This window comes from Peromyscus eremicus, chromosome 13 (genome assembly GCF_949786415.1).
Source record: "Peromyscus eremicus chromosome 13, PerEre_H2_v1, whole genome shotgun sequence".
NCBI classification, from domain to species: Eukaryota; Metazoa; Chordata; class Mammalia; order Rodentia; family Cricetidae; genus Peromyscus; species Peromyscus eremicus.
The window spans coordinates 51,781,465-51,848,132 of NC_081429.1; the positions used below are offsets into that span (position 1 = coordinate 51,781,465).

The 66,668-nt window shown below is 46.4% G+C and overlaps 1 protein-coding gene and 1 non-coding gene across 5 annotated transcripts; both read right to left on the bottom strand.

Annotated features, from left to right (window-relative positions):
* Positions 1-2,153: 2,153 nt before the first annotated feature.
* Cflar (CASP8 and FADD like apoptosis regulator) lies at positions 2,154-47,876 on the bottom strand. Of its 4 annotated transcripts, XM_059278089.1 has the most exons (12): positions 47,766-47,876; positions 46,721-46,853; positions 30,472-30,573; positions 30,146-30,349; positions 27,734-27,839; positions 25,418-25,553; positions 23,977-24,062; positions 20,127-20,181; positions 15,404-15,453; positions 14,555-14,636; positions 3,804-4,311; positions 2,154-2,678 (listed from the first exon to the last, which is right to left on the bottom strand). In XM_059278089.1, the coding sequence occupies exons 3-12, from the start codon at positions 30,522-30,524 to the stop codon at positions 2,540-2,542; spliced, it is 1,419 nt and encodes a 472-aa protein (XP_059134072.1). In that variant the 5' UTR covers positions 30,525-30,573; positions 46,721-46,853; positions 47,766-47,876; the 3' UTR covers positions 2,154-2,539. The 4 variants fall into 4 exon arrangements, with proteins under 4 accessions (XP_059134072.1, XP_059134073.1, XP_059134071.1 ...); XM_059278090.1 differs by lacking the exon at positions 46,721-46,853 and having other exon boundaries at positions 47,766-47,875; XM_059278088.1 differs by lacking the exons at positions 46,721-46,853; positions 47,766-47,876 and adding an exon at positions 34,785-34,957.
* Positions 47,877-51,521: 3,645 nt separating this feature from the next.
* LOC131923745 (U6 spliceosomal RNA) lies at positions 51,522-51,628 on the bottom strand. The gene has a single exon (XR_009382680.1). It is a non-coding gene; the product is annotated as a U6 spliceosomal RNA (small nuclear RNA).
* Positions 51,629-66,668: the final 15,040 nt, after the last annotated feature.

Here is a 66,668-nt window from a genome sequence, read left to right on the forward strand (position 1 = left end):
AATTAGCTAAAAGGAAAAGCTGGGGGCCTTCAAGGCTCTCCACACTTGGACCATTTCCCCCTCCTGGCTCACCACCCATTGCTACTTACATCTGCTCCAGCTAAAAGTGACACCCAAGGTTTCTAAACATACTTGCCGTCTGTTCCTTCTCTTGGTTTATTTCCTCTTCTCTATCTCAACCTGCCAAACCCCACCAAAGTTTCAAAGTTTGATTCAGTCCTTCCAAAACAGCCCCTTCCAAAACAGTGCCGTCAAGTGGCGCCATCGATGTTAAAAGAGAACAGCTCAGAAACAGTGATAAAGAACCTCACACTTCACCCCTGTGAGGGCTATCTCTCCCTCCCTCATCTGCCCGGGCCCCCCACCTCCCTGCTCACTCAACTTCGTGTTCTCTCCTCTCTCTCAAAAGAAAGAAAGAGAGAGAGAGAGAGAGAGAGAGAGAGAGAGAGAGAGAGAGAGAGAGAGAAAAGCAGTAAAAAGACAAAAAAAGCCAACACACATACACACACACACACACACACTGGAGTCTATTTTGTGTTGACCTATACCCTTTCTCAGTGCTGGGGTTTTGTCTGGTTTGAATCTGTGTAGATCCTGTGCCTGCTGCTCCAGTCTCTGAGAGTTCACGTGCATCAGTGCTGTTCTGCCTGGAAGATGCTGGAGGAGGGGGGGATTACTAGTGATTACTGTTCTCTCTCTCTCTCTCTCTCTCTCTCTCTCTCTCTCTCTCTCTCTCTCTTTCTTTTTATTTTTTTTTTTTTTTTTTTTGTGTGTGTGTGTTTGGTTTTTGGATTTTCAAGACAGAGTTTCTCTGTGTAGTCTTGACTGTCCTGGAACTCACTCTGTAGACCAGGCTGGCCTGGAACTCAGGGATCTGCCTGCCTCTGCCTCCTAGGTGCTGGGATTAAAAGTATATGCTACCATGGCCTGCTCGATTACTAATCTTAAATTAGATTATGGCCTCAATTGGATTATTAGCTCTCTCAACACATTTTATAGCAGCTAAAAAAAAAAACTAGACTATGTTATAATTTGTCTCCTCTCCACCGCTGCCCCCCCTCCCCCACATACACACCGTAGTTACTACATAGCCAGACTGGGAATTTGTGATCCTCTGGCCCCACTCGGCCTAGTCCTGGTACGACATGACTTTTTCTACAATTCCAAGCTTGTTTCAAAGGTGTTCAGTAAATAAATAGATTTACTCTGCTTTTGTCACAAACAAGTTAACTATATGAAATTATAGACAAGCTAAATCATTACTGTGGTAACCATTTTTCTATCTACATGTGTTCCAGTGACGGGAGCCATAAGCCTAAGTGACCCTTGACATACATGCTGCCATATTTGGGCTTCTCTCTTTTCTTAGATCTAGGCCTTGCTTAAGTCTCCATAGTACCAGAACCTCTTCCCACAGATACCAGAACCTCTTCTCAGATATCAGGTAAATGAGCTGCAGTTAGGCAATTAGGCAGTTAGACAAGAGGAGATAGATAACCCCATTCCCTGCTGGCCGAACAGCCCATAATTAAGTCCCTTCCTGCTTGCACCCCCCCCTTTGCCCCCACCTATATATGCCTCAAGAAAAAATAAAATGAAATGTTGGAGCTTGATCAGACGTCCTGTCTTGCTCTCATTCTTTGTGTCTCTTGTCCCTCTCATTCACCAGCCCTCCCTTTAGGTCCTCCCCATTGAGGACCCCGCTGGCCAGGGCATTCCAGAGCCTTGGGTTATACACTTTAAACATACATAATAAAATCTGTTTTTGAGCCGGGCGGTGGTGGCGCACGCCTTTAATCCCAGCACTCGGGAGGCAGAGCCAGGCAGATCTCTGTGAGTTCGAGGCCAGCCTGGTCTACAGAGCGAGATCCAGGAAAGGTGCAAAGCTACACAGAGAAACCCTGTCTCGAAAAACCAAAAAAAAAAAAAAAAAAATCTGTTTTTGAAAAAATAACATACATGTGAAGCTAGCTCACAAACATTCAAGACAAATGTGCAAGTTCAAGAGCAACAATGCCAGAAACCCCGGGTTCATGAAGCCATAGATACTTCTAATAACTTAATTAGCTAATAAATTAACAAATGATTAGATGCAGACACTCCAGACATAGAAACAATTTACCTAATCGGATGACAAACTCAGGTAATTCTCCTCCTTAAGTTACATTCAAGTGTCATAGTTCAAATCTTGAACCATAGACTATCACCCTTACAATAACTTAATATATCTCGGTAGATAAACCCAAGAAGCAATGGGATTATATCTTACCATTCATTCTCCACACTGTGTGGAAACATCTGACACAGGAACTTAAGGAGGAGAGGTTTACTTTGCCTCATAGCGGGGAGGCATGGTGGCGGGAGTGGCGTGGTCCATAGCAGCAGGGGTTATGGCTGTTGCCCGTTTACAGGAGAATCAGGAAGCAGGGCTTACCCTAGAACCAGAGCAAGTGTGACCTTCCCAAGCAATCAAGAGGCTTGTCAGCTCCAAGCCACCCTGGCCTACATACACCCCAAGAACCCGGAAGGCTTCTGGTTGTCATGTAGAAGACAAAATGAGTTTCTTTCTCAGAGTGTGCTGCAGGCTCAGATAATATTTCTCCTTAGAAGAGACTCTGCTGTTCCAGGCATAGACTTTGTCCATGAGTTCAACATGGAGATCCACGAGTGGGCGTTTCCTACAGGAAAAGAGAAAGTACATTGGAATGCCATGCAAATGCCAAAGAGAAGACAGACTGTCACTGGGGTGAGATGAGCCAGCGGATATGAGCATTCTTTGAAACCCATCCTTTTAAATGCTCAGTAAACAATCCAAACAAGTTGGCAGCACTCTGGCCCCAGAGTCCCCTTCTACAGAGACAGCTGAATTTTACTGAGAACAACCAGCTAGGTGATAAGCCACCTGGATCACAAATGCAGAGACAGGAGGACTGTAAAAGGCCAATGCCACCCCTGGTCCCTGGAGCATCTCCTTTGGAATGCTGCATCGCTCCTGGCACGCACACCCTAAGCTGAGCCACCGCTAAGGAGACTGGGGAGAGAAAGCTGGAGAGGCACCTGAGCTCCTCAGAATACACGCATCTGAGTAGTGGCTCAGAAACCTTATTACCAATTGTAATTAGGGGGCAAATAAAAAAGGCCAATTAATCTTATACTTGAAGAGCATCGTGGCTTCATTCAATTAACTAGAAGCCAGGGTAGTAATGGACCCTTTAGAGAAATACCCCGCCTAATAAACATCAAAAATATTTACAGTCGTGCCTTTATCTGTGGAAGCCAAGACCCTCAGTTGAAGCATGTCTGAAAGCAGGCCAGCATTGAACCCTACAGTGCATACACTGTGTTTTTTCTATAATACACACCTATGGTAAAGCTTAAGTCATGTTAGCAGAGTTTAAGAAATACATGCAGCCGAGCTGTGGTGATGCACGCCTTTAATCCCAGCACTCGGGAGGCAGAGGCAGGTAGATCTCTGAGTTAGAGGCCAGCCTGGTCTACAGAGTGAGTTCCAGGACGGCTAGAGCTGTTACACAGAGAAACCCTGTCTTGAAACCCCCCCCCCAAAAAAAAAGAAAGAAAGAAAGGAAAAAGAAATACAATCAAACTTCAAGCTGAATAATGCTAAGTATTGATAAGCTGAGTCTATATCACATCCCAAAGCAACCCTAGTGGGGGAAGGGACAGTCTCTTTCCTGCAGAAGGCCAGCAGACAGAGCATGGTGGTCATCTCCGTTTGGGCAGCAGGGCGATAAACGCATGGTCAAGGCTCAAGGTGGAGCTCACGGACTGTAGTTAGTGCTCACCTTTCTTGCTTCAGCTGCTGGGAGAGGTTCCACAGGTACACGGAGGAGGAGCTGGAGGGTTGCTCCAGCTGGGACGCATCCGCTGTGCACAGGCTCCAGAAGATGTCAGCTTCCCTGTGAGTCAGGCAGGAGTCAGGATGCAGGGCCTTGGAGTCCAAGTCTTTTATTGCTGGCCCGTCAACCTCCAGGCTGCTGTCTTCCGACTGGCCACCTAACACCTCATAGTTCTGAATAAAGAAGAGCTTTGGTTTCCCTACTAGAGAAGGGCACATGTCCCCCATGAACATCCTCTTGACACAATCCAAGGAGAACCCCGAGTGAGCCTGGTCCACGCCCATCATGCTTTGGGAGCCTCCTCGGCTCACTAGAACACATACGAAGCTGTCATAGTCTTTGTGTGTAGGTAGAAGGGCAAATTGGTGAAGAATCTGGCTTATATCATCCGCACTGGGAAACAAGAAAGCCTTGACATGATAGCCCAGGGAAGTGAAGGTCTCTTGTAGATATTCTGGAGAGAACAAACAGAAAACACCACTGAAGGGAGAGGAACCTCGGAGACACTGGATATGACTCCCAGCATGGGCTAATCTCCATATGCATCCGTATCTGGGTAATGATCCTCTGAGGCCTCCCAATTCAGAAATAAGGAAACATGAAATGTGTGACTTTCGTGTCCCAGGCTTCTCTCAAAGGCACATTCCCTGCTACCCCGCTGTCTCTGCCCACAGCCAACGGCAGATTTGACAGGACCCAGAGCAACCCACCCAAGGCAATCGAACCAAGAAAGAACAGAACTGGTGTCTTGTCAACTAAAACAAATGGAAGGTTCTTCAAAAGGTCAAGCCTTCAGTTGGCCCCAGCTGACTCTAGACACCTCATCAGAGACCCTAAGCCAGAACAGCCTATCTACGCTGTTCCTAAAGTCCCAACCACAGAAACAGAGATATAATCAAATGAATAGTGTGCTTAAGCCACTTAGAGAGTGATTTATATGCATTATTAGATAAATAATGCACCAAGTAAGTCTTTTGCCCTCTCCTAGAAGAAGGGATAATTATCTTTATTAACTGTAGTTAAATTCTACACACTTTTTTGTTTTTCGTTTTGGTTTTGGTTTTTTTGAGACAGGGTTTCTCCATGTAGTTTTGGTGCCTGTCCTGGAACTCCCTTTGCACACCAGGCTGGCCTCAAACTCACAGAGATCCGCCTGCCTCTGTCTCCCGAGTGCTGGGATTAAAGGCGTGGGCCACCGCCACCTGGCGCTATTCTACATACTTTTATCCTCTCCTAAAAATGAATTATAGTCTCCAACACTGAAGAGATATAAAGTGCAGACATCATTAAGTTCACGATCAGCAAGCATCTTATTAAGGAAATGGGGGTCTGATCCACAGGTTGCTGATAACCTATTGGGTACCCCTCTTCCCCTTGAAAGATCTGGGTGATAGACTAACAGGAGCCACATTGACCACCCTAGCCACCTCCCTGGGGTGTAAGCAAGGTTTAAAGCCCAGAACTAAACCCAGGTGGGGTCCCGGACAGGAAAACAAGAGCAGCTACGTTAGGACTGTAACCACCTGGCAGGAATGAAGACATCCTGGAGACATATGTGCCCCTCCCCATGGACAGACTGTCGAAACGACCGACCCCAAGGAATTAAAATTACCCCGGAACCTTGTGCTGGGAGAAGGAAAAGGCTGAAGCTTAGTGACCCACCAGATAGATCTGCGGGAGAGACTGGAGGGAGCCACGAGGGTGGGCGGGACCAGACCTTGACCAGGATGGCTTAGTTATGCATACCTCCTGCCTTCTCATTTAAACCTAAACTTCATGTCAGGACCCTGAAGATGGATTGGAGGGTCACCGAACCTGTTTGCTCTTCTTCCCAATGTGACCACACTGAATGAACATCCTTTTTCCGCTTTTCACTAGTTATTGTGTTTTTAACTGGCGACCGAACGCAGCTTGTCAGCGCTGCCAGGGCTGGCGTCTCCCGGGTAACAGGGCGACAGTCCCCTGGCTATCTCATTCCAAAAGGCTCCTTTCTCTTGCTATGGCGTGGTCTCTCCTCTAGGGGGCAGGAGTAAACAGGGAAATGCAGGTTCCAAAACTCTCCTGCTCCCTTTTCATGTACTGGCTGGCTTTAAGTCTCTTCACTGATCAAGTCTTTCCTCATTAAAGCCTTGACAGGAAGCTCAGCGGGGCTTCCTTTCCAAGCTGGTGTGCACGAATACGGCAAAGGCTGCTCTGTGCCCTCCAGCGCCTTCACCCTCCAGAGGTTCAGCGGTAGCGTCCTATCTCCCCGCAGTTGCAGGCAGCAGCATGGTGCAGGACGAAAAAGAGAACACACCGCAAGATCTGAGTTTAAGTCCGGGCTCCCTACCTCCTTAGGGTCTCAGCCTCCTCAAAGGGGCGAAAAGTAGGACAAGCACCTAAGATCTAATGCAGAAAATCCTTCCCCAACACAAGAGGGAAAAGACAAACGTCCCAAATGCCACAGACACCACCAGGGAGACTCCCCCAAATCTGTATGGGACCCGGAACGAAACAGAGCAGCCCTCCGATATGCTCCTGGCGAGGGGAAGTCACCCAGCAGATGCAGCCTGAGGTCATCACAGCTGACATTCCCCACCAGCGCTGCATATCCTTATTAGATGGCGTAAGGATGGGTAAGGTGGGTAAGGATGCCAGCTGGAGTAGCACACACATTCCTTTCCTTCTTGGGCCAGCAAGCACAAGCATGTAGCCCAGTCTGATTTACAGGCTCTCAGGGGTAGGGACCATGCAACTTAGAGTAAACCAGGGCCTCCATGTACTCATCCATGAAGTAGGATTAATATGAACACCTAAACAAGAAGGTGGAGCCCAGCAGGGCTTCTGTAAAAATGCTTAAAAAACCGCATTTAGGCCGGGCGGTGGTGGCCCACGCCTTTAATCCCAGCACTCGGGAGGTAGAGCCAGGCGGATCTCTGTGAGTTCGAGGCCAGCCTGGGCTACCAAGTGAGTTCCAGGAAAAGGCGCAAAGCTACACAGAGAAACCCTGTCTTGAAAAAAAAACAAAAAAACAAAACAAAAAAACAAAACAAAACAAAAAAAAACACCGCATTTATTCAAGTGTAGCCGATTAACTTTAAAGGAGATGACAGCAGTCACATGAACCCCCATATCAGGGACTCTGCTATGCATCTCTTCCTAAGTGCCACATCTTATGACCCGGATTGTGGTTCCCCTACTCTAAACTAAAACAGTCTTGGGGCAGACAGACTCTGTGTCCCACATATGATTTAGCTGCTGCATTAGCTGGTTTTGTGTGTCAATTTGACACAAGCTAGAGTCATCAGAGGAAGGAGCCTCAGTTGAGGAAATGCCTCAGTGAGATCCAGCTGTAAGGCATTTTCTCAATTAGTGATCAATGGGGGAGGGCCCAGCCCATGGTGGGTGGTGCCATCCATGGACTGGTGGTCCTGGGTTCTATAAGAAAGCAGGCTGAGCAAGCCATGGGGAAGCAAGCCAGTAAGCAGCACTCCTCCATGGCCTCTGCATCAGCTCCTGCATCCAGGTTCCTGCCCTGACTTCCTCCAATGAAGGACTATGATCTGGGAGTGTACGCCAAATAAACCCTTTCCTCCCCAACTTGCTTTTGGTCATGGTGTTTCATCGCAGCGATAGTGACCCTAACTAAGACAGCTGCCATACCCTAGCTTACAAATAGAGGAAGAAGCAGTGGGGTGCCAGGCTTGGAAAATAAAACCTGAACAAAATGCAGAAGCTCCACTTCTCCTTCTCCCCACCCTGGAAACCCCACTTCCCACCCAGCCACAGCTTGGTAAGTTCCAACTGCTTCTTAGAAACAGTTCTAGAAGCCATGAAATGTCCCCTGGCCTTGCAGTAACTACCCGCAGGGCGAGGGACCCTAAAGCTAACTCAGTAAAACACCAGAACTTCATTCACTTAAAATGCATTTGAGGGGCTGGAGAAATGGTAGTTAAGAGCACTGGGTGCTCCTTTAGAGGGCCTGGGTTCGATTCCCAGCATTCATATGGTGGCTCACAACTGCCCGTAAGTCCAGTTTCAGGAGCTCCATGGCACCAGGCACACACGTGGTGCACATGTACATGCATGCAGGCAAAATACCCGTACACATAAAATAAAATAAATACATCTTAAAAAAAAAAAGAATTCATTTGAGTTAAATAAGCAGACTCATCTTGATGCTTTCTAGATAAATATATGGAATAATTAAGCAGAGACCCTTCACTGCTCTATTTACAATCAGTTACGGAGTGCCCTTCATAAGCCAAGACGAGGTGGGCAGGGCACCCTGGGAGGAAAAGGGAGTTCATCAAACTGTGTAGGAGCAGCAAGGGAGACAAGGCCAAGGTGGATTTCTGAGTGTGTGCACAAATGGAGGTCACAGGTCAGCCTTGGGTGCCAGCCTTCCATCTCGCCTGGGAAGCTCTCTCTGCTGCTCTGTCACTGTGTATCTATCAGGCTAGCTGGCCCATGAGCTTCCAGAAAATCTCTCATGGATTACAGCCACTTGCCCTACATGTTGGCATTTATTTGGGATCTAGGGATTCGAACTCAGACCTCCACATTTGTAAGCACACGCCTTTACCCATGGGCAATCTAATCCTAAAATTGCTTTTTTTTTTTTTTTTTTTTGGCTTGAGGACAGTCAATTTTTATTTGAGTTTAAAGGGGAAGTTATAAAACTCTGCAGCTACCAGGAGGAAGGGGAGAATTGGGAAGAGAAGGAGAAATGTCATGCCACTCAAGCCAACATGGAGGGCAGACATGTGGCAGGAGAGCAGCCACATGGTTTGAAGTAGGGCTTCTTTATAGGAAGCTACATGTAGCCCTGCGCTGGGTGGGGAAGTCACTGCCTCCCCGAACTTCTGGTTGACTCAGTTCCCCTTACTACCCTCCCAGAAGCTATGACAAGGGACATGGGTCAAGCACGCGACTCAGTTGCTGTCTTTCAAGGACTGTGACCTTGTTGGAGAAGTAAGATAAGTGTGGGTCTCTGGGCAAATCGAGACAAAGGGCAGTGTGGTCTCAGGCACTGGAGCAGGCATTGTGGGAGAAGGTATAATTTAAGCCAGAGCCAGGAAAGTCCCTTTACCCGTGCCCCTGACAAAGTGACAAGGCACAGTTAGGGGCCACAGGTGGGTAGGAGCAGGGCCATGTGGCATATATCCAACTTTGTATTTGCTCACCTGGGCCAGCCAAGGCTTCACTGCTGAAGCTCATTCTCGAGGCTATAAACTACCTCTTAAGACTGTTTAGTAAGCAAAGGTGGCCACTGGTGATTCTTTCCAGACTACCTTGTATCAGGAGACAATAATCTCAATGCTACACAAGCCAGAACAGGTGTCTGGGGTGCCCAGCTGAGAGTACTCTGCTGTTCACACCCGTAACTCCTCATCCATAATTCCAGCACTTCAAACACGCAAAGACCTTACACTCCTTTCTGCCAACCCATTTTCTGGTAAAGCCTTTCACCAGCTGAAAAGGCCTATCCCATATCATATGGCTATCAAGTGAAATGTTAATGTACTTATCAAAGGGTCTCCCATGAACCCCAGTACATGTACCACATTATCTTTTTAAACTCTAAAATACGGGGGCCTCCATCAAGGGCCTATAGATCTATCCTTCTTAAGTACATCTGGACTTAGAGACTTAAAGGGAAATTCCATTAATAATGTTAAGCTTCTATGCAAATATCTGTTTGGGCCCAGAGGATAGAAATGCCCAGAAGACACAAAGTCCTTCATCACACACTCCTGCTCCGAGGAAGAAGTCATCCACAGTACACTGATCCCCTGAGACCAGGAGGGGCTGAAAGGGCTTGTCTACTGCTCCTCTGAACAAAGCGTCCCTCTACCATTTTGGATGTCACCTGCCCCTTGTCCCCATGAGCAGAGGTCACAGTGAGTGCTCCACTTCCCCTTGCAGGAATGTCCCTATTATACAAATGTTACTACAAGAAAATGACGTCCATTAAAAGAAAACACACACACACACACACACACACACACACACACACACACACACACACACACAAAAGGAGGCACGGAGCAGCCCCTAGCCTGCCTCTGCCAGGATGGGAAGTTTCTTCACAGAACACCACAGTAGAAACTGCAGTGTCTGCTAGAAAACATGTCTGAGTCAGTTAAAGCGTGACAAAAATATCAGGAGCAGCAGAGGAAAAACTATTTCCTCTTCAAAATCTGCAAATGCTGCCTTTATACAGGAACCCCCAAGATAGCCAAGGCTTAAAGTGGGCCCTGTGTCCACCTGCCAGTGATTCAAGACAGTGGCTCCCACACGCCTAGGAAGATCAAGGCTAGCACACAGCTCGCTGACCAAGACCCAGCCTTGGCTAGGTTGCTGGCATGGTTGCCTGGACACCACAGACATGTGCTTGAATTCTACCAAGGACAAAATGAGGCCGAAATCCTTCAGCACTGCTACCCACCGCAAGAAGAGGTCATGGACTATAAGGATCCTTTTCCAAAATAATTTACCAAAAATAACCTTGTCTCTTCTCACTGGCCCTGAGACCAGACTCCACCTCAAATGTGCTCCATGAGGGGCCAAGCATGTGCTCTGTTTGTAAGACATCTTTAATAAGCATTTACTAGACAAAGAAAATAATATGCCTATAAATATTTAGGGGATTTGTATAGTCTTTAGTTAAAGTCTGATTTTTTTGGGGGGCGGGGGTAGGCTAAAAGGAGGAAAAAGTCCATGAGACTCTATTAAACTTAAATATCGAAGGACTGGTTTCAAAATACATGTTATAAGGGGAGCCTACTCCATCACCAGCGTCCCTTCAGGAACTACTCCATCATCCATTCAGGAACTACTCCATCATCATCACCATCACTCCTTCAGGAACTACTCCATCACCCCTTCAGAAACTACTCCATCATCCATTCAGGAACTACTCCATCATCCATTCAGGAACTACTCCATCATCCCTTCAGGAACTACTCCATCATCCCTTCAGGAACTGCTCCATTACCCCTTCAGGAACTACTCCATCACCGCTTCAGGAACTACTCCATCACCCTTTCAGGAACTACTCCATCACTGCACTGCTTCAGGAACTACTCCATCACCCTTTCAGGAACTACTCCATCACTGCACTGCTTCAGGAACTACTCCATCACCCCTTCAGGAACTAGTCTATCACCCTTTCAGGAACTACTCCATCACTGGCACCGCTTCAGGAACTACTCCATCACCCTTTCAGGAACTACTCCATCACCGCTTCAGGAACTACTCCATCACCCTTTCAGGAACTACTCTATCACTGCACCGCTTCAGGAACTAGTCTACCACCGGCATCCCTTCAATAAATATTTACTGAGCACCTGTGTGTCTGGCACTTGTTCAGCTGCTGGTGACACACAGCAAACACACAGATAAGCTCTCCATCTCCCCTTGCAGAACTTCCACCAACGCGAGTGACTAAAACCCAGTCTCAGAATCCCAGTTCCATGGTGTACGACCACCCATGTAAAGCAATTAGCAAAGTACCTGCCACACGGTGGAGTCTATTAAATGATGCCCTCTGACCATCAGCCTATCTGAAGAAACTGCTGGTTTCTGCAGAGCCTTTTTTTCAGCTGGCAATTATCTTGTCTGCTTGCTTGTTATCTAACCCCTGTACATTGGCCAAATGTTAAACATTAACCAGTTGGCAAAATTATCTAGACAGAGGAGATCCCACATAACAACCCCAGATGACGGGCTCTAGTACTGAAGAGATGGGAAAGAAGCAGTGAAGAGTCTTTGCACGAAGTAGGATCCCAGAGTCCTCAGGGAAAAGTCCCAGGAGAGTGGGAGCATAGAGCTGGAGGTGCAGAGCTGGATGTGGACGAAGGATTGTCCTTACTGTCCTTCCACTGGATGATTAATGCCCTCCTGCTGCTCCGAGCCTCACAAAGGGATCTGGGACCTCTCGGCTGGCAAAGCTAGATCATCTTGTTTCTTACCTGCTGATCGGCCAGCTGAGCTGGGAGGTTTCGTAAGTGACCTCCAGTCCAGTGATTTGTTCTACTCTCAGAGGCAAAGAGCGTATGAGTCAGAAGAACCCTGATTCTCCTGGGATGGTGGGGAGGGGGGAGGGGAAGGGGTGGAGAAGTGCTGAGCAGTTAAAGCACCCTTTACAGTAGGGCCCGGCCCATTCCAGTCCCACACTCCACCTTCAAGACATTGACCTTGGAAGGATGACACTGAAGATTTGCCGCCTGGAGCTCCATTCTGTGTGTGCATGCGTGCATGAGAGTGAGTGAGTGTGTGTGTGCTTGTGTGATTATATGTGTGTCCAGGTACAGATGTGCACATGTGTTGAGGCCCGAGGTCAACATCAGGTGTCTCCACCTTACTTTTTGATTTTTCCACTTGAAATTTGTCCCCTCTAAAGTAAGTGCCTCCATCCACTGCGGCACCGCATGTGGGGACACGCCCCACTTGCCCTGGAACCCAGTGTGGTCCTCAGGCCCTCCATCCCCTTACTCATCTGAGAGCAGGACTCAATATCCTAAGTGCCAAGCCATGGTGGGTTACAGCTTAGTAGTTTTCCACTAAAGTTAAACAAAGTAAGAAGAACGTTAGCTGGCACTTTGTTCCAGGCACCCTACACCCTTTAGGGTATAATCTCACTCATTCTCCTAACCATCCCATGAGGGAACTTCTGTTATTAACCCACATTACGGCAAAGACACTGAGCCCAAGGTCACAAGCTAAGATACAGCAAAGCCATGATTAAAATCTGGGCAGTCCTACCAGGCCCCAACTCTGATGCACTCCTGTACTTGGAGAAACACAGGTCTGCATCTAGCCCCTGCCCACAACTTAGCACGGGCGCTGGGGGTTAGTCATGAATAACTGAGAGTTTTGGTTCACAGAAGGCTGTGTCTGGTCTTTGTGGGTCCCTTAATGTAAACAGAGGTACAACACAGGAAGCCGAGGGTTTCAGATATTTCCTGATGGTAAATGAAACAAGACCGACTACAATCAAAAGTCAAAGGACAATTCCACGACGTCCTCTAGAACAGTAAGTGACTCATTCAGAAGCTACTTCCTCACTGTCTATGGATGCTAATAGCTAAAATGGTGCCTGAGTTTGGGCTACTGTGACAAAGCACGGTGACCAAGGCAACTCTTGGAAAGGAAGCATTTGATTGGAGGTTTGCTTAATGTTTCAGAAGGTTAGTCCATGATCATCCTGGCAGGAAGCAGACAGGCACTGCACTAGAGCAGTAGTGGAGAGCTTCACATCCTGATCCACAGGCAGTAGGCTGAAAGACACTGGACCTAGTGTGGGCTTTTAAAACCTCAAAACCCACCCCAGTGACACACCTCCTCCAACAAGACCACACCTTCTCCAACAAGGCCACACCTCCTCCAACAAGGTCACACCTCCTTCAACAAGGCCACACCTCCTTCAACAAGGCCACACCTCCTCCAACAAGGCCACACCTCCTCCAACAAGGCCACACCTCCTCCAACAAGGCCACACCTCCTCCAACAAGGCCACACCTCCTCCAACAAGGCCACACCTCCTCCAACAAGGCCACACCTCCTCCAACAAGGCCACACCTCCTCCAACAAGGCCACACCTACTAATTCAACAGAGGACTAAACAGTCAAATATATGAGCCTATGGGGGCCATTTTCATTCAAACCAATACAAAAGGAAAGGACAGTTCTACAGCTAAAGAGACACATTTCTCACAGCTACCAAAAATAGGACATGAGAAAGTGGGATCGTAGCTGAAATCCTGGGAAATACAGTTTCATATTTGCTAACTTGACCTTCTCTTAGGCTCTCTTTTCACAAATCTCCCCATGGTAATATTTCAAGCGAGTCATCTCTGACTCATGCTAAGGAATGTTGAGAGGCACAAAAGCCATGAACTGCAGCGATCACTCCTCTAAAGGAAGGGAGAGATGATTAAATGGGATGTTATTCTCAGCACTTGGCTCTCCTTGTTCTCTTCTGATGCATCACCAGTGATTCAGCAAGCATCAGACATCCAACAACTGAGCAAAACAATCCAGACCCAAATGATGACAGCTCACAGGTAGATCAAAGGGACACGTGGTCCCAACACTATTCACATCCCTCTAAGTAAACACAGATTTAACACGTTTTTAATGTCCCCAAGGAAGGCTTTCACAGTCCATCTAGGTGAAAAGATGAAACACCTGGTAATATTAGAAACCAGAATGCCTTTCATTATAAAGGCCCCTTGCAGACCAGAACCACCCCGAGCCATATCACCCAGGATGCACAGGTAAGACTAAAGACACACGCCAACTACCACAATTATAACTTGTGTTCCCCAAGTTCATCTCATGCTCCTCCTAACACATAGACAAATTAATCTATGTCCATTGTAGTTGGCTAGAGCCCCTTAAGTTCTGACCAATAGAATATGGGTAGAGCTGAGGCGCATCGCTCTGAGGCCCGGTCTCTGGAATGTGTCATGAGGTCCTCTACACAGTCTCTATCCCCTCACCTGTCAGTCACACAGAGGACCCTAGAGAAGACTCCAAGGCCCCAAAAGATGAGGGGACCACTGACTCACCGACCACATGGAGTAAAAAGCGAGCATCATAATAGAGTGTGCTTTGCTACTGCAGCTGGTATTTACCATGCTGACAAATCCACCTTGCCTGGTCATGACCATGTCGCAGGGAATCAGTTGGTCTGTGGCTTCGACACCTACCTTTGTCATTTCCGATGCAATCGATGATCAAGCAGATTCCCAGGGGCTTGCTCTGCATCCTGTAACTCTCCTCGTGTATGTGCTAGGAGGAAAAGCAGGCACAGTTAGGGAGGCTGGATACCTCTCCGTCCCCTTAAGGTCTCCCTCCTGTGCTATTTCTTCTTTCGGGTTGTCTTAAGCATCCCTTTGGCAGGTGAGTCACTCCACAGACGCGGCCTACAGTCATCACAGCTGACACGTCCCATTACTGTCAAACTTTTCCTCTGTTCTGCTAATGTGCTCAAGACAAACAGCTGTTTCATTTCTCTCTCCCCTAATCGCCATGAGAATCGTCATCTCTTTGCATGTGTCTTAGCTTTGCAGAATAAAGATAATTTGGAAGAGAGAAGAAAGATGGGTCATGTGCCTTCACAGATGCCTGAAGTAGCAACAAGAGACATTTTTCTCAGCCAGTACAAACGACAGCCTTCCACCTTTCCACTGCCTCCTCTTAAGAGGACCTTGTCAACCCAGACAAAAGCCAGGGCACAACACAGTTCAGCTCAGCATCACTGCCCACTTGTATGTCCGGTAGTTATCCGGCTTCGACATGAGCTGCCACTTGGAATTCCCCTGCATTCCAAAGTTCATGCCATCTACTCGAACAATTTTTTTTTTTCTCTGCTATATAGATTCAAGGTTCCTGGTCAATGAGTTCTCAGGAGAATTATGCACAGGCACCCAGTTGTCACAAAGAATTTTTCAAAACAGTTTTGGCTTTTTTTGTTTTGTTTTTTTTTTTTTTTAAGACGTCAGTGTTCTAGTCGAGACTTGTGCATACAATACCAAATCAGAGAATTTATTCTTTACCGGAGACCAAAAAGCTCCCGATTCCTGAATGGACGTCTTCACTGGTTTTCCTGGGGGATAAAAGGGAGAGAATCAATACAAAGCAGAACTTAGACCCGCACATGCTGGCTGAGTTCTTTCCATCATGAATGGTCTTTGTTGTGTTGTGTTTTGTTTTTTGCTTGCTTCTTAACTACCTATTCTTTCTCCAGCTAGACTCAGGCCAAAGTTCCATCCTCACATGGAAGAGCCTGACTCAAAAGAAAACTCAAGCGCCCCGTTAGTCCAGGACTGTGTAGAAAAACCATGATATGCAAGTGCAAGAAGGCTCTCTCTTACCCTTCTCCAGGTGATGACCGGGGGCTGGTGAGTTTTTAACCTGATAAGGAGAATTCAAAAATCTCGCTATACTAATAGCTTCCCTATATGGGCCAAAACCATGGGCTCCATCTAAAGGGAACAGCTTGGAGCGTGCAGGAAAGGGAAGCTTATGTATGTGTGCTATGTACAGAACAGATGGCCAATGTTTTCATAGTTCAGTGATGCTGGGAGATGATAAAATAAAATGTCAGCAGCAAGACAGTGCACAGCAAGCCTGGAAAGTGGGGAGCCCACAGCAAACTCTGCTCCACAACAATGACTCAATTAGCCTGCGAGCGTGGGGGAGGCACTGGGCTCCCAAGGCACGAAAGGGCTGGCTCACACCTTAGTGCTGAGGAGTTCTCATCCTGTCTCCTCATTCCATCTCTAGGCCAAGACTGCGGCAAAGTGAGAAACGATGTCTAAAGATAGGACAAAGAAAACCACCACCTCACCAGAGTCTGTGAGATCTGGGGGAAATGAACTTCGGGCGGTTTTGTTTGTTTGTTTGTTTTCCGTCGTTGTTTCGTTTTGAGTTTGTTTTGTCTCAGAGGTAGGCTCTTGATATGTTGCCCAGGCTGAGCCTGCCTCAAACTTGTTTTCATCCTGCTTCAGCTCGTGAGTTCTGGGATTCCAGTCCTGTGCTACCACACTCGGCTTTGAACCAGTCTCTGTGTGTGTGTGTGTGTGTGAATATGCATGTATATGTGTGAATATGCATTGTGTGAATATGCATTGTGTGAATACGCATTGTGTGAATATGCATGTGTGTGTGAATATGCATGTGTGTGTGAATATGCATGTACGTGTGTGTATGAATATGCATGTGTATGTGTGAATATGCATTGTGTGAATATGCATGTGTGTGTGAATATGCATGTATGTGTGTGTGAATTTATATGCAGGTATGTGTGTGTAAATATGCAGGTATGTGTGTGTGAATTTATATGCAGGTATGTGTGTGTGAATATGCAGGTATGTGTGTGTGAATATGCAGGTATGTGTGTGTGAATATGCATGTATGTGTGTATGAATATACAGGTATGTGTGTGTGAATATGCATGTTTGTGTGTGTGAATATGCAGGTATGTGTGTGTGAATATGCATGTATGTGTGTGTGAATATGCATGTATGTGTGTGCAGGTGCAAGCACCCCTGTTTTCACATGTTGATGTCATGTGTCTTTCTTAATCACTTTTCACTTTACTTTTTATTACAGAATCTCTCATTGAACCCAAAGCTTATCAATTCACACAGGCAGGCTGGCCAGCCAGTCATGGGGATCCTCCTGTCTCTGTCTCCCCAGTGCTGGGATCACAGGCATGCACCAGCACATTCAGTTTTGGTTTTTGGTTTTATGTGGGTGCCGGAGACTGAACTCCGGTCTTCACACTTGTGTGGAAAGCATTTCACCAACTGAACCCTCTCCCTGGCTCCTGAGCAACTGAAGGGCAACTCCCAATAAACATCCTTTCAGCTAAATTGTGCATTTAGAAGTTTTACGGAGATAATAAACCATGAATAAAAAAAGTATATCAAAGACATCTACTGACTTACTGCTTACCATGGCCAAGGCTAGGAAAAAACCTAAAAGTCACAACCATGAAACTGATTAAGTCAACTATGATACACATGATTGCATACTTTGCGATGTACAAAAGGCCAATAGAAATTGTTATACATTTGATATACCTACACAACATATTCACATTAAAATGAATGATTCAGTAACATGCACTTAATACAGACTAACATGGACAGACATTTTTCTTGTCACTGTTCCCTAAGGAGTAAAGTATAAGAACTATAGCATTTCCATTGTACTAAGTATTATAAGTAATATAGGCATGGTTTAAGTGTAAGAGAGGATGTGAGCAGGTTATATGAAAATGTCACATCCTGCTGTGTAAGAGACTTGAGCATCTGCAGATTGTAGTACCCACAGGTCATCCTGGAGCAAATCACCTACAGATACTGAAAGACAAGTGTGTATACTTCTAGATAGAAACCAAGAGGTTTAAATCAACCACTGGGGTTGTAGCTCAGTGGGACAGCCCTTGACCGGCACTCATGAAGTCCTAGGTTCAATCCCCAACAGTATTTAAGAAAAAGCATAAAGATCCAACATCAGCTGGGTGTGGTAGACCATGCTTGCAATTCCAGCACATTAGAGGACAATGGCTGTTAGCTTGAGACCGGCCTGAGCTGTGTAACGAAACCCTTCCAAAAAGAATTGACAATAGAAGAAAATAAACCAAACATTAACTACAGCTATCACCGGCATATGAAATGAGGAGGGAATTTTGCTTGGTTCTCTTCAGTTATAGCAAGCAGTTTATTTTAACAGAACAGCAACTCCATTAGTTAGGTTACAGACAGTACTCTATGTACTGCCCAGCCTGCTGTCCCCTTGGCATGTACTCCAACTACTCTTCCTTAGAAATATGTGTGTGACACACCTATCTCAGTGACATGCCTATCTCAGTGACATGCCTATCTTGGCTGAGGATTTAGGAAGAGCCTGATAGTAAGTGGCAGTCACCACCACCATCAAGATCTTTCAGTAGGAACCAAGTCCAAGTCCAAACTGACCTGAACACATGGCTTGATTATCTTAAACTTCTTAGTTTAAGGCTTTTCCTTCTTATTAGTGAGCCCAAGCCAGGCCAAAGCAGAAAGACAGCTTCCCTAACAGTGACACCAGGTGAGGGGAGCCTCAAGGACTGACCAGGACCCATCTATACTAGGCTCACAGTGGAAAGAACACGTTCGTTTTGCATTCCTAAGCGAACACGCCGGGTCTCCTGTTTTCCACTTTAAACAGCACTCAGCGTGCTAGCTAGCTCTTCCACCTCACCAGTGTTTTAAGAAACAGGCTGTCACTTCAGGAATTCATTCCGTTCTCCACAGTTTTCACTGGAGAGAAGAATGTTAGGTAGGGAGCGGCAGGCGTGAGCGGCACCATCTGGCTAGCCAGGGTAAAATGGTTCTCGGCTTCCAGGAGCACACGCAGCCAGCAGGCTACATGAGCTGCCTGGACCAGGCTCCATCAGGGCGCCACCCGACGCATGTTGGTGCTCCTCTACTGCGCACGCAACAGATTCAGAGGCCCTTGGGTAGCACCGCAGCCCTCCATCGTGGCAAACAGGCCTGCTCATGCTGGCTCAAAGCATAGGCTACCTCACCAGCCTAAGGCTGAGTCTTGACTCTCGCTTTAGAAAGGCCTCCGTGCTGAAGAAATGCTTTTTTAAAAAAGAAAATAATAATAATGTCACAAGCCAGCCATGGTAGTACACCCCTGCGATTCTAGTACTCAGAAGACTGAAATGGGAAGTTCGCTGTGAGTTTGAGATTAGCCTGGGCTACACGATAAATACTAGTCCCAGCCAGGGCTACGCCGCAATGTTCTGTCTCTAGTTATCCCAAACAACAAAAAAACAAATAAATAAAATTTTAAATAATGCCACGAGCTCAAGCAAGCGCTGATTTTTTTTTTCTTTTTCTTTCTTTCTTTTTTTTTTTTTTCCGAGACAGGGTTTCTCTGTGTAGCTTTGGAGCCTGTCCTGGATCTCGCTCTGTAGCCCAGGCTGGCCTTGATTGAACTCACAGAGATCCACCTGGCTCTGCCTCCCGAGTGCTGGGATTAAAGGTGTGCGCCACCACCGCCCGGCTAAGCGCTGATGTTTTAAGAAAGGAGAGAACATACCGGTTGAAATGAACCATTTTTCAATTGCACTTCTTTTCTTTTTATGGGAGAGACTGCCTTCTCTAGAGTGTTCAGTCAACCTTTCTTCTTCCTGCCCCTAGACACTGGCTTTCCCGTGGCTCACTACCATGGCTGGATTGATGTTTACCATGGTCTGGTTACAGCTCCGTTTCAGAGGTGCAAACGCCACACATCTTACAAACACAGCCAAGGTTATGAGCCTGATGGAGGGGGTGTGATCCAGGTTTAGATGAGCTAAGTCAGAGAGGAATTACAAGTGTCAGGGAGCACTTCTGAGGAATGCGTTTACTGCCCTTCGAGAGCTTAATCAAAATTTGTGGATAAAAGAAATCAGCAGCTCTAAAATGGAACTTTTCCCTTTTTTTTTTCCTTTCTTTTTCTCTTTTTCAGATGACAGGGTCTCACCACATTGCTAAAGAGGCTGGTCTTGAACACCTGGGCCCAAGAGATCCTCCTACTTCACCCTCTCAAGCAGCTAGGTCAATAAGCAGGGACCACCAGACACAGTAGTGTGAATTTTTTTTCTGGTAATGGAGATCAAACCCAGGGCCTCATGCACACTAGTCAAGCGCTCTACCACCGAGCTATACCTCAGCGCTTTGTACTGAAGTTATGAGAAATATATAAAGAATAGATATAAGAGATTGATGGTCTTACTTTGAACGCCACGGTGCTCCACAAATCTTTGTTCTCTACTTCGCCCATTCTGGAGCTTCAAACACAAAAAAGAAGGTCACGCTGTTAGTTTTTAGAAGCTCACTATGTTACACCTCTTTAAATAGCTCAATATTTTTACACAGGGGGGAAAAATAAAAATATCACCTTCGCGGTTACCTAAAAATGAACTGCGGGGACTGTTAACTCCCTAAGTTCTGAGATCAAATCAGCCCTCTCGGTGAGAAATGAAAACACTATGAAGGTGGAGCTATGCTAAACTCACATACTAGACTGCTTCAAAACAGCTCTGAGCCAGCTGTTACGGACAGCCTGGGCACTGGGGCAGTCTCAACGCAGCAGAGCATGCTGGGACGGAGACTGACATTCAGTCTATTCCTTTAACGGCAGGGCAAAGCACAGCATGGCTACCAGTGTGCATTTTAGGCTGTGCACTTCTGACTATGAATCCTGACTCTGCCAGTCATTTTGTCCTTCTACCTGCTTCCTCATCTGCAAAAATGAGGATCAGAAGAGAATAATGATACCTGCTATACATACACAGTAGGGCGTGGTTTTTTTTTTTAATGTATGTGAGTGTTTTTTCATGCACGGCTATGCCTGGTGTCCATGGAGATGAGAAGAGGGCACTGGATCCTCCGGAACTGGAGTTCTAGACAGTTGTGAGCCACCCTGTGGGTGCTGCAGATGGAGCCTATGCTCTTAAATGCTAAGCCATCTCACTAGCCTTAGCCCCAAAGGGTGCTTCTGGTGTTTCAGAACTCACAAGCAGCCAGCACAGTATAGCGTGCATGGAAGCACTTAATAAACGTCTACACCCAAAGCCCCAGGTACAGTCTGCAGCACTCCTACGTAAATAAACAAACGACGTCCAACTATGGCTTCTTAGAAAATGATTTCCGAGCTACAAGATAAGTGGTATGTGGGCATGATTCTTGACCATGAAGAATTCGGCATGAACCACTCCTGAAGGACGAAACTGACCTCTTCTCTCAGATGACAGGACCCCGTGTAAGATGACATCATTGCCTATCACCATCTGACCACTCAGAGTTCAACAGCTTACCTCTTTAGCTATTCTAACCAAAGAAAGAAGTTCTTATTTCTATTAACCTGCGTCTGAGGGTATATCTGTGTGTAAACTGAGGCAAGACATGCAAGCTATGGCTCCCCCCCAACCCCGCAGGAATAATCCTGACTTAGTCAAAGCCTGGTCATTGCTGTCCCCCCAAAACAGTACATTCACTTTTACATGCCATTGACAAGGGATCAAATCAAAGCCAGACTGTCAAAGCATGACAGTGCAGTCCTGTAACTCTGTAATTGCAGAGTAACGTCATTGTAATTTCCGAAACACGTTTGTAGTCTTATACGAGTCAAAACATAACTATGCAGTTCCTGAATCTTGTGAGAAAGTTACCAGGTTCCTATGTCCTGGTGCCTGCTTACTAAATGAGATATCAAGTCATGTGTTAGAGACAGCAAGGGGAAAGAGGAACGAAGCACACAGCATGCCGGACTCCAAGCAGGCCATACAGACGACCATGAAGATGCTGGGCTGCGTTTGCAGCATAGAAACACAGCAGTGAAAACATGGAAGGATTTTAACTAAGACGGATAGTGTAAGTTACAATAAACAGGTGGTGGGAGGAAGAGGTCAGGAAATCCTGCATCTGGGTTGTCTGCGACTGAGTATTGGAGACTAGAAGGGCAAATTAAAAGCTGTACCTAAGCAAGGAGATGACTGTAGTTTATAGATATATCAGGAGACAGTGGGAAGAGCAGAGGCCGGGCCTGGCTGGGCCTGCAGGAGATATATGTACACAGTCACCGTGCTTTAGACATACGTGTCCTTATTTTGTTTAGTGAGTGGGTGGGACAGGACAATCCTAACAGCCGTTTAGCTTTGTAAGTCTGTAGCTCAGTGGTTCCTCCTATTACTGCTAGTGTTCTCCAGGAAACTGCTTACAAAACAGGAGGAATGTTTTTCATGACACACGTTTATAGAAGTCTTTACAATTCAAACACAAAGCTGAACTCTCCTAAGTGTCCATCTCAAAGTCCGCATAACTTGAAGTGGGGTTAGGTTCATATTATACCGAGGCTCTTCTCACGATAAAAGATTAACCAGGGTACAAGCACAAGATGGTCTGTGTTCCTCAGAACATAACTACAAATGACCATGTGATATTTATGATCATTAACTAGAAAAAGAAATCTTTTGTTCCATCACTCAATTTAAAAAAAAGTTTACATATTGTTAAATTATTAAGATACAGCTGGGTGGGGGTGGCGCACGCTTTTGATCCCAGCACTCGGGAGGCAGAGGCAGGTGGATCTCTATGAGTTCGAGGGCAGCCTGGTTTACAGAGCGAGATCCAGGACAGCCAAAGCTACACAGAGAAACCCTGTCTGGAAAAAAAAAATTATTAAGACACACTCAGTAAAAAAGCAAAGGGAAGACTGGAGAGAAGGCTCAGAGGTTAAGAGGGCTGACTGTTCTTTCAGAGGACATGGGTTCAATTCCCAGTACCCACATGGTGGCTCATAACTGCCTGTAACTCTAGTTCTAGGGGGTCTGATGCCCTCTTTTGACCTCAGTGGGCTCCTGAACACACATGGTGAAAAAAACTCATACAGGCACACATGCATACACATAAATAAAAGTAAAATATTCTAAAATTATTTTTTAAAAAAGAAAAGGCACAAAGAGATAAGAATCAGGATATTTATTTTGCAGCATTGTTTCTAGTAACAAAAGAACAGAGGCAATCCATACATCAGCAAGAAAGAACTAAATACATTTTGGTGTATGTAGAAAATGGAAGCCAGGAGCCCTCCTGGCAGGACATATCCATAATGTCAGCACTTAGGAGACTGAAGCAAGAGGAGGGTCATTACAAGTTCAAGGCCAGCCTGGGCTACACACTGGACTCCAGTCCAGGATGGGTTACAGGGTGAGATCTCGTATGGACCATCTGGTACAGTGTCTAAGAATTCTCTGTTCAGAAGAGTGACGTGGCATGCTACCCCTCCCTCACACACTGTATGTATGTGGACTATCTCTGCATGGTCAAGAAACTGGTCAAGAATAGTCACCTTAACAGAAAGGAACTGGAATATGAGTATTATGGGGTAGGGAGAAAACACGATTTTAAAATCTCTGTGGGGACATTTAAGTTTTTCTTTCTGCACATACAGCCTATCTCTTTTTATTTTAAAAGTGAATCTTCAAAGAAACAAAGAATGAACAAAATATCCAGTGGTATAAATAGAACATTTGCTAATGCACACAGGAAAGGAACTAAAAGAAAGCATCCTAAAATATTAATAGAAGTCATACCTAGGTAACAGACACATGACACATTAATTATTAAACTTTTTTTTTTTTGAAACAGGGTTTCTCGGTGTAGCTCTGGCTGTCCTGAAACTCACTCTGTAGACCAGGCTGGCCTCAAACTCAGAGAAAGACGCCTGTCTCTGCCTCCCAAGTGCTGGGAATAAAAGCGTGCGCCACCACCGCTCACTAGCTGAGCATTTTTAAGGTTTATAATCATAGAAGTTACTGGCCTGGAGAGATGGCTCAGCGGTTAGACCCACATGTCTGAAAACTGAAACTCCAGGATCCAACACCCTCACACATGCAGGCAAAACATTAATGCACATGAAATAAAAATAAATAAATTATTTTTTAAAAGTTGCACACATTTTTAATGAGATACATGTCTGTCATAGTTTGTTCAGCTGTTACGCAGGAAAATGAGATGCACACTTGGATAACATCTCTGAAATTGGTTCATGCTGACACTCCGTACACTGGCTCCAGACTCACCCTTGAAGTATATGAAGGCTCCTTGATACTCAAGTTTGGGAGAGAAGCCTGGAGAGAATTCATATAATTTGATCCTGTTCCTTGGCCTAGAAAGACAGAGAGAGGGGCTAAGATTCATAAATTACCAAATGAGTCTTCAACAATGCTTCAGTACCAGTGACTCGTCATCTTTCAAAATACCTAAAACCTGAACCATCTGAATTCAAAGCATCAGTGCAGATAGATAACTTCTGCCCATCAATAAGAATAACTAAAGGGGCTGGGCAGTGGTGGTGCACACCTCTAATCCCAGCACTTGGGAGGCACAGCCAGGCGGATCTTTGTGAGTTCGAGGCCAGCCTAGTCTACAGAGCGAGATCCAGGACAGGCACCAAAACTACACAGAGAAACCTTGTCTCAAAAAACCAAAAAAAATAAAAATAAAAATAAAAATAAAAATAAAAATAAAAATAAAAAAATATTTAAAAAAATTTTAAAAAATGACTAAAAGGGAGACTGAGTTGACTCAGTGGGTAAAAGCACTTGCCACTGACAACCTAATTTCAATCCCCAGAACCCACATCATGGAAGGAAAGAAATGACTCCTACATCTCACACACACACACACACACACACACACACACACACACACTAAATAAATTGAAAAGACAATTAAGTGCCATTCCTATTTCTGATTGTCATTCAGAACGAGGACAGATTGCCCTATAGATAAGCAAGTCTCAGTCAATGACCTTTATGCTGTGACCCTATGGTGCTGGTGTAAGGGAGAAGGATGACCCCCTTTTATTTTAAAAAAAGAAAAGTGACCTTTCTCATGAGGTTAAGTGAAACACAGCACACACGGAGGACAGCAATCAGATGCAGTGACACCACAGAGTTGGGTGTGGGTTACCAGGTCCACCACGGAGCCGGACAACAGGGTTCAACCTGCAATCTAAGTCCTGAATGTTCAGTCTCTCTGCCCTTTAAAAGCAGAGATACAGGGCTGGAGAGATGGCTCAGAGGTTAAGAGCACTGGCTGCTCTTCCAGAGGTCCTGAGTTCAATTCCCAGCAACCACGTGGTAGCTCACAGCCATCTGTAATGAGATCTGATGCCCTCTTCTGGCATGCAGTCATACATGCTGTATACATAATAAATAAATAAATCTTAAAACAAAACAAAACAAAACAAAACAAAAAAACAGAGATACAGACTTCTTTAAAGATCAGGATGTTAAGACCTGGTTGGTGGCAAGTTTCAGAGGGGGGAGATTTGGCAGTAGGGTTGGGATATTGGGATATGAAGGCAATAAAGGAATATGATCTCTTGACATAGGCTAGAGGGGCTGGGGCACTTGGGTTCTGTCTCAACCATGTATCCAACAAATGACTCCTCACCAACCATTCCCACTGCACACAGAGTAAAGCATCAGAGATCACTGAGAAGCCAAAATTCCTTACCAGACTGCCTGTACTTCTGGATTTTTGTCTTCAGGTCTATTCTGTGGATGTTCTTCAGGCATTTTTCTAATAAGTTCAATTGATCTGAAGCAATCAGATTCAGTTTCTCCAATTCAATCACCAGATCCAAGAAACTCTAAGAGATCAACAAGAAACACATGTAAGTGGAGCTAACAAGTCCCCAGGGCAAACTCTAGGTCATCTGGTCATAAGATGACCTAGATGAGACCTTCTGGTGACCCTTGGTGATCCCAATCCAGACAGTTCTGCCCAGAACAAATCACTCTCCTGAATTTGATTCAAAGAGATGGGGGCCTAGGGCTGTAGCTCAGGTGGTAGGGTGCTTGACTAGCATGCATGATGCCCTGGACTTGATCCCCAACACCACACACCATAAGGGCTTCCCAGAGTGTGTGTGTGGCCAGGGAGTTACAGCTGAGGAAAAGATTGATATAGGAAATCCTCATAACGCCACGTGAAAGTTCTTAAACTGTTTGCATCGATGCTGGACATTCCAGATCATTCTGACTCAAGAGATGACGACCAGAAAGGGTGGGGCTCTCCTACTCCTTCAACCTGAAACACCAGGATCCTTAAAGAACCATATTTCAGAAGCAAGCATCGCTTTGGATTTTATTTTGCTCACGGTTAGCACTTGGTTACTGAAAGGACCAAGCAGATGCCATAACTGGCTGCTCAGTCTTCTCTCAGAGATCAGGCCTCAATTTCAGTTTCCTGAGACTTGAGCAAGCAGTTTCTGGGAGGGCCGTGAACAAAAGACATAGTCCTTGCAGTAGCTCCCTTTCTGCACGCACTCTGACTGCTCAAAGTTCAGCCAGATGTTTACTCTCTGGGGCCCCTCACCAACTTAGAGTTACGTGCAGTACGTGCTTGACCAGCCAGCCCCCATGGTGGCTCAAGGACAAAGCTTGGGACTTGTGCTGGACTGCCCCCAAAGTAATAAATTGTAACCACCAACCAGTAAATTCAAAGGTTACATACCCTCACCCAATTAAAAGAGAACAGAGATAAAAATAAACCAATCCGAGCTGCACCCGTGCAAAACTCCCCCAACCCCCCTGAAGGGCTTGTGGATTTTGCCTTTAAAAAGCTAGCCACACAAAGAAAAAGCAAGTTCCTCCTGGCCTCACGGTTACTATGAGTGAGTGCTTTGGATCGAGCTTCCCTGCCCGCGGCTTATAAACAAACAGAAATAAACCATGCTATTGCATTCTGTACCTAAGGTCTGTGGTAAAGTCTTTGGGGTCCTAATCTGGGCATAACAGTTACTTAACTGTTAATCATTATTTGCAAAGACAATAAACATAATTAATTACATATAAATGGAAGAAGTTGATTAGGGAAATCCCCCAAAACACTGTTTTCATTTTCTTCCTCATTCCACATTTGATGTGGAAACAAGCTGTGTTCCTGTAGTCCTAAAACCAAGGAGCCTGAGGAAATTCTTAGAGGCAGGGTAGCCACTTGGAAGACTTAATTGTCACCCCTTGAGATGAAGATTTTTCTTGGCTCATCCTTATGTTAACCATACCAGGAGTTCAAGCATTCTTCCGGGAACCCTAACAACTCTAAAATGGTCACCACATTTCTGTCCTAATCTCCACATTAGCCACTTCCCAGAGGGATGAGTCAGAAGGACCACCACTTCCCCCCACCCACCCCGAACTACCTCCACAGAGCACTGAGGGAAGTAAAACAGAAGAGGGACAGCCAAGGGGAGTGGACCGCAAGCCCTCGGGTCTACTCCACACCAGCAGACAGGATGCCCTCGCCCGGAAGAGAGCTGTCAATTCAGAGAACTGACATAGAAGCCCGGCCTGTGCCATTACAGAAATCAGAACCAAATCTAAACACGAAAGAAACACCCAAGGCCACAGGAGGAGATAGTCCAACCTATTTTCTTCCTAATTAAAAACCCACTCTCGGGCTGAAGAGATGGCTCAGGGGTTAAGAGCACTGGTTGTTCTTCCAGGGGTCCTGAGTTCAATTCCCAGCACCCATATGGTGGCTCACAACCATCTATAATGAGATCTGGTGCCCTCTTCTGGCCTGCAGGCATACATGCAGACAGAACATTGTATACATAATAACTAAATAAATCTTTAAAAACAAAACAAAACAAAAACAAAAGAAAAAACCCACTCTCTTGCTACCAGTGTTAGAGAGAAACCATCTGAGATGCCTAGTTCCTGGGACCACGGCAATAGGCTGCCCACCCGCCTCTCTCCATACCACAAGGAGCAGACCCTACTTCTGACAGCTCTGTGGAACAGACACCCAGAAAAGACAACTCACCTTGTCCTTGGTCACCTTGCCTCGGCCTGTATAATCTCTTGTAAGGAAGACTAACGAGGACACATCAGATTTATCCAGATTCTCACCAATCTCCATCAGCAGCACCCTGCAAATCCCAAAAGTTTCTTTAGTAAAGCCAGACAAGGATCCAAGAGCCCATGCCTCCCCGAGGCCAACAACTAGACTAATTCTTGTCCTGTGGAATGTGCCCCCACTCTATAAAACAGGAGGCCTTGACAGTCCCCCAAGAAACTCTAAGAAAATTCAAAAAGAAAACTCATCCTCCTCTGTTTGTTTGGTTTGGTGTTTAGAGACAGACTCAGGCTGTGCAGCCCAGACTACCTTAGCACTCACTGTGTCCACAGACTAGCCTCAGACCGCCCCATCCTCCTGTCTCTGCCTCCCAGATGCTGGAATTACAACACGCAGGCATGCGTGCACGACCACACCTGGCCTTTCCTTTGTTTGCAGCAGGGCACAGCACTTCCCTTTCTAACTAACGGCTCTGAAAATAACCGGGCAAATAAGACTTCCCTGAAAAAAACCCCTAGGTCCCCAAAACTAATAGTGAAATGAAACAATTGAGTAACAGGAAAGACAGGATTCAGAGTGGCCTTGTCCTCTCTATCTGATAGGTGTGGGTGACACTGGTTTAAGAACCATACTTTGAGTCTCAGGATCCCAGAGCCAAGAAACATCCCCAACATCTTGGCCCACATTTGAATTTCAAATGTAAAAGACGTAGGCCATGGGGCTTCTGACCACAAATGTTTAGTCTGGAAAGTCCCTCCTGATGTGGTCCCCTGTGCTCTGGCTGGGGCGGCCACCACACTTGGTCAGGACTCCTGTGTAGAAGGGGGCGTTCCCAGGTAGTCTCCTGCCTTCTTAGGGATTCTTTTGTGCCCTGAGCTTAGGTAGGCACTGGGCCTGTGCTGATGTGAAGCCTGCTGAGCAGATGGGTGAATGGGTCAATCGTATCACCTCCACTGCCAGTTCACCTGACCCAAACCTGGTCCCTGAGACCCCGTGAGATCACTGACATCAGGTGATAGTTGGACAAGTGAAAAATGTCCAAGAATAACAACAACCCCAAGCATCTCCCACAGAAAGCCACTTGGTACACTATCCAAAGAGACTTGTAAACTTGTGATGCTCAGTCACTGTCTGTGGTGCTGAGACTGAACCTAGAACTTAGACACCCTAAGCAAGTGCCTACCGATGAGCTCTAGCTCCACACATGCCCCCTCTGCCTTTTCAGACAGGGTTTTATTAAGTTACACAGGCTGGCTTTGAACTCACAACCTTCCTGCCTCAGTCTCCTGAGTAGCTGGGACTGCAGGTCTTCGTCAGCAGGCATGGCTAGCTGAGCTATATATTATTCTTTACTTCGTAAAGTTAGTAACTGGCTTAGCCTGTGTGGGCCGCAGCTGGTCTGTCTGAGGTTTAACACAGCCCTTCCAACCCCAGCTCTGGACACTTTCCAAAGCCCATGCTGTCTTCAGCTCTCTTCAGTAGTTTTCGTAATAGGCATCATCCCCAAATACATATTACGCAACCCACAGAACTAGTGGCCTGGAGGAACAGGAAGCCATTTAAAAGAACAAGGTCTCTTTCTTGCCTCAGAAAACTCAGTCCTTCCAGCGGCCCCAGCAGAGGGGGTAAAGGGGGGAGATAGACATACAGCTCAGAGGCTCTGGACCTAAGGGACTCCCAGATCGGTCCAGCTTCAACCAGAAGGGGGCTAAAAGGTAGCTCATTGACGTGGGTTCCGTGGAGCCAGGAAGGCAGGACTACAGGAAGGGAACCCACCCTGCTCCACTTCCTTGGCTGCCTTGGGGGGGAAGGACAGAGGAAGATTTACAAAGGGCCACAGATCTATGGAGGTAGGAAGGTTACTCACACTTGCTACTTCCTTTCTCAGTACCAGAATTTTCTAAAGCAGCGCAGCTCCCATGCCATCAGGGACTGGCAAGAAAGAGGGCTCTACGTTGTTTCTTCTTTCTTCCTTTCTCATCAGTCTGTCCTTCGGGCACACACAGACTATTTGTCCTTTCCACTTCCATTATGATCCTTTACCCAGTTGCTGACCCGGTGAGCAACCTGGGTTGTTTTTTTTTTTTTTTTAATTCAAACAAGCTGTGATCCCACCACACCTGAGGCAGGGGGATTGCTATGGGTTGGAGGCCCAGCCTGGGCTACACAGTAAGTTCCAAGCTAACCTGAGCTATAATGGGCTTCCAAAACATACAAAACAAACAAACAGAATCCAGAGAGTTCCACGCCATACAGTGGTGTCGCAGGCAGTCTGCTCAGAAGGAAGCAGAGGTGACGAGGCTCTTCTCACTACCCTCACTGTCTAGACCATCCAGCTCCCTCCCCGCAGTGCAGCCTGGGTCAGAGGTCATGAGTTACCTATAATCAGAAACAAGGTGAGGGTTTCTGCACAGGTGGGCCTCCACGGCTGCTCTGTCCGTCTTCAATATCCTCTTGAGCAGATCGAAGCGCCTCACTCGGTAGAGCAGTTCCGCCAAGGTAGCAACCGAGAGCTGGCCCCTCTCACTTAAGCTGCCCAGGAGGTCCCTGACGTTAGGTGGAGCCAGGTTCTCGGCCACATCCCTACATAAGAAAAGCATCATTTCCTTCTCGTCCTCGTCCAGCGACTCCTCCACCTGGTGGATGACCTCGGCAGACACGGAGCACATAGCCATGTTCCAGGAGTCAGCAGCCTGGGGTCTCACCCAGCTTCTAGCCACTCAGCAGGGCTCCGTGTGCCATGAGATGTCCACTTCATTTCGGAGGGCTTTCTTCATCTCTTTCAGAGTTCTTGTAGTAGAGGCACTCTGTGGTGAGAGAACACTTTTAATCCTCTTGTCAGAACCCTTTCGTGCCCAAGACTCGAAGCCCAGGCTCTGTCCTTTCTTCCTGGTCTCTGTAAGCAAGTGGGTTCAATTCACCCTTCCAAGTCAACAGAAAGAGCTCCTCAGTGACAGAGCCCAAGACTGAGCCAAATGCCAAAAGACCCAGCAGAGAACCCAGACATTCAAGAAAATGAAATCAAAATCAAAATTACCTCCAAAAAATCCCACATGGTTTAATGAGAATGTAAAGCGGGTAAGGGGGAATCACAGCTGGGGAGCTAATGAGCAAGTTACCATGAGAGAACTCGGGGGCAGAGGAAAAGTCCAGTGACTAAGCAGCTGACTGAGAAACTTGTCATAGCAGTTACACTCACACCCACTCCTTAGCTCCACCCAGAACGAAGCAGGTTCAAGGGGCACTCGCCTCTCTGCAGGGGCCTCACGAACAGGGGTTCGGTCCTTTCCCCCTCCCCCATTGCTCTCCCACTGTTCACCCCTCAACCACAGCTGTAGGTGCTGCTGCAGCCCATCCCCATTGCTCACAACTTCATCATGAACGCCCACAGGACCCTCCAGAGGGGCTGGACCAAGAGCTTTGTGAGTTTTGCCCAGGTCCTCGGATCTTGGCCCCAGGAACCTTCAATATACGGCTCCAAGGCAGCCAGCGACGGCCATCAAGATTCTCAACGGCATAGTGGAAGTGGACGGAAGACTTGGGGGGACCACAGTTCTGAGTGCGATCTGGTGAGACGCCCAGCTCAAGGCCCGATTGTATACTGTCAATTTCTTCCACCAGAACTGAGCAGTTCTCAAGTGTAGGCTATAAATGATAATCACTGTCTGTTCTTTTGGTCTTAACTTAAAAAGTACACTTATTTATTATATATGCAGGGAAGGGATTTGTGGGCATTCCCCCATGCAAGTGGGGGGTCAGAAGACAACTTTCAGGAGTCAATTCTCGCCTATTATGTGGGTCCAGGGATCCAATTCAGGTCATCACACTTGGCAGCAAGCGCCTTTACCCACTGAGACATCCTGCCAGCCCTTATACATGAGACCTTGTCTCTGAGCAAAAACAAAACAAAAAAACCCTCTGATCTCAAAGGAAAAACTGGAAACACGATCCAACTCTTAGATATGTATAATGATATTTAAGTATTTATCTAAGATTGGTATGGCTATGCCAGTCTCAACACCCATTTATCCAAATAACCTCAACAGGACTATTTATAACGAAAGGAGTGGAATTTACTAAAAACATCACTCAACGTAGAAAAAGCAGTGCTCGGAATACTTTTTTTTTAAGTCCCAATGACTAATTTTATGAGTCTCAGATGTCAAAAGCCTGCATGCCATCCACGGGAGGACGCCTTAACTGCCAGTTTCTTTTTCTGCTCTCCTCTGTTCACTAGAAGCTGTACTGTGCTCAGTAGATGCTACTGTATGCTAACCTCTAAAACAGTTATGTGCACAACAAGAAGTAAATAAGGCACATAAAATAAGAGATCATTAAACGTAAGAGCAGGAAAAATCCAAATTCTCCAGACATACTTGACGAAGAACTGAATGAAACCAGCAGAAAGGAACTGTTTGAGTCAGCGTGCGAGGCAGTCACCTCACTTGTGTGGTTCATGGCAAATGAAAGAACATGGCCGGAGTTATCACAGAGCAGTATCCGCTCAGGCCATGGTCTCCCGCTCAGGCCCACGGTGCCTTCTGCCAGTCATGAACGCTCGCAAGAGCACCGCTTTGCTGTCTCCCTCGGTGCTGAGGGGGGACAGTTTGACAGCCAAATCCCAGTTACTCAGGGGGAACAGCTGGTAGAATGAGAAAATATTGGAAGGAAAATACAGATTCCCAGGCAGAGCCAGGCCACTGAGATGCAGCAAACCTCCATGTCCAGAAGCTGGGGTGCAGCTCGGGCAGTTCTTATGGCTGCGGGTATTGGGCACTGGACAGAGAACAGCACAGAAATAAGAGGTTGAACTGTAATCTAAATAATCACTACTTTATTGGGTTATCTGTTAAGCCCAGGCCAAGAAATTATCATAAAAAATTCCCCAAGTCTGGGGAAATCAGCAAGGCCTTCAGAAGCAAATGCAAAACCCCCGCAGAAGATCCCCTTCCCGTATGAGAGGATTTTTTTCTTCTTTTGTAAGCTGGGTAGCACAGGCTAGCCTGAAACTCACTATAAAAGCTCAGGCTAGCCTCAAACTCATGCCAATCCTCCTGCCTCAGCCTCTGGAGTGCTGAGATTATAGATCTGCACCATCATACCCAGCTAGAGAAGAAATAATCTTCTGCTGAAGGGAAACTCACGTTTCAGTGAGCATGAGCAAAATGATAAGCATGGGCTGCAGAGATGGGTCCGTAGTAAAGACCACTTGCTCCACTTGCAGAAGCCTAGGGGCTTGGCTCACAGCACTCACAAGGCAACTTACAGCCTTCCATAACTCCAGTTCCCAAGGAATCTAGTGCCCTCTTCTGGCTTCCTTAGGTACTGCATGCATGTGGTGCACATACACAACTTGAAGGGCAAAGCACTCATACACATGAAATAGAAATAAATAAACCTTTTAAAAATCAAAATCACCACAACCATAGACAAAACAAACAGAAATCAAATCCTCGGGGCCTGCATCTGGAAGTTTATGTGAGTGTGCTCAGGTGAGTAAGGGCATAAGGGGCCTTTCTGCAGTTCCATAGGCCAGGCTAAGAGCTCTTATGCACAGCAAATTTGCTCCCCAAGGGTCCTTTGATGATGTCTGGTTTTTGGTCATCATCCCCCGGTGGTAGCTCTGGGATCTGATGGACAGAGGCTAGGATGCTATTCAACATTCCACAATCTCCCATCTCCCTGAGATCAAGAACAATGCAACCTCCCATGACCACAGCACTGTGTCCAAGAAACCTCCTCAAATTTCAAGTTCCAAACTTCCTAAGTCGTTTTGAGACTTATTAGTGTTTTCTAACTTAATTGCACCTCGGCCAGAGACTGGGAGGTGAGGTATATGACCTCCCTTCTATGAGGCTTTGCCTTCTGTGGGGCTGCACACTTGTAATCCGAGTGCCAAGGACACAGAGACAGGGGGATGCCTGGGCTCACTGGCCAGCCAGACTTGCCTACCATGAGAGTTCCAGGACAGTGAAAGGTTGTCCACGTCTCAACTAAAACAAGGTGCTGATTAATCTGAAAAAACAAAACAACAAAACTCTAGCTACAGTGTACACAGAGAGGCAGAATGTGACCGAAATAACCTGCTCAAATACACAGCTGATGTGAGAAATTCAGATGAAAACTTTAGTGCTAATCATTTCAAGTTTACCATATGTTATCACATCACACAGGTAACATGGAGGAATAACCCAAGCTATGCAAGACCTTAATGGAAGAAAACATGAATTATTAAAAAGGCATATTACTAAAGACCCAGATAAATGGAGAGCCATACTTTATTCATGAGTAGGAAGATTCAGTATAATAAAAATATTAGCTCCTGGGGCTGGAGAGATGGCTCCGAGGTTAAGAGCACTGTCTGCCCTTCCAAAGGACCTGGAGAAACTTAGCTCCCAACATTTAAAATGCTTCCAGAACTTCCTCTGTGTATACATAGACGGCTAGGCCTTAGAACAAGAATGCCTAGAGCTTTCCCAAAGTTATCCGAAAGGACAGATTTTACTGGTGCAAATGATATAGAGGGCTTTGGGGTAGCTGTAGGAGTCTTTTGTTTTATTTCTTTTGAAACAAGAGCCTCATGTAGCCCAGGCTAGCCTTGAACATGCTATTTTGTAAAGGATATCTTTGAACCTCCCAAGTACTGGCTTATAGGGTCATATCAATACACCTGGTTTTGTTTTGTTTTGTTTGTTTGTTTTGGTGGGGGGTTGTTGTTGTTGTTGTTGTTGTTATTTGTTTTGAGACTGGATCTCACTCTATAGTTCTGTCCTAGATGTCACTACATAGACCAGGCTGTCCTTGAACACACAGAGATCTGCCTGCCTTTCCCTCCCAAGTGCTGGCATTAAAAGCGTGTGCCACTAGGTCCAGCACCAAGCCTGGTTTTAAGCAGGCAAGCTCTCTCCCAACGGAGCCACATTCCAGACCAAAGTCTTTCAAGCTCAGAAAAAAGACTCCAGTCACGGCCATCAACAGCCAAGACACCTTTGGGGACTCCATCCAGCACTCCACTTACCTCTCCCACAGAGTCTCTTTCTCTTCACTCCCGAGAGAGGCACAGGGCTATCCAAGCTCCAATCCTTCCTGCTTTTCAAATACCCAGTCCTGACTGATCAACATCCCATCACTGAACCCTGCCCTTGTTTCAAACCATACAGACCGAACTAGCAACGGAGTCTTTCCTGGATTCTAAAAGGAATTCCCCTTTTCTTCAGATGGAACTCTCCCTCACCGTCTCCCCTTCTTTTCCACACCCACATAGTTTCCCGTTTGGTACACACTGTCTCTCTCTGACCTTGGCAACCAGAGGACTGAAAAACCTAAAACCCAGTCTCAGTTTCATTTCTGGAGGAAGGCATGAGACCATGGCACTAACTGCCTAGAACAGCCACCACACGAGCTCAGAAAAGGAGACGGGGCCTGAGACCACATCACTCCCGACACGTCAGTGGGGAAACAATGTCAGTATTTCCGAAACTGCTGGAAGGGCTGAAGAAAGAGGATGAGCTTCTAGCAGAAGGGCCTGGGGCTCCGTGGGCCACCTCGCCTAGTCTGGGGCAGAAGCAGACTCGTGGTCAAACACTTGTTTAGACATCAGGGTCTGACTCAGATCCAGCACTCAGTGTGTAAGGGATGAATGAAAGGCTTATATTGACAGTTCTGGGAAATGATCTCACTTCCTTTTCTCTGTACTGGGCCTGCCCAAATTCTTTGGCCAGAGTCTTAATTAAGTTCCTTCACCTTCTGCCTCCTGACGACATCATCCCTGTGACATCTCACGGAGGCACGCCCAGAACTTTCCTGTTTTTGTACCAAAAGTCCTATATCACAGGAAATAGCCTGTCCTGGGCTAACTGGAATGGCTGGTCACCCCCGAACCCCATTTTCAGATCTCGAGTCTCTCCCACTCACATCTAGAGTAGCAGACAGCCGAAGGGGAAAAGAGAGGATTAACCAAAACTACGATTAAACCTACCATTTTGTAAGCTAATTAAAATACACAATTTTAAAAGCATTTGAACAGACAGCATAGGTGAGTAATTCTTCTCTTAGAAGCCAGAATTCAATGTACTTGTTAACACACACACACACACACACACACACTAGTGATCAGTGGGTAAAGGTGCCTGCCACCAAGCCTGAGAAAAGAGAGAACCGAACCGACCCCTCTGGGTTTTTCTGAGCTCTACAAAGGCACCTTAGTACATGTGTACGAGCACACTAACACTAAACAAACAAACAAATAAATAGATAAGCAAATAAACAAATAAATAAGCATTCCAGCAGGAAGCTGAGGAAGGAGGGTTGCACAGCACTGAGCTGGCAGCACCACTTCCTGTGTTAGGCATCTTGAGGCAGTGTGTTTACAGCATTCTGGTTAGCATCTCTTCGCACCCCCAGAGAAGACTCCCGCCTCCTCGGTCCTCCACCTCCATGGTCCTGGGGCAGCACTCGCTCCTCAGCTCACACACGGCCCAGGCTCTCCGTCTTAAAGAGTTAACCATGCCAAAGACCCTGAGCCTGAGTCCCCCAGACCAGCGACCCCTCCACTTCATCCCTTTCACACAGAGCTAAGACCCTGTGAAGGAACAGCCTGCACTCGGGCCAGTTTCCTCCACTTTGACCCACTCCTTGGCACGACTCCACCTGGACCCTCGTCCCCAAGACGCCGCTTATCGCTGCTCACACTGCACCCTCACCCTTACAATGTCTCTTAGCGCTGCTCACACCGCACCCTCGTCCCCACCACACTGCTTAGCACTGCTCACACTGCACCCTCACCCCTACAACATCGCTTAGCGCTGCTCACACTGCACCCTCATCCCCACCACACCGCTTAGCGCTGCTCACACTGCACCCTGGTCCCCACCACACCGCTTAGCGCGCCTCACACTTCACCCTCACCCCTACAACACTGCTTAGTGCTGTTCACACTGGCATCTACATCAGAAGGAAAAGCCAATGATGCTGAAGCTGTTTTTATTATGCAAAATTCTAATAATTTTCTTATTATAGACTTGGGTATTTCTGTTGACTTTTTTATAATATTGCATTGAATATTATTTATCTTGATTGCTGAATTTTTGAGCACTCTATAATAAATGGTGTGGGAAAGTGAATATCCACATTTGCCTCACCCTACTCCGTCTTGACGGTACTGCTCTTGCCCAGGCCTCTGTGAACTCGTAGCTGTCCCATCCAAGAGCTCTTGGGAGTTCCCGTCCACACTCAGCAGTCCCTCTTCTGAGTATGGACCCAAAGGTAGTGAACTTCGCACCTCCTAAGGATATGGGCACTGGGGCTGGAGAGATGGTTCCATGGTTGGGAGCACTCACTGCTCTTCCAGAGGACCAGAGGACCTGGGTTCGGTTCCCAGCACCTACACGGAGGCTCACAACCATCTGTAACTCCAGTTCCACCCTCTCCTGGCCTCCTGGGGCACAAGGCATGCATGTGGTACACAGAGACACCTGCAGGCAAAACATTCATACACAGAAAATAAACTAAAAAAAATTTTTAAAAGATCTCAGCCCCCCCCTCATTGCACTGCATCCATATTTTAAACAAGATATAAAAACAGCTTAGGTGTCAAAGGATGAGGAGATATATTATAATATCTCATAGCATACATGTGTATGTATATATAAACCAACAAATATACATACATGTGTGTATATATATACCATTGACATAACATATATGTATGTGCATATACATAGCATCAATATAACATACATATATGTGTGTGCATATACACCATTGAATATTATTCAGTCTCAAAAAGAGAGGTGGCAATTCTGCCACATGAGAAGTGAAATAGGAAAACACAGGAATTTGGCCTCATTTATATGCAGCATCTGTTTTTTTTTTAAAGTCACATATATGGAGGTGGAGAATAAACAGTGGTTACCAGGGTGGAGGGAGAGACAGGAAGCAGGAGATATTAGGTCAAAGGATATAAAGTCACAAATAGGCAGGATGAGCACACAAAAGGCTGAACTACATCTGAGAACTATAGTTAGGCCATTGGTCTCAGGATTTTTTGCTCAAAGTGTTTTGTGCTGGAAATTTTTGCTGAAAGTGTACTGTATTTAGGATTTCTGCTAATGAGTAGATTTAAAACTACTGTAGGCACAGAGCGGGAGATGGGCAGCTAGGTAAGACATGGATCCATCCTTCTATCCCACTAGACAAGTATTTTACTGTATATCTTAATAGGTTATGTATTATAAATATATACCAGGACATTTAAATAAAAAGAAGTCGCTGGGCGGTGGTGGCACACACCTTTAGTCCCAGCACTTGGGAGGCAGAGCCAGGCAGATCTCTGTGAGTTGGAGGCCAGCCTGGTCTACAGAGTGAGATCCAGGACAGGCTCCAAAGCTACACAGAGCAAAACCCTTCTTAACTTGCAGGCCCAGCAGAAACTCTACGTAAGGCTTTCCTGGAAGGGCCCACAGAGGCGTGGTCAGTGGCTCCTTTGTATCATCCTCCATTGCAGACAAGTTTCCAGCCAATCACTTAAAACACGCCTCTGACATCTAGCACTAGCCAGAACAGGTAACAATAAAGCGTGGTAATTTCGGTCAGACTTCTCAAACCGTTTCACGGAATGTGAAGTGCCTCCCAACCATCTCGTGTCCAAAATACAAAATGTTCCATCAGCCACACAGCAACCAGTATGACGAGTTAGCTTCCTTAGGACATATTTAATCTGTCATTTGCTCTGCCTTCCGCCTCAAGCAAGGAGAGGGTATAGTAACAACAGCAAAATCACCTCCATGGAGGCACAGTGTGAAAACAAATATAATATCTCAGCAACTTGGGCAGTCACATGGTAAGCCTATCTTGCCGGGAGCAGAAAGTGGGCCAACTCTGTACCCAAGAAGCTATAGTGAGATAAGAACACGAAGTACTTGAGAACGGAGGAGTTGCAAGATTCTGAACAAAATGCAATGTGGCCGTCTCACAGAGGTCACAGAACCCATCTTTCCCCTCCATTTGTGCCCAGGACCCATACATGATGGCAAGTAGAACGCTAATATAGTAAACCTACCTCTCCTCCCCCAGCTGTGGACATTTTAAATATAAGGTTTACCACAAATGCCACCCCTTCTCAAGTTAGTCAGAGGAGGATGTGCACTGATCATCTTGTGGCTCCAGGTTTGTGGCGCTGCAGACACGCATTAGAGCATCGTCTAGCAGACCACCGGCTGGGGCAAAATCATAAATACGTGCTAATTTGGGATGTTACTAGCCATGATTATTATTTTATACAGTTCTTTGATGAAACTCCTTTGCTTTGCATGCGTCCCTTCTGTAAGGATTATGTCCTTAATTACGTCACCAGCCTGCAACAGCATCGCAGCCTAAAAAGCGGGTGTGCCCTCAGGGCATTCCCTTCCTTTCCACATTCTCTTCCTCCGTTCTCTTCCCCTGTGAGGTCTCTCTGTTTCTCCGTTTCTCTCTCTCTCTCTCTCTCTCTCTCTCTCCCTCTCTCTCCCAATAAAGCTCTAAAAAGGTAACTATGGCTCATGATTCTTCTGCGACCCGCAGCATCCAACACCTTCCAAACTTCCCATGTTGCCAAAGTAAAAGAAGTAACAAGTGGGGGCTTTCAAGCCAAGCTTGGTGACACAGACCTTCAATCCCAGCTACTCGGGAAGTTAAGGCAGAAGAACTGAAGGCTCCAGACTTGACTGGACTCAGTGAGTTCAAGGCCAGCCTGGGTAACTTGGTGAGACCAACTCAAAAAGTAGAAACAGAGCTAGGGATGTGGCTCAGGGGCAGAGCACGTGCTTAGCATGTGTGCCACAAACAAACAAACAAACAAAAATAAAATAAAGTGGGGACTTCAAGAATTGATGTTGTGGAGTAATCTTTTTGTATGCTGTGAAGATTTGTCACTCAGATTGGTTTTTTTTAAAAAAAAAAAAAGCTGAACGGCCAATAGCCAGACAGGATTTTCAGGGCAGAGAGAACGCTGGGAAGAAGAAGGGTAGAGACAATGAGAGTCGCCAGCCAGACGCAGAGGAAGCAGGATGCAGAGGAAGCAGGACGCGTAGACGAGGTAACAAACCATGAGGCTTGGGGCAGCACATAAATTAATAGAAATGGGTTAATTTAAGTTATAAGAGCTAGTTAGAAAGAAGCCTAAGCCACCAGCTGAGCTTTTGTAGTTAATAAGAAGTTTCTGTGTGGTTCTTTGGGAGCTGTCCGGAAGGACAGAAAAGTCCACCCACAAAGTGATGAGAGCCAGGCATGCCAGCACAAACCTATAATCCCAGTACTTGGAAACAGAGGCAGGAACATCTTCTAGCTGGATCCTGAAACATGAATAGAGTCTCCAGGAGCAAACTGAATCCAGTTGATGGGGGTGGCCTGCTCCATCTTAAACGAAGTTAAATCTTTGCTGGGATGAGCTTTTCATACATAGCCCAAGCACTAAGTGTATCTTCCTACTTCTGGGCATTACCTATAATCCAACTCCAAAGCCCTCCGTGTTCCCCAACATTTTTTTCTACCTCTATGTAGTTGCCTCCACTCAGAAAGCGTCCTCGCCCTTCTCTGTTTCGTACTGAAATTCTTCTCAGTATCGTGCTGAAATTCTGTATCTTTCAAGCTCTCTTCCACAGCTTGTCCTAGTCCCCCAACTGGATCTTGTCCTGCTTCACAGCAGTCTTTAAACCATCTTTGGGCATTTATGTTATGCCATGCAGGAGTTAGTGGATGATCGACAGGCTCTCACCTTCCACCAGTTCTGTGGTAGGTCCTGGGCAGGCGTCAGAGCTCTTGAGCAGCTGACACACGACCACACAGTTGTAGCAGAGAGGCACACATTGTTATGAATTATTAATGTCCATTTGTCCCTTTGCAACCTACACTGAAGCAAGACAGAATTGGTAGCATGATAGGCTATCATACTTGGAACCTGGAGATAGAGCGTGTGACTGTTCCACACTGTATGAAATAACCACAGGGTGGTTTGAGGGGACTTACAAGGCTGGGCATGATCCTAGGCAGAACCTCCTGTAAGCCAGCAAGACTGCAGCTTAAACAGAAGACAGTACCCGCAGCCAAGCTCACCAAAAATAGCCTCTAGCCTTTCAGTGAAAGGGTCAACCAATTCTCAGTACATTTCGATAAAAATGTACCCTCTGTACAGACTCTGGATAAGCAGCCATTTCTAAAACTCTTAAAATTTAGGTGCCATAATCTTCATTTGTCCAATCTCAAACCCAGTTTTCTTTTTTCTTTTTTTTCCCCCTGGAGCTGAGGATCGAACCCAGGGCCTTGTGCTTAGCTAGGCAAGCGCTCTACCACTGAGCTAAATCCCCAACCCCTCAAACTCAGTTTTCTACATGTAAGATAGTTCCAAGATAGATTCAAGAGTGCCTAAAAAAAATTGTTGTTGTTGTTGGAGACAGAGTCTCTCTACATAGCCCTGGCTGTCCTGGAACTCACTATGTTGACCAGAGTGGCCTCAAACTCAGAGATCTGCCTGCTTCTGTCTCCCATGTGCTAGGATTAAAAGCATGTGCCACCACACCCAGCAAAAGTGTATAAAATTTAATTTTTTCCCAAATAGGACAGCAGTCTAATATCCTCAGAACTACCACTGCCTTGTATGCAATGGTGTCCACTAAAAATGCAATCACCCGTGAATGGTTGCAGTATTCACTCACTTTATTCGGGAAAACCACAGGGTAAGGATTTGCTCCATTCAGAAATTACAAAGCTTCAATTTCCTTGGCAGAGGAAACAAAACAGGCCAAACTGCTTGGTTTAGGCAAGATTTCAAACTTTAATGCTTTGGTAAAAACTGAGTTCAGAGACCACATCTCATTTTTAAGTTCTATAAAGGAAGAGGTGGCTTGTCTGTAGTTGCTGATTTAGGCATCTAACCCACCTGTTGTGGAGTGGAGAGGAACTGGGTGTATGTTTTCATGAAACAGCAGTCAGGAGGAACCACACTCTTTCTCAAGGTCTGGTAACATACCCTTGTAAATCCAGCACTTGCCAGGCTGGGGCAGAAGAACAGCCAAGTTCAAGACCAGCCCGGGCTGGGCTATATACTGATACTGTCTTTAAAAAAATAAAACAAACAAAGGTGAGCTAAGGAACAACCAACCGTAAATGCTTGAGAGAATAGCTCAGGTAGACCTGAAGCTTGGCGGGGTTTGGACTGAAATTCCAGCCAGGCAAATACATTTGATCAGTTACACGACAGATTCTCTCGACTGGCCCTTCGGCACATAGATCAGTTCAAAAACTTAAGTCATACATATAACGGGGATAGAAAGCTTCTGAAATTCCTTTCAATATCGATTTTTGTTTCCTAATTATAAAAAGTTCTCGTTGTTATAAGAGACTCTGAAATGAACAAAATAATCGAGAAAATAAAAATGAAAACTGCCCATCTGCTTCACCTGGCCATCCTCGATACTCTGACCTGCCCTGATTTCTCACCTGTCTGGTTCTTTAAGAGTCTCTGACGTTCCTGAAAACAACCAGGTTAAAGGGAGAGGCTTACTCTACATTTCAGCTGGATGATTGTGGTGGTATTGTGTTCCCCAAAATACTGTGCACCCTAATAAACTTATCTGGGGTCAGAGACAGAACAGCCACTAGACACAAAGGCTAGAAAATGGTGGCACACACACCTTTAATCCTAGCACTCCAGAGGTAGAAATCCCTCTGGATCTCTGTGAGTTCAAGGCCACACTGGAAACAGCCAAGCATGGTAACACACGCCTTTAATCCCAGAGAGCGAGCCTTTAATCCCAGGGAGTGGTGGTAGAAAGCAGAAAGGTATATAAAGTGTGAGGACCAGCAACTAGAGGCTTCTAGCAGCACAGTTCAGCTGAGACCCATTCTGGATGAGGACTCAGAGGCTTCCAGTCTGAGGAAACAAGACCAGCTGAGAAGTTGGCCAGGTGAGGTTAGCTTGTGGCTTGTTCTGTCTCTCTGATCTTCCAGCGTTCACCCCAATAACTGGCCTCAGGTTTCATTTCATTAATAAGATCCATTTAAGATTCCTACTACAGATGATGGCCAGCTTGTTTATGGAGTGCCTAGGCAGAGAGGAATTGCATCACTTCTCCAGGGTACAGCTTTGTGCTATATATACACAACTCCCCTGTTCCCACCACGACATTTTAATAGGTTCCCCAGGCCTTAAGCACACACAGCTTTAGCTCTGTCTGATTAAAATAGCATGGCCTTGGGGGTTAGAGCAGAGCCTAAGTCAGGCAGAAACTTCTGTTGAGGTTTTAGTAGTCAACCCAGTTAAGGTCCTGCGCGTAACTTCTTACTACTCTCGGTATCCCTAATCAGAAAGGGGGAGTCCAGTCAGCAGACGGAGATGTAAATGTAAAACGTTGTTCTGAGTTCTGCAAGGAAGTGGTGGTGACCTGTCAGGGGCTTGGGTGGGCTCCCCTAAGACCTAGAGGTGTTTGAGCGAGAGGTCTCTCGAGAACCTACCCTTTAAAACAAAGATCTGAGTGACTTTAAAAACTGCTTTTCAGCATGGTGGTACACACCTGTAATTATAGCAGTAGAGCACTGGAGGCAGGAAGATCAGGAGTTCAAGGATGGCCCAGGCTCCAGGAGACTCGGTTGCAAACAAAAACAAAGACTGCTTGAAAGCTTCAAGAAAAAGTTTTGTTTTTTCAAAGACCACATACGTATAAAGGCAAAGGAAGTTAAAAAAAAAATCACAGGCAGATGAGGTAATTAAAGGAAGTCATTTACTCCAAAGCACACTAAGCCTTGGAAGAAGTAGCGAGGACAGCAGGAACTTTCAATTACACTGAAAAACTGAGGTATTAGCTATAGATCAAAAACACTGACGGACCTGGGTTAGTGGCTCATGCCAGTAATCTTAGCACGTGGGAAGCTGCGGCAGGAGGATTTGGAGAATTCAAGGCCAACCTGTGCTACGTGGTGACTTGCAGGCCAGCCTGGGCTACAGTGCAATGCTGTCTTAAAAAAGATACTACATTCTTCACCTGAAGCATTTGCTGCAGAAGACACATTCTTGAGTATGTGGTGAATCTGATATCAAGTTGGTAGAACTTAATTCTTCCAATGGACACAAGCAGAGAAAACCCAGAAAGAGGAAAATAACAAAGCTAAGGGTTTTTTGCTGTTGTGTTGTGTTGTGTTCTGGCATTAAATGGCCAGATAAAGAAAAAGTGGCTGTGAGAGCCGGCCATCAAAGGAGCATAAATACAGAATAAGGTACAAAGAGCATAAGGGTGCAAGGTTACCTGGAAAGAAATGATTCAAGAACACACACGCAACACGGTCTTTTTCTTTCAAGTGTGATACAAAATTAGAAAGAATTCCCCAGTGCTAAGAATTGAAGAGGAAGGGGGAAAAAATCAGGGCAAACGAAACAATTTGTAGAGGTCCCCATTCTCAAGTGACCATTGCACGAAGATGGGAAAGGGGGTGGGGGACAGCAGGGTGGGAAAAGCAGAAATAACGATGCCACCAACATCAGTTCTGAAAGACAGTTTAAGAAAGAACATCATACAAAAGTGAGGAGGGCTGGGGGAGACAAAATACACCTTTTCTTTAAAAAAAAAAAAAAAAGCCAACAGACTGTAGTTGAGCACACCAATGTGTAAAAGGCTGGAAGAACCTGCAGCCTTTGGTTATCTCTAGGGAATGGACTCATGGGACAGGGGCGGGGGTGGGGGGTCGGGTCTCTGTCTACTTTGCAAGCACTAATCCCAGGAACTTGCCTGAAAGGTTTTGGATATTAAAAGGCAAAGTACGAAGTGAAATCCTGTGCTAAGGGGCAAGACAGCTGCTACCCCAGCTTGGTAAGGCGGGGGAAGGGATAACGCTCCTGAGGGTGGGGTGTCAAGTCTCAGAGGTGAAGGTCAGCAAGGGCATTAAAACACTGGCAGTGCTTCTTGCTTCAGAAATTTAAGGAAAACTAAAATGCTGGGTTACAGGGGAAAAAACATGTACCGTGTCCAGAACTGTCCTCCACCCAGAGCAGCTCACTGGTTTAACAAGTAGGCATTTGAGTCCAGTAACGACTGTAATTTAATCAGTCTTTGGCCCCTCTCCAAGGAAGAACCAGATTTGAATTTAAAGGTGCCACAAGTCTGGAGGTGCTGTGAGTGGGTCCCAAAAAAACTCAGAAGGGACCAAGGGTGGGACAGGAAATGAACCCTTTCCTGCATTCACCAGGAGACAGCTCCTGCAATGTCCCAAGTCCCTGGGGGAGCAGACAGAATAGGAGGGAATGCCAGGGTCTCAGTTTACTCACGCCGGTCGGTCGCCGGCTCATCCCACTCAACAGTAGCTCAGACTATCGCCTGTCCTCGCCGGAGACCTCCAGAAAACTGGACGGAACGAGACACTGGAAAGAACACAGACATCAGGAGGCCGCCTCCCCGGCAGGGGTTCTGGAAAGTCGGCCTGCAGAGCTGGCCCCAGCTGCTAGCCAGCAAGTCCAACCGGTTCACGCACGATGGTACCCGCCCAGCACAAAGGACATCGTCCTCTTCCAGTGACCAGAGAGGTCTCCGAAGGGATGCGCACGGCCCCCAGACCACAGAGACTGAGCAAAGGCCATGCTGGATCCCCAGACCCTAACAGAAAGCCCGTGAAAAGTGAAGGAAATCCACAAAACCAAACCCACTTCCGCCTCGGCTGGTAAAACGAACCACCCACCCATGACCGCCCCCCCCAGTGCCACGCCTACTTCCCAGGAGGAAGGAACACCCCCGAGCCTGGGGAACTGGTTTAGGTTAGCAAGCGATGACGTGCCAAGAACCTCAAATGTCACCAAAAACAAAGTACAATATAAAACCTCTAGAAACAGCCATTTCAGCTGAGTGCGGTGACGCACGCCCAGCTTTTTTACTTTTGTTGTTGTTGTTGGGGCATTGCTGAAGAGAGAAGATCACAAATTGGGGGCCATCCTGAACTACATAGTAAGACCCGGTCAAAAAAGAAAGGCCTATTTTTACCAGGTCGTTCCACACAAAAGCTACAAGTAAAAAGAACTGTTGACCCAAAAGAAAGTTCCGGTAAGGAAAACATTCAGAATCCACTTACAGCTAGGCGGGGGTGGTAAGACAGGGCAAGCTAGTACAGAGGTTCCTCCATCCTCAGTTCTTGCTGAGGCCATTTCAAGTTTAACTGGAATTTGGACTCTTGGATGGAGAATCCCACAGAAAATTGCCCAACTCTATTCTGGGAACCCAAGTTCAAGGTGCCCCAGCTAGCTTAGCTTTCTGTTAAAGGGCCCGCTTGTGCAAGCAAACCTCCCCTTCCAGATAACTGCTTATCTTAGCTTCCCTCATATTGCTTGCTTAAAGCAGAGCGACAAGCCCCACCCCTACCCCCAAGCCCCGCCCCCAGCTGCCTAGTGAGCTGCTAGGACAATGTCTCTGCCTTCAAACACCCGGTGCTGGGGACATTTGGAGCTACACTTCCGGTCCTGAGTACCTCAGTGTAGTCCCAGCTGGCTGGAATAAAGACTTTCAATTGGCTATAAACTGCGGCTGAGTGAGCTCCCAGGAACAGTCGCCAACAGTGGCACGCACCTTTAATCCTAGCAATGCAATCAGGAGGTAGAGGCAGGTGGATGGATCCCTGTGAGTTCTAGGCCAGCCTGGTCTACCTAGTGAGTTCAAAGACAGCCAGAGCTACACAGAGAGCCTTGTCTCAGAAAACCAAACCATAAAAATAAATAATAGTGTGCTCACAAACCAAGGTTATTTGTGATACGGGAGAGCTGAACCTTTTGTTTTGTTCAGAACCTTCTTCAAACTGTGTGTGTGTGGGGGGGGGGGGTTGGGGGGAGTCGTTCTGTCTAAAATATCTAGAGAGATCATCCCTGTTGATCAAGGCCTGCCTTAGGTGACCCCCCCCTCCTGACCCCACCCCTCTTAGGGTAAGAACAAATTTCAAAGGTTAACTAACCTGAAAGGATTTATTGAGCCCTTGAGTTCACTTCCAGCCCACCAGAACTTCCTGTGAGTAACAGTGGCCTTTGTTTTACAGCATTCCTTTGTTAATGTTCAAGCGAACTTGCCCCTCCCACGCAAATCCAGACCTGGTTAATATGAGAAAACATCTTGAAACTATCAGAATTCTGCCCGTCCGAAGTGGGTGAAGAGTTGCAGGGTCAGGCTTACTTTAAGGGGTGGATAGGTAGGTAGGTAGGTAGGTAGGTAGATAGGTAGATGATAGATAGATATAGATAGATAGATAGATGATAGATAGATAGATAGATAGATAGATAGATAGATAGATAGATAGACAGACAGATAGACAGATAGATAGGGATAAGATAGCATTGAATTCTCAATTCCCAGGGGAAGCGCTACTGGTCATTTGTCAACAATGCTCAAGTGCTCTGGAAAATAGCCAAGGCACTTCACTATGCTCTTCAAAGTCAAACTTCCGAGCACTGAGTAAAACAAACGCACACAACAACTCAGAAAAATGCCCCCTTTCATCAACTTTTCAAAAACTGGTAGTTTGGACAGTTCAACTCCAGGAAATGAGTAACTCTCAAGATGTTTGCGCAAGACTATTGTGGCTTGCCCAACAAAGTGAATCTTCAGGGGTGCTCCCTCCTGTCCTCGGGATGCTCTCACTACAGTTCCGGAGTGCACAAGGGTCCTTTAAGGGCTACTTAACCCCCGGGCAGGGGGCTGTCACCACCTGCAGCCCTCTGCTGGGAACCGCACGGTAGGAGGGGCGAGGCCGCCCTGGACTGCGCTCGGAGCCGGGGAGGCAGGGATCTGGGCTGCCGGTGCCCCGTCCAGGCCGGTGCCCGCGAGGAACTGCAGTCCTCCGTGCCCTCCCGGGCTCCGCCCGCCGTCCGCTGGGCGCCAGCGCGCGGCCCGCAGCGGCCTCCGGGGCCCGAGCCACGGTGCGCACCGCAGGGGTGGGTGGAGGGGGTGGAGGGGGGGGGTAGTAGCGCGTGTGGCGCGCGGGTTCCACCGCGCAGGTCACGTACCCGTCTTGCCCCAAGTGGCGCCTGGGTGGCTCAGATCTCCGAGACTTCGCTCCGGTTGTCCCGTCTGCGCAGGCAAGATGGAGACACACACGGAAACCGAAAGCTGGCTGCGAGCCGACGTGGCAGCAGGCGCGGCTTCCCTGATCTCCGGCCCGCAGCCTGGGGAGAAATTAATTCTAGCCGGGCGGTGGTGGTCCATGCCTTTAATCCCAGCACTTGGGAGGCAGAGGCAGGTGGATTTCTGTGTCAAGGCCAGCCTGGTCTACAAAGGGAGTTCCTGGGAAGTTGTTACACAAAGAAACTCTGTCTCGAAAAATCGAAAAAAAAAAAATTAGATTTGGTTGGACTGAGCCAGCCTGTGTGTGCTGGGGACCGAACTCAGGTCCTCTGCCAGAGCAGTAAGCGCCGTAACCGATGAGCGGTCTCCTTAGCCCCTTACTTGATTATAAGGACAATAAAAGGGCTTTGGCTAGATATGTATGTCACTTTTAATTTGTAGAAATGTTTAAAATACAGAAAAACACAAAATAGCAAACATCTGTTATTTTCTGTCACTCAGAACTGAACATGTGTGCCTCCTTTCTCATCCTTTCCCATTCGGTGGAATCATGGGGGGAGGGGGAGGTTGGTGGCCAGCAAGCTTCCTGCTCCCTTGTTATCTTCTATTCCCTTCTTGCTATTCTCGCAGTTCCCTCTTGACTCCCAGTAATTTCTCTAAGAAGAAGCCGTACTTTTTAAATGACTGGGATATTGATTATTGACTGATAAATTACCTAGTGACTTATTTCATAACTTGGGAGGCAGAGGCAGGAGGATCAGGCATTCTGAGCCACTCAGGGCTACCTAGAAAGTTCAGGGCTAGCCTGGGCTATATGAGATTTTTGTCTAAAAAACAAAGACATAGGCTAATAAATCATCTTTCTTTAGATTTAAAGAACCAAGGATGTCTGATAATCTTCATATAACATCAGAATCTTACCCTTTTTTTGTTTTATTTATGAATTTTTATCTGTATTTACTTTTTATTTTTTTACTATGTATACAATGTTCTGCCTGCAGACCAGAAGAGGGCACCAGATCTCATTACAGATGGTTGTGAGCCACCATGCGGTTGCAGGGAATTGAACTCAGGACCTCTGGAAGAGCAGCCAGTGCTCTTAACCTCTGGGCCAGCTCTCCAGCCCAAATTTTTGAAATTTTTTTAGATATAGTATATTTTGATTATATTCTTTCCTCTGACCAAACTCCTCCCAGATCCTCCCCACATCCCTACCCACACAACTTTATGTTCTTTCTCTCTCCCCCAAATGACCCCAGAGCCAAAAAAATCAAAATCCAAACAAACAAACAAAAGCCAATAAACAAAAAAAATCCCAAAGCAAAACAGCACACCCAGAATGACAGAGACAGGATTCTGTTTTGTGTTGGTCAATCACTCCCACGAATGGGATGTGACCTGGTGACTCTCCCGCTGGAGAAGACTGATTATCTCTTTCCCAGCAGGTATCAATTACACACAGCTTCTTGGTTAGGTGGGACTTTGTGTCCACGTCCCCTTCTCAGTGCTGGGATTTTGTCTGTTTTGAGCCTATGCGGGTCTTGTGTAAACTGTCAAAGGCTTTGTGAATTCATAGGTGTCTCAGTCCTAGGCATTCAGAGCCACTCAGGGCTACCTAGAAAGTTCGGGGCTAGCCTGGGCTATATGAAGCTTTGTCTAAAAAACAAAGACATAGGCTAATAAATCATCTTTCTTTAGATTTAAAGAACCCAGGATGTCTGATAATCTTCATATAACATCAGAATCTTACCTGTTGCTGTGTTTTAAAGATTTCCTTGGAGTTACCCACTACCTCCGTCTCTTAGAGGCTTCTGTCTCCTCCATAGATCCCTGAGCCTTGACAGGAGGGGTGTGATGAAGACATCCCATTTAGGGCTGAGGGCGACAACATTTCTCTCTCCACACACTGTCCTGTTGTGGGTCTCTGTATTAATTCCCATCTATTGCAAAAAGAAGCTTCTCTGACGAGGTTGAGCGAGGCACTGATCTATGGGCATGGCAGTAAATCATTAGGAGTCATTTTATTACTTTGCTCTTTTAGTAAAATAACGGTAGTAGATTTTCCCCCAGGGTTCCTGACCTGTCTGGTCTCCGGTCCTTGGCCACTTTAGCAATGCCGTATGTGGGATCTCTGGCATGGAGCGGGCCTCCAATCCAATCACAAAGGGGTTGGTTCCTCCTCTAACATTTATGCTGCTGACGCACCGGTATACCTTGCGGGCAGGTCACTGTCGAAGGTCACGGGCTAGTGAGGTCAACGTTATTTAGGATCTTGTGTCTTTAGCAGTTTGGTCCCATTCCTAAATCTTAAATGCCCCTCACTAAATAAAAGAAAATAAATCAGCTTATTTTCTAAAAAAGAAAAAAAAAGCAAGCAATTTTGGGGCAAGAAGATGGCTTGCTGTCAAGCCTAACCACCTCAGCTCCGCCCTTGGACCCCACATGGTGGAGGGGGACAGAGAAGGAAGGAGAGAACTGTCCCTACAAGTTGTCTTCTGATTGTCAGGGCATGTGTGCCCCCACACACAAAGGTAATAAAAAAAAAAAACCTGTGGTAAATGACACTGGAAACCATGTAACATAAGGGCCAGATGTCCCAGCTAGTGAACCTTTTTCCCTGCTCCCAAAGACCTAAGATGGATTCCCAGAACCTGTGTAAAGGTGAAAAGAACCCACTCCATAAAGGTGACCTCTGACCTTCACACATGTGCCAGGCCATACACATACCAGTGCATACATGGAACACACAAAATAAGAAGTAAAAACGTAAAGTATGTGACTTAGAAAGAAAAAGGATGTATAGCCGCGGAAAGATAATAAGGCGTAACTGTCTCACTCTTTCCATGAGCATCTGTCTCTACTAACCTCTGTTCTTACAATTTATGGTCAAATGTATTTTAACCTCAGCCTCCCAAATAGCTGGGGTTCTAAGCCTGTGCCCACTGGACCCAGCTCAAAAATTTTTTTTTTTTTTTTTGGTTTTTTGAGACAGGGTTTCTCTGTGTAGCTTTGCGCCTTTCCTGAGACTCACTTGGTAGTCCAGGCTGGCCTCGAACTCACAGAGATCCGCCTGGCTCTGCCTCCCGAGTGCTGGGATTAAAGGCGTGCGCCACCACCGCCCGGCCCCCAGCTCAAAATTTTAATCCATTCATTCACTCACACATGTTATTATTTTTCTTATGTTTCAAGGTTTGTTTCTCATTCTTACAGAGTTCTTAGAAACCATACTTGGATAACTAACATTTAACCGCGTATCTATGCCCTGTTTTCTATAGGAGAGGAAGCTGAGAAGACAAAAATGTTGTGCCCAGAACTTCTAAATGATGTAAAGAGTCCCCTCACCCCCACAAAAAAATCTAGCAACATACCGTCCCCAAATTCATCTTATGAACCCCATCAAGATTTTACCACATCACACTTGGTCTAAGAGTAACTCCATCTTGTTATAAATACACTTTTCTTCTACCACAAAGTCATAGACCCAGAAAGTTCTATAGAAACTTAGCTATTCCCCCCCCCCCTTTTTTTTTTTAATATGGAACGCAGCCGGGCGGTGGTGGCACACGCTTTTATCCCAGCACTTGGGAGACAAAGCCAGGCAGATCTCTGTGAGTTTGAGGCCAGCCTGGTCTACAGAGTGAGATCCAGAACAGGCACCAAAACTACACAGAGAAACCCTGTCTCAAACCCCCTTCCCCCCAAAAATGGAACAATTCACGAATTTGTGTGTCATCCTTGTGCAGGGACCATGCTAACCTTCTCTGTATCGTTCCGATTTTAGTCTATGTGCTGCCAAAGCGAGCACTTCCCCCTTATTCTTAATGAAGAGACAAAGGGAGTTGTGTACTGTTAAGATTTCATCATATTTTCCTGTTGCTCTATATCTTCTCTCTTTTTTATTTTTGAGACAGGGTCTCACTATGTAGCCCTGGCTGGCCCAGAACTCACAGTGATCCATCTGCCTCTCCCTCTTCAAATGCTGGGACTAAAGGTATGCACCGTGAACTACCACACCTGGTCCCCCCCCTCTACTCCCCCCCAATGATTATATATGTATGTATATATAATTTTTATTTTGCTTTAAATGTGTGTCTGTGGCTACCCGAGGAGGCCACATCAGATCCCATGGAACTAGAGTTACAGCTGTTTGGGAAACATCTGGCGTGGTGTGGCTGCTGGGAACCAAATTCGGGTCCTCTGGGAAAGCAGCAAGCAGTCTTAGCTTTGGAACCACCTTTCCAGCCCCAGCCCTGTATTTTCTAAGACATTAAAAAATCCTTTTCATAATCTTTAAAATTTCTAGCTCATCATGGAAATGTTACATTCTGATTTTAGGGTTTCCTCCAAGAAATTTTCAAGGCAGTTGACATAAAATAAGGACACTATCCAATATGATGTTGAAATTCTGCCTACTTTCACTAGTGAAAGCACATTTGATGGGAAGGTTGTCCACACCAGGAGCTATCACAAGCCTGAAGGGGTTAAATGCTCTCACTTTCACAACTGAATTAGGTTCCAGTTCTCTGAGAAGGACAAACAGGTGCTGTGGGAAGTGCTGTATGGCAAATGTGTTGCTAATTAGTCGATAAATAAAACACTGATTGGCCATTGGCTAGGCAGGAAGTGTAGGCGGGACAAGGAGGAGAATAAAGCTGGGAAGTGGAAGGTTGAGTCAGAGAGACACTGCCAGCCGCCACAATGACAAACAGCATGTGAAGATGCCGGTAAGCCACGAGCCATGTGGCAAGGTATAGATTAATGGAAATGGATTAATTTAAGCTGTAAGAACAGTTAGCAAGAACCCTGCCACGGCCATACAGTTTGTAAGCAATATAAGTCTCTGTGTTTACTTGGTCGGGTCTGAGGCTGTGGGACTGGCGGGTGAGAGAGATTTGTCCTGACTGTGGGCCAGGCAGGAAAACTCTAGCTACAAACAGGTGTCTTTTCCAACAAAGGGTCACTTATCTATGAGGCCCTTACATTCAGGGTCGAGGGGAGAGAACGAACACTGAGGGTCTAAGTTACCCTCACAGTGTCTCAAGGACAAACCCAGCAGCCCCTTCTGAGTCACGGCCAAGCTTGTGCAGATGTGTCCAGGAATGAGAAGACTGAACCTCAGCCAGTTAGAAGTATACTAATGTAACTGCTGCTTGCTTAACCAATCATGTAGCTGACCCTGAAACTCCCTTAGCTGTGTTTAAAAGGAGCCTGCATGGTTCTCTCAGGCCGTCACCATTTTGCACAGGTGAACGACCCCACATGCAGGCTGGTATGATAAACGTTCTTTGTTCTTGTATGCTATTTGAGTCTGGGTCTTCCTTCAGCATTTCCTCGGACCCTATAAGCCTGCTCAAGAATGGTACCATTAACTAGATAGGTATGACAAATTTCACAAGCCAGCGTGGAGCCAGATCTTTCTAGGACGGCATGAGCGTAAAAATCAGTTCCTAAAACATCTTTCAACTTTTGTAGTCAGCTTTTCTCCTTATCCCACAAACATACATTATCTTTATTCCAAGGGTTGTTTTTTTTTTCCAATGTAGTCAGTCAGCTCCAAAAAAGGCGGTACCCAGGAGCATGCATGCGCAGGAGCATACGTGTGCAGGAGCTTGCGTGTGCAGGAGCACGCGTGGGGCCGTCCTCTGTTTTCGGAGAAGCCTCATCTCCTAATGCAATTGTTCTCAGTATTGCACTTCGAGTTTTTCTGGCTGAAGTACCCAGATCTCATCCATTTATTCCTTAACATCCAGAAATGCTTTCAGTGATTCTGATGCTGCCAAAAAAAAAAAAAAAAAAAAAAAAGCCTGACTATGAATGCTTATTAGGAAGCCCCATGGTGTCCAGGAAACTGTGTCTCAGTGAGGGTTACCCCATTGCTGTGATGACACATCATGATCAAAAGCAACTTTGGGAAGAAAGGGTATGCTGGGCTTGGATATCCTGAATCACAGATTGCTGAGGAAAGCCAAGGCAGGAACTCAAACTGGGTGGGAACTTAAGAGGCAGGAGCTGATGCAGAGGCCATGGAGGGGTGCTGCTTACTGGCTTGCTCCCCATGGCTTGCTCAGCCTGCTTTCTTATAGAACCCAAGACTACCATCCCAGGGATGGCTCCACCCACAGTGGGCTGGACCCTCGCCCATCAATCACTAATTAAGAAAATGCCCTGCAGGCCTGCCTACCGCCTGATCTTAGGAAGTCAATTTCCCTACTGAGGCTCCCTTCTCTCAGATGACTCTAGTTTGTCTCAAGTTGATATGAAACTAGGAAGCGCCGGGCGGTGGTGGCGCATGCCTTTAATCCCAGCACTCGGGAGGCAGAGGCAGGCGGATCTCTGTGAGTTCGAGGCCAGCCTGGTCTACAGAGCGAGATCCAGGACAGGCTCCAAAGCTACACAGAGAAACCCTGTCTCGAAAAACCAAACCAAACAAAAAAAAAAGAAAGAAAGAAAGAAAGAAAGAAAGAAAGAAAGAAAGAAAGAAAGAAAGAAAGAAAATAGGAAGCACAAGCTGTGAACGTCAAGAAACAATCTGCCGATTCTGAGCGTATTTAAACTTAAAGTAACACGTTCTCTCCACCGGGGCATCTCCTCATTTTAACTCAATGACGCTGGGGTAAGTAAGTATCCATCCGTAAAGGTTTATCCCAATCCACAGCCCCTCTCTCAAACAGGGCAGCAGAGAGGAGGAGAGGGAGTGTCTGAGGCTCTGAAGGCCATCTTAAACTCCATAAAAGACCAGAGCCCACTGCCTCTTCCGTTAGACTGATGAGTTCAATTTCGTCTTTCTCCCAGCTGCCAACCACACAGCAATCCTCCAATCTTCAGTCCAAAGTCTCTGGGCAACAGTGTTAAAAAAGTGGAAGCCTCCTTCCCGAGCCAATGAATCTTTCATAGGCTATTGTCTTGAAGTACTTGATGTCCCAGGAGCCTCGAGAAGCTTTCATCTGGAGATGGAGCAATTTGGCATATGCCTTCACCCATATACATTACCATCGATTTATGAGTTTATACTTTCATCCGTGGGTAAAAATCTGTGTCAATCAATACTTCCTTTGATATTCATTCTATCTCCTATTTGGTCAAGAGAAGACCTTTCAAGTTGACTCTGTTCCTTTGGGCCTTTGAGCACTCCGTTGATGGCTACCATATCCGAATGTTCCACCAACTGTTTCCATGCTCCAGTCCTGGAGTCTGTTGTTTCTTCAGGAGTTTTTATTCCTTTTAGTTAAGCATTTAATATTTAGAAGTCAAGATTCAGAATCTGTATATGCTCAATGATTTTTGTTTTGTTTTGCTTTTTGGTTTTTTTTTCCCCCCCTAAGATAGGGTTTTCTCTATGTAACAGTCTTGGCTGTGCAGGAACTCACTTTGTAGACTAGGCTGGCCTCGAACTCACAGAGATCCACCTGCCTCTGCCTGTCCGATGCAGCTGTGAGAGCAGAGAGCCCTGAGCTCAGGCGGGGTAGAGTTTTTATCATAGCTTTGAACTTCTGATTCTCTTGCTTCAATTTACCAAATGTTTTGATAAGAGATGTGTGCTACCATACGTGGCTGTGATAGTGTGTTTTGTACTAAAATGTTTGGGAAGAAAACATTGTGCTGGGGTTGGGGATTTAGCTCAGTGGCAGAGTGCTTGCCTAGCAAGCGCAAGGCCCTGGGTTCGATCCTCAGCTCCAAAAGAAAAAAAGAAAAAGAAAAAGAAAAAGAAACAAAAAGAAAACACTGTGCTAAGTGAAAGAATCTGAACAGAAGAAACTTCACAGTGTGTGGATTATTTATACAAAATCCTAGAGCAGACAAAACAAATCTGTAGTACATTAGTGGCTGCTTGGTGGCAGCAGAAGTGATTATAGATGAGCAGGAGGTGTGAGGGGCCCAAAACAGCTTGTCCACACAGCTGCCATGACAGACTTAGAGGCCCAGGCACAGTTTCTGTCACAGGCTTACTGGCAGGCAACACCCAGACCCAGGGAAAGCCATAAGCTGACCCCACCCAGGGAGGGCCTGCATCTAAGGGGAAGTACCTGACACCCCAAACATTCCAACCATTAGATAAGGTGGCCAGATGTCCTTGAGTCCAGCACACACCTATTTCTGTTTTACAGATACCCCTAGACAAATGTCAGCCAATCAGGGTCCTGAACCCCGGAAATTCCTTCACCCCAACCTCTGCTATGATAAAAACTCTACCCTGCCTGAGATCAGGGCTCTGTGTTCTCACAGCTGCATCGGATGGACAGAGAGACCAAGCTCAGAGCTTGAAATAAAGGCTCTTTGTTTTTACATATGGGATTAGGTCTCCGGTGGTCTTTTGGGGGGTTCCCTTGATCTGGGCATAACAGGAGGAAATTGGGGATGTGTGATGGAAATATCCTGTATTTTCAGCTAGATGGTCAGTATGTGTTTGTCAGAAGTCACTGGACTACACACTTAAAGTGAGTAATTTATATAAATCATGTACTGATGAAACTGATTTTTACTTTTACTACTAACAGACAAGTGAAAGCACATTGGATGTGCTAATTGCCTAAGTGTCTCTACTGCATTTGGGGCATCTCAGTGGAAGGTCTGGCAGGCGAAGCTGTGTCCTTGCAATATGTCCAGGGTCGAGGTACTGAGTCTTCCTTTTAAACTGCCAGATTTAACAGACATCTTCTCCTCCTTTTACAACAGGGTCTCCTGGACCCAGACTAGCCTGGGAATACTTATGTAGTCAAGGGTGACCTTGAACTTCTGATCCTTCTGCCTTGACCTCCCAAGTACTAGGGTTACTGGTGTGTGCCCCCATACTTGATTAATGGCGTGCTGGGGATCAGCCCTAGGGCTTTGTGCATGTTAGACTAGCACTCTACCTGCTGAGCCACGCCCCTAATCCTAGCAGACATAACTCCTGCAATTTTCTGCCTCCAGAAGGAAGGTGAGCCTCCAGGGAAGCCCTCCCCCGACCCCCCAGTGTGGGGTGGGAAAAGATTGATGAGGCTTTCCTAACCCTACAGGCACAACTTACTTTACCTTCTCCTCTCTCGCTCTTTTTTTGTTTTGTTTTGTTGTTGTTGTTGTTGTTGTTGTTTGTTTGTTTGTTTGTTTGTTTTCCGAGACAGGGTTTCTCTGTGTAGCCCTGGCTGTCCTAGAACTCGCTCTGTAGACCAGGCTAGCCTCAGAGATCCTCCTCCCTCAGCCTCCCAAGTGCTGGGATTAAAGGCGTGCGCCGCCGCCACCACCTCCAGCTAGCTTCTTCTTCTCCTCTTACTGAAACCCTTATTGCTACTGTGACCTTACTTTCTCCAGACACCCCCCCCCCAACCTCTTGGATTTTTCCTTGTTTGTTCCTTTTTAGACTTCAGTTCCTTTGTTTGCCTTTTGTTTGTTTGGTTTTGTTGTTGGAGACAGGGTTTCTCTGTGTAACAGTCCTGGAACTCACTTTGTACACCAGGCTGGCCTCAAGTTCAAAGAGATCCGCCTGCCCCTGCCTCTTGAATGCTGAGATTAAAGGCGTGCGTTACCACAGCTCTGCTCCTTTGTTTGCCTTTTAAAGCTGGTTCTGTCCTTGACAGTCCTCAACTGTTCAACCAGAATTTTATTCTTTTTTTTTTTAATGCTTGATTCAGAGCCTTGTTTTATTTAAATGAGTCCTTCATGCTACAATACAACACTTCAGAGTCAATTAAATACATGATGTCAATAGGTTTCCTCAAAACTTTTTTCATTAATTTATTTGTTTTACACCCTGACAGCAGCCTCCCCTCCTTCCTCTCCTCTCCCTCCCTCCCTCCTCCCCCACCCACACCCCTCAACCCACCCCTCCTCCGTAATCGCTCGGAAAGGGGCAGGCCTCCCGTGGGCTTCAGCAAAGCATGGCATGTGAAACTGCCATGAGACCGAGCACCTCCCAGTATTCAGGCTGGACAAGGTGATCCAGCATGAGGAATGGGTTCCCACGAGCCAGCCGAAGCCCCAGGGACAGCCCGGCTCCCGATACCAGGAGTCCCACAAATAGACCAAGCTACACAACTGTCACATACATGCCGAGGGCTTCCGTCTGTCCCATGCAGGCTCCCTGGTTGTCGGTTCAGACTCTGTGAGTTCCCATGAGCCAGGCTAGCTGTTTCTATCCCTGACCACTCTGGCTCCTACAATCCCTCCTCCCTCTCCTCAGCAGGACTCCCCTAGCATGGCCCAATGTTTGGCCGTGGGTCTCTGAACCTGCCTGCATCAGTCTCCGGATGAAGGCTCTCCACTGACAACCCGGGGTAGTCACCAATCGGATCACAGGGCGTGGTCAGTTCGGGCTACGCATCCACCGCTGCCAGGGGTCTTAGCTGGGGCCCTCCTTGTAGACTCCCTTGCATCAGGCTTCTACCCGACTCCGTTAAGCCCCCCCCCCTTTTTAGTCATCTCTGTCCCCCTCTGCCCACCGCCCACCCCCCAACCGGATCCCTCAAGTTTCCGTGCCCACCCTCCTCAAAACTCTTAAAGACTCACAGCCACAGTTCTAAACCTCTATATAAGACAGCTTCAGTGTCCAGAAGGACACAACACGGTGATTGTGCCATTAAATCCCATTTTTATGCAAATCAAAAGAAAAGCAAACAGTAGAAAATTACCAAACTAACAAAAGCCAGTGACATCTTTATTTAGTATGTATATTTCTCAGCTCTCTAAACTTCTTTCTCAACACCAGGGGAGTTTTAAAAACTGTCAAAGCCTGAACTCCACCCCAGGGCTTTTTTTTTTTTTTTTTTTTTTAAACTTCCCCTGCAGTTCTTGTGACAGCCAGAGCTGGAAATCATTTCTCTAACAGAGTATCTGATTACGCAAAAACATGATTAATTTCAAAGCACAGCACAGGAAAATTGCAGGCACGTAGCGGGGATAGATTTAGAAACTAAAAGGACACACTCTGCTTTTGAACAATTTCTAACCTCTTCCAAGGCTCCAATTCGTTATGTTTCCATAGCCCTGCTTCTTTTGGCCACGTTCCCCCAGTTTCTGTACCCATGAAAGCTCTGCCGTTTCCTGTTAAGGGCCGGCCTTCTGCCTTCCCTTATGGAGCCGTAAGGGAACAGACTACAGAATTTGACTGAGAGAGGTAGTCAAGGTCAGAGGCGCAGAATCATCGGAGCCTGATGGCCACCAGCTGGTTCAGCAACGTCACAGGCTCGGAGGGAGTCGCTGACACAGACGGAGGCCTGAGGGAAGCTGCAGCATCTTGGTTTCATACTGCTTCTCTGGGCCGGGAGTGACCTAATTCCATTCCGCTGTTCCACTCCACCGCAGGAGAGTCCTTTCCGAACACGAAGTCGACACTTAGGCACCCTGGTCTCCCTTCTTTTATTTAAAATATATATATATAACAAAATGCTTGGGAAGAAAATATAATGCCAAATGAAAGAAGCGAGACACAAAGGCTAGACACTGCTTTCGTGCCTAACACTGAAGTTAAAAATAGTGCTGTGTTCCTCCCAGCGCAGGCGCGAGCCCCAGGGGAGCGGCTCATGGACGCATCCCCTCCCGGGACCGACAAAGCTACTTTTGTTAGATGGGGACCATTTGAAGGCAAGTATATGATAAACCATAGCTATTGTGTCTTGGACATATCAATGTGTGTGCTTTCTGTACAATTATCTCATGTCATGCTCACAAAGTACCATTATTTCCAGTTTGCTCAGAAGAACCTGAAGGTCAGACAGGCTTAATAATCAAGCCATCAGAGCTCAATGTCATGTTCAAAATAACAGGCAGAATTGCCTTCCGCTTTGACGAACTAACAAGCCAGACATTGAGCTCCCTGCCCCCTGTACCATTCTCATCTCTGTCTCCAGCAGTCCTCAGACATTGACTGTAAGTCACTCTCCATCCATGATCCCCCAGGAACACGCATCCCTTAAACTTGTGCGTGAAATGCAGTTTGCCCTTGAGTTATAGACTTGGGGAGAGGGAGACAGCCCAAGAGTCTTTGATCATATGACTACAGTTCTTGGGTACATAGTTCTAGAGGAAGGCTTTTATGTGGAATGTCCCCTGGGTCTCCCTCACAGACTCTCCTCATCTCTCACCACCTTGGGAGGAAGACACAGCCTGGGAAAAACTGGAGCAGGCCCATTGAAATCAGGGCCTGATAGCTTCCTCAGCTTTAAGGCTCTTTCTCCACAGCTAATAAAGAAAAACAACAATTTAAAAAAAGTGTGTTTTCATTGACTCTAATGGCCATTAACCTTGACTGCACCTTGAGCTCTCCCTGCGCAGCCTTGGAAACAGGAGTTGGATGTCATCCTAGGTCAACTAAATCCCAGTCTCTGCCAAGGGGACTCGGGATTAGTAGTTTATAAAGCTGCCCACATTGTTTCAATGTACATCCACACTTCAGAATAATTGTTCTAATCCAAAGGCTTTCTGCCTCCCCAACCATCTATAACTCAAATCCCAGATGAAGAATATGGGTTTTTTTGTTGCTAGTAGATAGATTAAGATGTCTTGCATATACAAGTAGAGAGATAGCTCAGCTGGTAAGATCCCAAGAATCCACATAAAAAGTCAGTTACCAATGGCAAGGATGGGCTACCTCCCCATAGGCTGTTGGTCAGGAAGACCCTTGGATTACCAAAGCAATATAAGCAATTGCCACAAAACTACATGGCAAGACTCTGTTATTAAAGACACCACAAGCTATGGTCACAGGACTTGGAAAAATCAAGCTGAAAGTGAGTTGAATGCTTCCTCCCTGCTGGCTGACCCTGATGGTACCAGAAGGATCAGGCTCCTGGAGGAGGATTGTGATGAATAGCCTTAGACAGCTGTGGACCCTGAATACTGTACTACCAAACCGCAAGGCTAGATGTGGGAACTGGTCCAATAGTGGCAAACCAGCCCCTTCCTGCTCTGGGATGTCCTGTATGTTGTGAATATATGTTGCTATGTTTGATTAATAAATAAAACACTGATTGGCCAGTAGCCAGGCAGGAAGGACAGGATAGGCGGGACAAACAGAGAAGAGAGGCTGGGAGGTGGAAGTCTGGAGGAGACACCAGCCTGCTGTTCAGGGAGCAGCATGTAAAGGCAACAGGTAAAGCCACGGAACATGTGGCGACATACAAATTAACAGAAATGGGCTGAGTTTAAATGTAAGAGGTAGACAGTGGTAGGCCTGAGCTAATGGCTGAGCAGTTTAATTAATATGAGCTTCTGAGTGATTATTTTATATGCGGTTGTGGGGTCCGTGGGGCTGGGCAGGACTGGAGAAAACTCCAGCTACACCTTCCTGATTGGTTTAATGCCTACTCCACAGGATAGAATTCAAATCTGGTGTGACAAACCTGACCAAAAGTCCATGGCTGGGGATCCCCTGGTGCTATTGTTTTGCTAAATGGACATGACATGCCCCCCAAATTACCTTCTAAATAATGGTTGGGGCTGGGGGGATGAGTCATTCAGTTAAGGTACCTGCTGCCAAGCCTGAGGATGTGTCTTCAATCCCCAAGAATCACATGGTGGAAGGAGAGAATCAACTGTACTGAGTTGTCTTTTGATGCTCACATGCCCAGACAGGCAGAGAGACAGACAACACACACACATACATGTACCTGTCAACACAATAATAATGATGTTTTCCGGTGGTGGTGGTGGTGGTGGTGGCGGCGGCGGCGGCGGCGGCCGGCGACGCCTTTAATCCCAGCATTCGGGAGGTAGAGGCAGGTGGATCTCTATGAGTTTGAGGCCAGCCTGATCTACAGAATGAGTTCCAGGACAGCCAGGGCTGTTACACAGAGAAACCCTGTCTTGAAAAAAAACCAAAATGATGATGATGATGATGATGATGATGATGATGATGACTATGCCCATAGATTAGTCCTACTTTGGCCAGAGAAGCTTCTCTTTCCTGTGGATAACAGTTACTACAGGATTGATAACTGGTCAAAATGATGAGAACAGGTAACTATTGAATGCTTTGTCCTAAATGAGACATGTATATCACCCACTCAAAAGTTCAAGGGACACTGTATGAGAGGGAGCAGAAGGACTGTAACCACTAGAGGAAGGAGTGGTTTGCTGTGTTCTTTTTTTTTTTTTTTAAGGTGAGAATCGAACCCAGGGCCTTGCACTTGCTAGGCAAGCACTCTACCACTGAGCTAAATCCCCAGCCCAATGCTGTGTTCTTGGCATGCCATGACTGTTGGACTCTTTTTTTTTTTTTTTTTTTTTTTTTTTTGGTTTTTTGAGACAGGGTTTCTCTGTGTAGCTTTGCGCCTTTCCTGGAACTCGCTTTGGAGACTAGGCTGGCCTCGAACTCACAGAGATCCGCCTGCCTCTGCCTCCCAAGTGCTGGGATTAAAGGCGTGCGCCACCACCGCCCGGCTGACTGTTGGACTCTTGAACTCACAGGAGCTATGATTACATTCTATCATACTGGAAGAGGGTCTCATGAGACCCCACTGCTCCCTGAAGATCTAGAGACAGTAGTTGCTGGAGAGAGAGAGAGAGAGAGAGAGAGAGAGAGAGAGAGAGAGAGAGAGATTCTTCAGTAGTGTAGCCACTAGTCAGTTGCCCTTGTTCATGTGAGTAACCCTTTACCCATGCTCCTTATGGTGGTTTGAGAGTAAACAGCCTCCCAAAGGGATTAGCACTATTGGGGGGGGGGTGCTGTGGGATGGTCTTTCTGTACGCTGTGAATATGTGTTGCTACCATTGGTTAGAAAAGAAGTTGTTTTGGGCCTATGGTAAGGCAGGATAAAGGCTAGGCAGGAAATCCAAGAGAGATACAGGGAGAAGAGGGCGGAGTCAGAGCAGAGGCCAGCTTGCTGGTCAAGGAGCAACATGTCAGCAAACCGGTAAAGCCATGGCCATGTGGCAAAACATAGATTAATAAAAATGGGTTAATTTAAGATGAAAGAGCTAGCTAGTGAGAAGCCTGAGCCATAGACCAAACAGTTTGTAATTAATACAAGCCTCTGTGTGTTTACTTGGGACTGAGCAGCTTCGGGACACAGGAAAACTTCTGTCCACAGGTGTGGCCTTGTTGGAGTAGGTATGGTCTTGTGGAGGAAGTGTGTCACTGTGGAGGCGGGTTTCAGCTCTCATATATGCCCAAGTCACACCCAGTGAGACAGTCTGTTTACTGTTGCCTTCATATCAACATGTAGCAGCTCCTTCTCCAGCTCCATGTCTGCCTGCATGCCGCCATGCTCCCTGTTATGATGATAATGGACTGAACCTCTGAAACTGTAAGCCACCACCTCAATTATATGTTTTCCTTTATAAGAGTTGCCATGGTGATGGCATCTCTTCACAGCAATGGAAACTCTAAGACACTCCTGTAAGCAACCACACTGAAAGTCTTCAGGGCAACCCTAAAGTCTTTGGGGGCAACCCCCCACTTTAAAGACACATGAAAGCAGAAAAGGAATTATTTGGGAAGAGGAGGATCAGTCAAAGTAGGAGACATGTAATGGGAGTGAACATGACCAAAATGTATTACATACATGTATGGAAATGTTGTAATGAAATCCATTATTAAATATACTTGGTATATGCTATTGAAAACTTAATTTTTAAAGTGAGGAGCCAGATGTGGTGGTACACGCCTTTAATCTGAGTACTTGGGAGCCAGAGGCAGGCAGATCTCTGTAAATTTGAGGCCAGCCTGGTCTACATATAGAGTTGCTGGACAGCCAGGGCTACATGGTGAGACCCTGCCTCAAAAAAATAATAAAATAAAACATAAAATGGGGAAAGAAAAAGCCAAGCATGGTAGTGTGTGGTATTGTAATCCCAGCACTGAAGAGGTAAATGGCCAGCCAATGTAGACACCTGATCTAGACACCCAAGACAGCTCCAGGCCAATGAAAGAACTTGTCTCAAAAACCAAGGTGGACAGTTCCTGGGGAACACCACCTGAAGTCGACCTCTGACCTCCACATACATTGTGCATGCATGTGCACATGAAACCGTACCCACATGAATACACCCCCACACGCATACGAAATGATCACATACAGCTAGTGGTAGAACTAGACCAAGGCCCCAGGGCTGCCAGGAATTGTCCACTCATCACAGAGGTCTGAAAAGTGGAGGTGTAGTGACCACAGTGAAGACTCTGTCTGGTTTTCTCCTCCCGATCACACACTCAGCCTCCATAACTGACCTTCTGGACCTTTAGACTCTTTACGGGGATAAACAAATCCCTAATTAATGTGCCAGGTTTCTACACAAGAGGCCAACTTTAAACTCGAACCACTGGATGTCACAAGCGAAAACCTTAACTGAGAAAACACCTATAGGGCATTTTCTTCTTAGTGATTGGTGGGGGAGGGCCCAGCCCATTGTGATTGGGGCCATCCCTGGGCTGGTGGTCCTGGGTTCTATAAGAAAGCAGTCATGAGGAAAAAGCCAGTAAGCAGCTCCCCCCTCCACACCTCTGCATCAGCTCCTGCCTCCAGGATCCTGCCCTGCTTGAGTTCCTGCCCTAACTTCCTTCAATGATGAACAGTAATGCTGAAGTGTAAGCCAAACAAACCCTTTCCTCCCCAACTTGCTTTTGGTCATGATGTTTTATCCCAGCATCAGTAACCCTAAGACAGTGCCAAATAAATTAACTAGTAAATACTGTGTTGGCATTGATCTAGGTTCTGGAAAAAAATAGTGAGGAAAAGACAAAGAGACTGAACACTGTGCTAGCAACTACCACCACTCAGCACAGAATCGTATAGGTGTTAGTTTTATGTGGCGCTGTGTTATTCATTAAGCGACACTGCTTTCCTTGCGGGGGGGTGGGGGGGTGGGGGTGGGGGGAGCCATGAGACACAACAAAACCCACTATGAGTGTTTACTAGGGGAAGGAGACAGAAGAGAATGTGCTTTGGACTATTTAGAAGACATGTGTGGAAGAGGGAGGAAGCAGAAGACGAGGGAGGAGTCTGTGACCCGCTTCTACGGATTCCCCACGCACATGTGCATATGGGCTTACATAGCTACACCACGCATGCGCGTAGATTATGTGATCACGCAGCTCAGGGATTACGTAGGATGTAAGGGATGACTAAGCCTCTTGCTTGGCTACTGGACAGCGCATGTGCAGTCACGTAGCAACAATAGTGGTGGTTCACAGGCTGAGGTGGGTGGATCAAAGTCCCAGGCTAATCAGCCTTGCACTGAGATACTGCCTCAAGAGCCTCTAACAATAAGGATAAGTAAAGAAAATGTGACATGTACACACAATCAAATTTTAAAAGATCTGTTTCTATTTTATGTGTGTAACTGTTTTTCCTGCATGGTTTGTTCCGCTGCACTGCGTGCGCAGTTCTGGACAAGGCCAGAAGAGGGGCTGGATCCCTGGAACTGGAGTTATATAAACATTGTAAGCCACCGTGTGGATGCTGGGAACTGAACCAGGGTCCTCTGCAAAGAGTAGCAGTGCTCTTAAACTCAGAGCCATCTCTCTATCGCCTACAACAAAAAGTTTTCTCAGCCAGAAATCACGTTTGCAAGAAAACAGATGCAAGTGGAAATACTCATAGTAAGTAAATTAGCCAGTCTTACAAAGACAGATACCACACACCTTCTCTCATGTGTGCTTCCTATACTTTATATAAATATTATAAATACATGAAGGTAGAAGCTACATTGTTTAGGGAGAAAGGGGGTTAATGGCAGGGAGAGGGAGAAAAGAAGAGATAGAGGGATATAAGAAGGAATATATTCAATATACAATATTTTTCTTGTAAGAAAATGTCCAGGAGGCTGGAGAGATGGCTCGGCTGTTAAGAGCACTGGCTGCTCTTCCAGAGGTCCTGAGTTCAATTCCCAGCACCCACATGGTGGTTCACAACCATCTGTTATGAGATCTGGCGCCCTCTTCTGGCACGCAGTCATACATGTTATATATAAATCTTAAAAAAAGAAAAAAGAAAATGTCCATATGTAACAGTACCATGCACATATACAATAAAAAAATGTTAAAGAAGAAGTTAAACATAATCTAAAACTGTTAACAAGGGGACAAAGAAATACCTAGAAAGAACCCTGAAAAACTTAGTTGATGCTCGCATTTTACCAGCAAGCACTTGAAGACCAACATAGCTAGATAATCGTCCACAGTGATTCTCTTTAGGTTCAATTTCCTCTTTTTACAAATATTCAGCTTCCTACCTCTCCATCACATTTCCTCACTATTTAATAGGCCCCATCTCTCATCAGTTCCTTCCTTTTGAAGCTTAGAATTCAGGACCAACTTTTATTTCTCCTTCTCACTGCTCTCACTTCCGGTTCCATGCATCCTGCTGAGGAAACTGCAAACTTGAATGAACTTAATGATCTACCTTCTCTGCAGCTCACCACACCAGTGGTGGGATGAGGCTACTCAAGAGCCCTGTGGGGGACTCCTGTCTCATTAGACTTTAACCTCGGCCAGGAATTTCCCTCCTCCTAATTGGCCAAGTCGTCCTCTGTTTGATGGTCTCAGACTTCTATACTCACTGCAAGCCTTCTCTTGGCTTCCCTCACCCAGCTAGGAAATGCCCTCACCTTTTGTGTTTCAGAAAAGGTAAGAGCCATCTGTGATGGCAACCTTGACTCAATGTGACTGGGTTTAGAACCACAGAAAGACATACCTCTGGGGTGTCTGGGAGAACACTTCCAGAGGTTTTAAATGAGGGGGGAAGACCCATCCAGAATGTGGGTGGCATCAATCCATGGGCTGGAGCCTTGGACTGAATAAGGAGAAAGTAAAACACACACACACACACACACACACACACACACAGAGAGAGAGAGAGAGAGAAAGAGAGAGAGAAAGAGAGAGAGAAAGAGAGAGAGAGAGAGAGGAGAGAGAGGAGAGAGGAGAGAGAGAGAGA

Bases quoted from the DNA above. Each gene is read 5' to 3' on its own strand.
- Cflar (XM_059278087.1), bottom strand. From the start codon at position 30,441: ATGGCTATGTGCTCCGTGTCTGCCGAGGTCATCCACCAGGTGGAGGAG. The intron at 20,182-23,976 runs GTGAGTCTGGAG...TTGTGTTTGAAG, and splicing joins AGCCTTCATATACTTCAAGG to CTCCAGAATGGGCGAAGTAG. The intron at 2,679-3,803 runs GTGAGCACTAAC...CTTTTCCTGTAG, and splicing joins CAGCAGCTGAAGCAAGAAAG to GAAACGCCCACTCGTGGATC.